The sequence below is a fragment of the Rhinolophus sinicus genome, linkage group LG03 (genome assembly GCF_036562045.2).
Source record: "Rhinolophus sinicus isolate RSC01 linkage group LG03, ASM3656204v1, whole genome shotgun sequence".
NCBI classification, from domain to species: Eukaryota; Metazoa; Chordata; class Mammalia; order Chiroptera; family Rhinolophidae; genus Rhinolophus; species Rhinolophus sinicus.
Genome location: NC_133753.1, coordinates 144502962 through 144575050, shown reverse-complemented (window position 1 = coordinate 144575050; position 72089 = coordinate 144502962). Strand labels below are relative to the sequence as shown.

The 72089-nt window shown below is 32.4% G+C and overlaps 1 long non-coding RNA gene across 1 annotated transcript; it reads left to right on the top strand.

The window, feature by feature from the left end:
- The first annotated feature begins 45081 nt into the window (after nucleotides 1-45081).
- LOC109455060 (uncharacterized) lies at nucleotides 45082-65187 on the top strand. Its single transcript, XR_012495057.1, has 4 exons — nucleotides 45082-45393; nucleotides 46404-46550; nucleotides 56410-56861; nucleotides 63532-65187. It is a non-coding gene; the product is annotated as an uncharacterized LOC109455060 (long non-coding RNA).
- Nucleotides 65188-72089: the final 6902 nt, after the last annotated feature.

The window sequence follows — 72089 nt, the reverse complement described above, 5'->3', positions numbered from 1 at the left end:
TGTTGAGTTGCATGAGTTCCTTTTATATTTTGGATATTAGCTCCTTATCGGAGGCACTGTTTGCAAAAATCTTCTCCCATTCAGTTAGTTGCCTCTTTATTTTGTCAATGGTTTCTTTTGCTGTGCAGAAGCTTTTAAGTTTGATATAGTCCCATTCATTTATTTTAGTTTTTACTTCCATTGCCTTTGGAGTCAAATTCATAAAACGCTCTTTGAACCCAAGTTCCATAAGTTTAGTACCTATGTTTTCTTCTACGCAGTTTATTGTTTTAGGTCTTATGCTTAAGTCTTTGATCCATTTTGAATTAATTTTGGTACATGGTGACAGATAGCAGTCCAGTTTCATTCTTTTGCACGTGGCTATCCAATTCTCCTAGTACTGTTTATTGAAGAGGCTGTCTTTCCTCCATTGTATGTTTTCAGTTTCTTTGTCAAAAATTATCTGTCCATATTTATGTGGTTTTATTTCTAAGTTCTCAATTCTATTTCATTGGTCTACGTGTCTGTTTTTGTGCCAACACCATGCTGTTTTGATTATTGTTGCCCTGTGGTATAAGCTAGAGTCAGGGAGTGTGATACCTCCAGCACTGTTCTTTTTTTTTTTAAGATTGCTTTGGCTATTCAGGGTCTCTTGTGATTCCAAACAAATCTGATGATTTTTTGTTCTATTTCTTTAAAAAAATGCCATTGGGATTTTGATGGGGACTTCATTAAATCTATATATTGCTTTGGGTAATATAGCCATTTTAACTATGTTGATTCGTCCAATTCATGAGCATGGAATGTCTTTCCATTTCTTTGTGTTTTCTTCAATTTCTTTTAAAAATGTCTTGTAGTTTTCAGCATATAGGTCTTTCACATCCTTGGTTAAGTTTATTCCTAGGTATTTCATTCTTTTTGCTGCAATTGCAAAATGATTTTTTTTTCTTTTTCTGAGATTTCATTGTTAGTATATAGGAATGCAATGGACTTTTGTATGTTGATTTTGCAGCGACAGCTTTACTGTATTCGTTGAGTTTTCCTAATAGCTTTTTGGTAGAGTCTTTAGTGTTTTCTATATATAGCATCATGTCATCTGCAAAGAGTGACAATTTAACTTCTTCATTCGAATTTGGATGCCTTTTATTTCTTTCTCTTGCCTCATAGCTCTGGTGAGGACTTCCAACGCTATGTTGAAAAGCAGAGGTGATAGGGGACAGCCCTGTGATGATTCAATTTTGATGGATTGATTTTTTTCATTATATGGATTATATTTTACTGCTTTTTCTTTGGTGTGCCTGGTAATTTTTTATTGGAAAGCAATATTATAAATTTTATATTTTTGAGTACAGGATATATCTGTGTTCTTATAAATATATACAAATATGCTAAAATAATCCATCATTTTTTTCTTAAAAGAACATAATGTCTTTTAAAAAATAATTAAGCAATAGTAAATTGTTTGACAGACTTAATCACTCTGGTTTTCTTCTTAAAGTTTTCTATTGCTTTACAAAGGCAAGACCTAAACTTGAAGTGAATGGCTTTGGGTCTTTTGATAAAACATTTTAAAGAACCAAGATTTTTTTAAAATGAGTAAATTACTTCTGTGTAATAACTATAGAAATTAAGATGCATGGAATGAGAGTAACACAGGTATCTTTAAGTTTACTCAATATTCTTTTAACTTTTTCATGCTTAAAAACATTTTTGTCTATTTCAAGTACAATACCATATTATTCACTTTAGAAAGAAGTTAATTTTTAGTTTGTCAGTTAAGCAACTTTCAATTGCACATCAAAGAAATGCAAAAAAAAAGTGGTTTATACAAGAAGAAAATCTGTTATGTTATATAAAATATCAGAGTTATTGAGTTTCCAGTATTTGTTATTTTAACAGCTCCACATTATCAATACCCAGATTTTTTCCACCTTTGTTCTCCATCGTAAATGTGTTGGTGATTTCCTTCTGATAAGCACAGAAATAGCAATTCTTCCCTGCTGTACTAATCATGGCAATGTCCATTTCAGAATCCATTTCTTTCTTTCTCTCCCCCTGCTCCCCCTACCTACCATGTCAAGGAAAACATCTCTCTGGGTTACTCTCTATCTGTGGAGTTCCTGTGATACTTGCCTATCCTGTCCCTGCTAAATACAATGATCGTTCTATGGTTCCCCACAGGCACAACCTTATATTTCTGTTCCCCATATATCAGATCTAATCTTACACCACATTTTATATTCTCCACTCTACTTACACTCTTCAGCTCTATTGCATTACACACATAGACGTGATAGAAAATAACAAAATAAAATGTTTCTTTCAAAATCCTAAAACTTTTCAGATTAAGAAGTTAAGAATATAAGAAGTTAAGTCAAGCTTACAGTTTTCTCATTTAGGACTGAATTGCATAAAACAAGATCTTTGATAACCCAAATGCATGAGTGGCAATAAAAATAGTTTGCTGATGACATCACTGGGTCTACAAAATGTCCTCAGGCCATGCTAAGACCATTCTTGATCACATGTCTTGATGATATATGATAGATCAAATTTGATTGCTTATATCAATGGTTCAAGGTATTAAAATATTTTATATGCTATGATACATAAAAGACAGCATATTCATTTAGCATATAGGAAATAAGGGCTCCACTCATTTATGAATGAATGAATGAACTTGATGTTATCCTCCTCATGTATTAAAATGAACAAGGAGACCAAAAAATGGAAGTAAGAGTTAGTGATTTTATTGGGGATAACCTACAAATGTTGCAATATATAAAATCATTTAAAGACTTTGATTTTTAATAGTTTGGCAAAATATTATTTGAATTACTTATGTGGGTCACCACACTGGAGCAAGAAACATTGATCTAAATAATACAGAATTGCACACCTGAAATCTATGTAATTTTACTAACAATTGTCACCCCAATAAATTTAATAAAAAAAAATAAAAAAAAAAAAAAAATATATATATATATATATATATATATATATATATATATATATATATATTCAGATATTGGGCATTTAACAAGTGAAGGTTGGAAAAAATGATATTAATTTAGGAAATTATATAAGAATTTAACGGCATAAATCAGGATTTGTTATTTAGACAAGCCAGATACTGGATCTTAAAAATAATAAAACTGTTACACATTTGTAATAAGATAAACTTGAAACTGATTTTCTATAAAAAAAAAAATAAAATAAAATAAATATGAGTGTGCAGCAACCTAAAATAGGGATATGCACTTTCGGAGTAGTTCCCCTAACAAACTTATATGCTCACTTTTATATTTACTGTTCTTTAACTCAGTAGGTATTTTTTCCTTTGGATTAAAAGATTGATATTATTATATTATTATTTTAACAATTATCATGAACCTATCTCAAAGAGCTATATTTAAGAAATGGATTTAAACACAAATTTGAAAATATCTGTACTCCTGGTCAATTAACAAAATGAAAATCCCAATGTACTTTTAATTTCTCAGAATTAACTTTTAGAAAACAATGTGCTTTCCACACATACTAACACTGCTGTATGTTCTTGTGAGCAAATTCTTCTAATATAGCTCTCCAAAGTAATGCTTTTGAGAAAAATAGAAAATAACATACTGACTATGTGGGATGTAAGTGTTTAAATAGAGGACTAGAATCGGGTGGCTTTTCAAACAGTCTTAGAAAACAGCAATCAAAATAATGTTCTGTAACTTTGAACATGTACTTATCGCATTTACAAATAAAATAACTCAGTATTGCAATTCAAGTCTGTTTCTGCAGGCAAATTTGATTTGTACCTTTATTTCAATTATACCTTTATTTCTGCAGAAATCATACATATGTGTATGTTTTAAACAAAATTATACATCTGTAGACTTATTCGTTCAATAAAATGTCATGTTAAAATGGTGATTTTTATAATTGTGCATAACAAACAGATTGAAACAGATATTTAGAATTTTGTCCAACATGATACACAAATTATCCAAGTATATTACATAAAATAAAACAAGATATGTATTTGCGTTGAAAAATTTAGAGAAACATAAATTTGAGCAATCTAAGGATGTACTGTGAAAGAGAGTGAAATTATAAAAATTAAAAAGATGAGACAATTACATTCAATGTAAATGGATTAAATTATCCAATCAAAAGATAGGGTGGCTCAATGGATAAGAAAACAAAACCCTTACATATGCTGCCCTCCAAGAGACTCACTTCAGATTGAAAAACACACACAGATGAAAAGTAAAGGGATGGAAAAAGATATTTCATGAAAATGGAAATGAAAAAAGAAAAATGCTGGGGTAGTGATACTTATACCAGCCAAAATAGACTTTAAAACAAAGGCTATAACAAGAAACAAAAAAGGACCCAGTAATCCCACTTTTGGTTATTTATCCAAAGAAACCCAAAATGCTACTTTGAGGGGACAAGTATATCTATATAGTTATTGCAGCATTGTTTACAATGGCCAAGACATGTAGGCAGTCTGGGTGTCTGTCATTGGATGAATGGATAAAGAGGAGGTGGTACATATATACAATAGAACATTGCTCGCCCAGGGAAGGGAATGGGGTCTTGCCATCTGTGTCAGAATGGATGGACCTGGAGACTGCTGTGCTGAGTGGAGTATCAGACAGAGAAAGAGAGATGCGATGTGATTTCATGTATGTGTGGAATTTAAAGAACAAAATGAACAAACAAAAAAGAAACAAATTTATGGATATAAAAACATTTCGATGGTTGCCAGATGGGAGGGGGGTTGGGGATGGGTGAAAAAAGGTGAAGGGATTAAGAAGTACTAATTGGTTGTTACAAAGTAATCATATGGATGGATATAGGGTATATAGCACATGGAATATAGTCAATAACATGGTAATAACTATGTATGGTGTCAGACTTGGGGTGAAAGAAGGGAGGGGTTTGGAGGGCAAGGTGAAAAAATGAATGGATTAAGAAGTACAAATTAGTAGTTACAAAATAGTCATGGGTATATAAGGTAAAGCATAGGGAATATAGTCAATGATATGGTTATAACTATGTACAGTGCCAGGTGGGTACTAGACTAGTCAGGGGTGATCACCTCTGAAATTATATAAAATGTCTAAATTCTGTGCTGTACACCTAAAATTAATAGAAAATAATATTGAATGCCAGTTGTAATTGAAAAGCTTAAAAAACAGGGGGGCGGGAGGGAGAGGAAGGGGAAGGGGAATAAGAGGTCCAAATTTTCAGGTATAAAACAAATCAGTCATGGGAATATAATACAGAGCATAAGGAAGATAGTCAATAATATTGTGAAAGCATAGCATGGTGTGAAATGGCTAATGGACTTATCATGGTGATCACTTCTTTAGGTATATGAATGTTGAATAACTATGGTGCACCCCTGAAACTAATATAATATTGCAGGTTACCTATATTTTTAATAAAAGTCTTAAAAATACAAAAAATAAATAAAACTAAGTTGATAAGATTAAGCTAAAATTTAGAGACTTCTCGGTATCAAGGACCCCTGTTAGATATGATGAAAATGTTTTATTCTACTGAAAAAATGCCAATGTTTGGTAAAAAAAATAAATAAATACATCATACTTAAACAGTGTTATTCAATAGATTCTGGAAACAATACTTGTAAAAACAGTAATTTAGAAACAACTAAATTCCTATGTATAAATCATCTAAGCTTCTCATGGAAGAGTGGCACAATGAATATTGTGTGTATTAAAATTTTATTGACTATTTATTGGTCACATGTTATAATCTTGGTACTCCTTCAAGCTCGGGAACAGCACTGGATACAACAATGAATAACCAAATACCTGCTTTCATGGACTTTACTTTCAAAAAAGTAAACAAACATATAAACAAATAAAAACAAAATTTTAGATATTAGAAAGTACTGTGACAAATTCTAAATTGTTAATACATGCATAGGTCACTGTGAAACATGTTCTCAATAACTAATATAATATAAAGTTAAAAAGCAAAATGCTCTAGAATGTCTCAGATTACAATTATCGAACATTGACTGATATATACTATCGGATTTCATGTTTTTTGAATGACTTTAATGTTTATTTTACTTTTAAGGAATTACTTACATCCACAATTGAAAACTGAAAATATGGGATAGATATAAGGGTTGAAATTTCAAATGATATGGTAGGTTATTGAACATTTTATTGAATTATCTTCCTGTGACATTACTAGCAAAGCCAAGTCTCTTTAAATTATCTAGCCACGTATGTTAATTGGAAAGTTGAGGGAGTAGCCTTATAATGCACTGCTCTATTAACACGTTATGATAGTCTTTTAATTAAACTCAAAGACAATGTCTATTATAAGTATTTAAATAGGCTCATGGGTTTTCTGCTTCTGGCAGCGCAATGATATCACAACTGAAATGCCTCGAGAAGCTTTAAGAAGTGGCAGCACTTCATGGTCTGTCAGAGGCTCCCCAACACACTTAAGTGTGTTCCTGGAAACTGCCCTGTGAGGACAGAACGGGAGACATTGTCATTCCAGCCCTGCCTATGAGCTTCACAGCAGCTCCAGCCCTGAACATACCTGCTGAGAATGGTGGGTCATGGAGAAATCCAAAGGTCATCATGCTTCTGGTTTTAGTACAGCTTTAGAGGAATAAAAGAACGTGGATGGAAATGTGCTCTGTATATTCTCTCAGCAAAAAGAGAGCGAATCTTCAAAAACCCTGTGTAAGAAGTAAAACAAAATAAAAAATAAAAAGGAAAAGAACATTTAGTTTGCAGCTAAAGTAGGACAAAAATACAACTTAAAAATTTTGAGTTAAAAGTCAATAAATATATTGTAATTCTTTTCCAAAGACCTCAGCTGAGGTAGTGGTTCTTTAGTAATGTGTAAAGAATAACAGTACTTAAGATTTTTAAAAGCTGTCATTTGAGGCCGTCAGAAAGCAAGACTATAATGTTGAATTAAAGTATAAGACAAACAGCAAGCTTCTGAAATGATAAATCCAGAACACAATTTTGAGGAGTCAGGTTTGTTTGCTCTGGGTGGGCTATCAGCATTCCTAGGAATTGAAATCAAGTCCAATCTGACTTGTTATACATTTTATATATTTCAAAACGAGTGAGTTTCAAAAGTGAGGTTCAAAAATTTGTTTGCGTGTTGCAATACCAATTGTATTAACAGATGTTTAAGAATGATTGTGCAAACCAAAGGCATTTGTTTGATATTTTCAGCATCATGTTTTTTTTCTACCCATATGTCAAAACAATCCTGAACAGCATGCTTTCCAAACTGCTACTAATTTCTTTAGAGAAATAACTTCAGAAGCAAAAGTAATTAACTAAGCAAATAAAGTTTGTATGAAATTAGAACCTATTCAAGTAGAACAAAAATCTTTGTTAAAAGCTGGTAAAGTGGGAGCACAGGTAATCAGCTTAAATTTCTTTCCACAAATATCAATGTTTTTTGTAATATCATGGCCTATGTATTCTCATCCATCCAAGTCTTAAGGGTTGTCATAGTGGAACTATTTCAAATGTAGTGAATAGGAATTGTTAATCTTTTGTATCATTTTTTGGTATGATTTTTAAGTTTACAATTATTTTTTAATAAAGAAATATGCCACAGTGTCAGCATACTGTACTTGTAGAACAAATGCCGATCTATTAGCAGTTTTCTCCAATGCATGTGAGTTTCCTTTATTTCCCCAAAGGCTAAACTATAAACTGTCAATGTGCAGGGTCCAGTGAGAAGAGCAGCACTGTTCTGTGGACAACCGTCATCATATATACCTATGAGTGGTAACTCGTTGTATGGGTCATTCTCTCCACACCCAAATCAGGACACCCAGGTAGGTCATGTTAAGCTTTTCAATCACATTTGAATGCTTTTAGAGCAACTGTCCACCATATGGAATCCTCTCCTGTATAGACAGGCTTAATTACAGTCATTGATAATTATCTAGTGAAGAAGTCTTCTAGAACATGTGGTCGTCTGTTCCCTACTTATTTCCTCCTTAAGGCTCAAAGTACCTCTGAGAATCTTGAGGAAAAGGCTAGAAAAGAAACAGACTCTTGGCAAAAGAAATAGACTGGAATTGCTCTTTGAATTTTTCAAACAATATAATAGCGCAGCAATGGAACTTGGAACTAGAACTTCTACCAACCATAATCCTATAGAGGTGCTCACTTAGAAAGATCTGTAACAAATTATACCATAGAAATGAAAATAATTATTGAAACATAAGGAGCATTTTAGATTTCATTAATTAGCCAAGTACAATTTTGCGTTATGGTAGTTTATCATAGCCAATGATGCAATGGCTGCCATTTGTTGAGATATAGAAAGAGATCTACATGATTTTACTACAGTGTTTGTACCACATCATACACAGGAATAACTATTTTGACTCAAAATACATATTATACAATCAGAATCTAATACAAACATTAGACAGAGTAGGAACTCAGTTATTGCATAATTTGATTGTCCTTTCAGCCATTCAGGGACCATAGATGGGGTATAAAGATAGTTAAGCAAGTAACTTATTTGAATAACAATGATGAAAATTCTAAAGATTTTCACAATATAATTGAGACTTTTTAAATGATACCAAAAGTTTTGTCACATGTTATAAAAAACTAAGAATATATTTTAAAAGGTACTTATCGCAAGTTTATGAGATTCACTGACTTAGTGTTAATTGATAAATTTAATTCGTTATCATTTTATCTGTGATTTTATACTATAATCCTTCTCAATTATTTCATTTTTCCCTTTTTTCATAAATACAAAGATAAAGTATGAAGAAACTTTGGAGGATTTTTATAAAATTAGAATACTCTTTTTAAGGAATATTTTTTGTTTTGTGAAGACTTGGCGTGAGGAATTGAAAAATTGCAAAAAAAAAGGAGCAAATAATGTAGCTCCCAAACCTTGCATTTTGATGTCTATTTGTCTTCTAAGTTAAAAATACATTGAATATTGTCTTCAATTACAATTTTCAATTTATTAGAAATTTATCCTATTCAAAAATTTTCATTTTGACGTAATACTAGATGTTATTACTGAACATTTGTTTTAAGTAGATCACAAAGATGGTCATTAATTACAGTTGATAATTGTCACAAATTTATAAAAAGAAGATAAGTTGTATAAATTATTTGTTTTATCTCAAATCTGATTGGTTATTAAAAATCTCAGAACTACTTTTTATTTTATAGTATATATCAATGTCTACATGAAATTTCATTTCTCTATGGCAATTTGGACATAATTTCCTTCAGAATTTACTTGCCTAAAAAAAATATTATTACTTTTATTTTCAAATGCCAAGTTGCACATTATGTTTTATTTCCATACCTATGCAATGAAATAAGTAGCTATTTCTATTGCTAAAGAGCATCTGTTGATTACTAAGAAATTATAAATATAATCATATTGAATTCCCAAACTGCAGCAAATGTTGTTTAAATATTGCAGAACTCTCACATATTCTTAGACAGAAATAAATTATCTTTTTTTTTTTAATACAGGAAACATTTCTGTAAATAAGTCTTTTGTAGTGTCAAGCAATTGTTTTGGCAAAAAATGGTACTACATCATAAAAAAAAATTAATTCAGTTCATAGAAGACCGCTAAAGCTTTACAAGTTTTATCCAAAAATAAATAAAGGTCTGTCACTGTATGTTTCTCAGGCTCTAGCAATCTTTCACACAAGATATTATCTTTAATCTCATTGAAAATAAACATGACTACATTCTACCATGCATAAAAATATATACTTATATTTTATTCCTATATGTCAAGTGAATTATTCTGCTGGTGACTGGTTGAAATTAGGTAATTTGTGAGAAATAGGAAAATCCCACAATAACAAAGAACATAGATTGCTTTAAAATTGAAATGCTGCTATAAGGAGGCTCACACAGCAAGATGTATTTCCTTGCACAGGAAGAAACCCACCTTTTGTGAAATATACTTCTGCACAGGCTTCTAACACCATGATTTTTTTTTTTTAACCTTTCAGAAAAGCTGCTCAATACCTACAGATCCTATGAAACGGAAGTCATGCTGATTTCTGAGAGGTTTTAAAAAATTGGGGTCCAACAGGGTTCTTCTGTGACCACATTTTGTGCTGAATTCACTCCAGCAAATTCCTTGCGTATGTTAAGTCTTTTTCAGTGCAGAATGAATACAGTCTGCTGTTAAAACAGCCTCTCCTTTCCCCACCATCCTCTCTAACCCACCGCTCACATGCTGGAGAAAGGGAAACCTTTCTTTTCCATTACTTTAACAAAATGATGAATTCCCCATTTCAGTGGAATCTACTCTTTGCTTTAGTTGTTTTAAAAAACATATTTGTTGCTTTAAGTAGGTCCAGGGCTCCAGAAAAACAAACAGGCAATAGCATGCATACTAAAACCTTCCCTGATCTAGGAGGTATGAAACCTGCTATTGTCATATAGCACAAATCTCCGTTTAACTCTCTGGGCCTCAGTTTTTTTTTTCCATTTAAACAATTACAAGCTGAACAAGATAATCTGCCATCTCCCTAAAAGATTATCTGATTCTAAAATACAAGTTTTTAACCTGAATCATTCATTATTTTCTTTTGGGTTTTCTACAAACTAAAAGAGCTGACATCCCTGCCAAAACCTAATTTACTGTGAAACAGATTATTTATACACTTTAGCAATTTAGTAATCACTAAGTTCTGAATATATTTTCTACTAATGTACTATTTTTACGTGAAATGGTCTTATTTTTATTGTTTCCTAGTCTGGAAGCACTATTTAAGATCTCTTCATTGAACTAAAATGCCTCTCAGCAACAACTTACTGTTTTGTTATCTATCTGCTTGTTTTCTTTTCTGACTACTAATTTTCAATATATTAGAAGCAATGGTGAAACAGGTTGATCTTCTATAAATATGGTAGTTCTCTCCCTCTTGTGATTCCCAACAAGGTGTCTTTTTTTTTTTTTTTTTTTTTTTCAGGTGCACATAAGCTCACAGCTGTCACTGACACAACCTAAGAAGAACATATCCTCATCCATAATGTGAGTTTAGACTCATGCACCACATACTCACTTTTCACACAGCTGTGCAAAGAACTACTACTATTGATACAACCGTGTTTTAGAACATTATTTTTCTCACCATCATTCACATTTAATAAAGTTCACTGGATTTTTATTTGGCAAAGTTGAAAAGAAGTTCAAATCTGAATAAAGCATAGCATTCTATAAATAGGGCAGGTAGTAACCCAATGGGCGACAAGATGGGTATAATGCAAACTGGATGTTTAGGTTCAGCACTACAGAAATAAAAAAAGACTAGAATGCTATTTCAAAATTCAACAATGGAGTGATACTCTATAAATATTAGAAAGAAAATAATACCCATGAAAGCCAGGGCAATTTAGTATGCAGTAATTAAAAAGGAGCTAAATTTGTGTGTGGTGGAGGGTACAGTTATTCCTGAACAATGAAGAATAAATGCAATGGAAGTGCTGGTTTTGCCCATTAATAGCAGACATGGCTTTCAATAAATGTACACACTAGCATTTTTCAGTGCATGAATTAAGTACACATTGCAGAAAAAAACTGTCCGAAGCATTGGAGTTGAATGTGCAGTATTATATTTTAGGAAATGGAAAGATCACTTACCCAAAGACATAAAATAAAACTGTGTTGATGGCTAGATCTCAGAGGTTATGTAGTCAGAAAATTGCCACATTAGATCACTGTTGCACATACATGGCCCCCGCCCCCACACAAGCACATTCATATATACAAATGATAGTTTGTAGATAGAGTTATAGTGAGGTAGATAAAAAGCTTAACTCAGAGCATGAGTTATAATAAAATTAACTTTTAAAGAATATTTTAGCTTCAAATGCTTGCTAATTTTTATTTTTATGAAGTTAATAGAAAAATATTATAAAAATTTGAATTTGTATGGCCTCTTACGGTAAAATGTGACTATTCATTAACAATGCTCTCTAAACTACTTTGCGCCTCAATAAAAATATTCCATGCAGAAACTGTATCACTGTTTTGAGCTCTGACAATGCAATTTTCTTCATTCTGGCAGTCATTCTCTGACCACTCACAGGTGACAGCTTCATTGTATCTGATCTGATTCTTAACAAAGATGATCAAATTATAAAGTCTTACATTGATAAGAAATTCTGCTTTCTTTTACAAGTTACATTTGTCAAAGTGAATTGAATGAAAGAAAAATACATCCCAGACTCACAATAAAATTAAAATATATTTATTATTCATATTGTTCCCTGTGTTAAGTTAGCCATATTATAAAATGATTAGTATAAATGGATTATTGATTAATGATTTCTGCTCATTGAGAACATTGACAAAAAGAATATCTACTACTCTTTAATATCACAGGTTGACTGCTACCATTAACTAGGATGTATCCTGGTTCACGTTCTGTTCTTTCTTTACTTGTTTACCGAATTTCAACTTATATTCTGTCAACTTCTTAATTATATTTTCACGCTTCTTCCTGGAACTCTTGTATTATTGATTCTTTGTTCGACATTGAACTTCTCCCTTTTCTGTTAATTCATATGTAAGTATGTTCACTACTTTGTGCTTCTCATTTCACTTTTACTGTCATCATCCACTTGGTTTCCCTTTTCTGTCTGTAGGCATGGCTCTCTCATTACACTTTAAACGTAGAAAGGGAAGCCCGACATTCATCTCTATATTACTTATTCTATTGCATGATAGTTAGGAGCACAGAATCTGGAATCACTCTGCCAAGGTCAAAAGTCAGCTATATATGCATTTTAATAGTGATGTGATATTGGACAAATTGTTTAGCCTTTTTATTAGCTTTCTGAACTGGAAAATGAAAACAATAGTTCCACCTCATAAGGCAGTATTCAGAATGAACTGAGATAATGCATGTGAAATAATTATGTACTCAATAAATGCTAATTACAAATTATTATTTTATTTTGTATTATTATTTGTTCTCCATGCTTGCCATGGTGACTAATTTATATGTATTGAATAACTAAATCAATTAATGCAGGCAAACAAGAACTAATTTATAATATTCCTAAAATGTCCTTGACATATTTTTGTAAACATCTGTGTTTAAAAGCCAAAGAGATGTGTTACTTCAGATGCAAAATTATAAAATTATCAATTGTTTATAAATATTTTATAAGAAGGATGCATTCTGGTATAAGAAACTATTTGACCAAATCCTAAAGGTATCAAGCATATATTCAGAGGTTATAGAATATATAACTTTTACAATTCATCTAGAATAAAAATTAAGCAAAACATTAAGATTCGCATACAGTTTACCCCAATATATTTATTGTTTACTTCGAATAATTTCTCAAGATATATTCTGTGAAATATTGTTATGACCAGATAGCATGTATTTGGAAAATAGAGCTCTCTGGCCAATTGTTTTGTGAGATAACGCATTAAAGAAGTAAACAGGTTTTTTTCATTGCAATATATCTCAGAACTTTTAATACAGTTCTGAGCATTATGAACATCTATAAAGGTATATGTATGGAATAAAGTTTTTGTAAATGTATCTAGGCTTTATTCTCAGAGTGTCACTGAGTACTAGTTCTCTGTCAGGCAAACTAGGAAAACTTAAACATTCATTCATTCATTCATTCATTCATTCATTTATCCATTCATTCAGCTTGGATTCAACCTCAATGGTGGATTCAATTCTTTATATAAAAGGGAATGGAATACATGGGAACACAATTCTCCTAATGACACTGAATTATTTGTCACCTAATTATTCTGCTAATACTCTTTATGATTTTGTAGATACAGTCAATGGCATAGTTTTACTTTAGAAAGGGATAAGGAAATGAAAAGCTAGACAAGTAAATCCAAATTTCCTGAGGACTTTTTAGTTGCTCTCCTTTCTTAGCATATTATAGATGAGACTGTCTAACAGGATTGCCAAAAACTTTTTGTTGGGTTCAGGTGAGAGAAGGGTCTCTTAGACAACTTAGAATGAGGAGAGTAAAGTAGTTTATTTTCCTTAATAACTAAGACAGTTTGATTTATATGTCTTCTTTTGTTCAAGGAGAAAGTAGGACTCAAAACTTAAATGTATGTTTATTCAAGTATATCTCATAGAAATTTAAGAATTAAACTCATCTACCTTATGTAATTAAAATTCTTAGGGGTACTTACAATATAATTGAATTATAAAGTGCCCTGTGAGCTTTAACATCTTGAGGGAGAAAACCATAAAGCTAAATAGTTCTCTGGCTGACTGCAAAATGAATGAGGCCTCTATAATTCACTAACAGATTATCTCAAGATCCTAAAAACTTGAATAAACAGTCAGATTTCTTAAGAATGTTTGTCTATTTTAATCTAAGTAAAACATGTACTTCCTTTTCTTTATGAAAAAATATGAGCCTTGTAAATGACCCTCATCATATTTTTAGCTTATTTTTTAAAAATTATTTGTCTACTCCAATTCAGAGTAGCTTACTTTCCATTTTTACATTTTAATTGCTTTTTTTCACATTTATGAATATATATCCAGGAAACGTTTAATAACATAGAAAGAAAAAACATAAACTAGTGTTTATTATGCAACAGGTGTGTGTGTGTGTGTGTGTACACATGCATGCGTGTGTTTAATATAAATTTTCTTGAAGGTATATTACTAAATTCAAAAGATGAGAGAGGGGAGCGAGAGAAGGAGAGAGAACATACAAGGTATGATAAAAATATACAGTGGATGTTTAACAAAAAAAAACTTATTACAGTAAAAGACACATTGCCATTAACCCCCCTCAAAAGACTCCTCCCTCTACCCCCCGCTTGCTTGGAACTCACTTATCCCATCGTTCTTGCCACTTTCTGAAGCGGTTCTGGACGTTCTCTTTTGTGAGTGTCTTTAGTTGCACTGTCGTGGCTGCCTTGATGTCCTGCATTATTTGACTTTGGGAAAGAGCCAGAAGTCACATGGTGTCAGATTCCGTGAGTAAGGTGAATGAGGACACACCATAATGTTTTCATTTGACAAAAATTGCCATACCAGAAGCAATGTGTGACACAGAGCTTGTCGTGATGTAGGATGACTTACATGGCACCCTTAAGAACACACCTTCTCTCAATCATAGCTAACACCCGACTGACCACACCAAAAAAGTTGAAACTTGTTACACACTGTTCCTAAGGTTCAACGCACCACTTCCCATATTGAAGATCCTTGCCTTTCCATTGGATGGCATTTGGCAGGGATCTCCATTGGATGGCACCATATTTGTTGATCACAACGGAAAGGCTCCGTGTCACACATTGCTTCTGGTATGGCAATTTCTGTCCAATAAAAACATTATGGTGTGTCCTCATCTACCTTATTCACTGGATCTGGCATCATGCGACTTCTGGCTGTTCCCCAATGTCAAATGACCATGAAAGGAAAATGTTTTGAATCGAATCAGGACATTGAGGCAGCCAGAACAGCGCAACTAAAGACACTCATGAAAGAGGACTTCCAGAACTGCTTCAGAACGTGGCAAAAACGATGGCATAAGCGTGTTCAAAGCGAGGGAGAGTATTTTGAGGGGTATTGATGGCAATGTGTCTCTTACTGTAATACATATATTTTTTTAATTTAAACATTCACCATGTTTTTTTATCATACCTCATATATATAAAACATGCAGGACACAGAGCTGAACTGTGGTCATTTTGAACCTTACTCATTTCTTTTTCTTGTGTTTCATGTATTCATTTTGTAGAAAGTAACAGCTGACAGATAAGATTCCCTCTGATTATTAATCAGTATGTAGTGCTGTAGCTCAAAGAGGAGAGGGAAAAGCCACAGTTGTTCACTCACTTTGAGAGTTTTTTCTAACTTTATCACAGAAACATCTTTTAAGTAACATAAAACTTCACTGTGACATGATACATTCACTGTAGAGACTGGAGACTTAAATATACCAATGGAGAAGATCGATTTCAGAAGATTAAGGGAATGTAAGAAAAAACAGCAGATTTTGAGGAAGTATTGTAAAAATTACATAAGCTTTCTTTTTTTTTTTTTTTTTAGGTCAAAAACAAATTATTCTTACTATTATACTTCAACTTCTATTCTCCTCTTTCCTGTTTCTCATATCTCAATGGATTAAACAACTTCACAATCACTTAAAGCACTCCATCAAGATTCCATATAATATAGTATTGGTGTTCTTTTTTGTTTCTTAAGAGAATCCAGTTAGCATTGCTTTCAAACATGCCCTGATAATCAGAATGAGGCTTACATATGGCAGATTTGATTCAAAATTTATATGCCAATGGAAATACTGACTTGCTGCATAAGTCTATGTAGACCTTTTATTCAGATGTAGTACATGTTTATTTTCATTTAATTGTTTTATAATCTTAATTTTCTGATGTGTAAACTCTTGCAGCTTTTATTTATCCCAAAGCATCATAGATCTATCTGTACTAAATACATAAATATGCTGTAACAAAGAAACAACGCTGATGTTAGAATTCTCCATGCAGTGCCTTTAAAGAGATTTTACAAAGGAAATGATAATACTTGTGCCTGGGATATATAATGAGTAACTGCCATAGTTATTAAATTTGTCATAGGAAATTCTTTTAAAAAATAAAAATGTATGAAAATAACAACATACGTTGAATCATAAAGCATTAAAATTACAAAGCTTACTTTTTCTGATCTTATACTAGCTCACTTGTTTAAAATAAGGGTAATTCCTTCTAAATTGTTTGGCTTAACATAGCTATCAGATAGACAGACAGACAGACAAGCACTAAATATAAATTCAGTTCATTGGGTTAGCACAAAGCAGACATCTATGTTATGAATATTCCAAGCTCTCCAGAAGCACTCCTTTTGCTTTCCAATACTCCTAACATTCTCTTCAGAGGGAAACCAATGCTTTGACTTCTAACACTATATAATTTATGTAAGGTAATGATTTAATGTAAGGTATAGAGTCAGGCTGTAATTTTTCTAATGGCTATCCAATTGAAACACTACCACTTATGAGATGACCATGCTTTGTTCCACTATAATATAATCTGATTTTGGGTCACAAATCAATGTTCAGAAAAGTGTGGGTCTATTTATTGAGTCTCTTTTGTTTCCTTGCTTATTTTTCCACTTCAATACTACCACACTTTCTTAATTACTCAATATCTGCAATTAGTCTTCATATTTGATAGTCAGTATTCCCACCTTCTTCAAGAATGTCTTTGTTATTGTTGACACTTTGCATCTTATAAGTTTTTCAATTAGTTACTGAAGTAAAGTGCACGTAAGTTTGTAACTCAATAAATTTTCTCAAATGAAACACGCACCTTTTATCATCACCCAGATAAAGAGCAGTAACAAAAATAGTTCAGCATGTCAGAACTCCTTTGGTCCTTTCCATTCATTACACTCTTGCTCAGGATAACCATTATTCTGACTTCTAACAGTATAGCTGAGATAGGCATTTTCCTTTATGTAAGTGGAATCATTCAGTACTCTTTTTAAAAGTGTCTGGCTTCAATCACAGAGCATTATATTTGTGAGATTCATTCAAAGAGTTGGACGTAGCTGTTTGTTTGCATTACAGTACAGTGTCCCAAATACACCCCAAAATGTATTATTCCTCCTACTGCTGATGGATACGTGGGTGTTTCTAAATTTGTCTAATATAGAGAATGGTCCTAGAAATATTCCATCATGTGTATTTTCATGATGTGTAGAACAATTTTTGTTGCCTCTCTAAGAGTACAACAGTTCAAACATAATATATCCTATTGCCTTATCTACTGCTGCATGACAAATGCATCCACTGCAAAGCATAAGAGTTGTATACAAAAACTACTTTATTTGTTCATGATTCTGAAGTCTGGACTGGGCACAGCTGGGCAGTTTTTCTGCTAGTGTTCCTTCCTTATGTATAATAGCTACATCTCATGGGTTGGTTGGGGCTGGAGGTAGCTGGAATATGGAACTCCATGTCTACAATGCTCATATAGCTTTGGAATCTCTTTTACCTTTTAGCCACTTCACATGGTATCCCCAGTGGTATAAATGATTTTCATAGATATCACCCAAAATTCTCAATAAGGCAAAATGCAGGAATTGCCAGACCTTTTAAAACTTGGGTCCAGAGCTAGCACTGCCTCATTTTTACCACACTTTATTGGCAAAATCATTTCATAGATTCAGGCTAGAGTGAAGAAAATGGGACTCCACAAGAGCATTATTACTGAGAGATGTGGTTTATTAGAGGCTATCAATGTAACACATTCTGCATTTAACAATAGTTTTTATGGAGATTGTGCTGTAATTTTCTATTCATATGCTGGGCTTGGTAGGTATTGAAATTTAGGCATGTCAGATTTATAAAAAGAGCTAGAAAGTGTTCTCGCTACTCTGTTTCCTGGAACTGTTCATATATATATATATATATATATATATATATTTTTTTTTTTTTTTTTTTTTTTTTTTTCTTTTCTTTTCTCTTAAATATTTTGAAAAATTCACCAGTGAAGCTATATATGAGGCTGGGGCTTTCTTTGTGAGAAGATTTTTTTAAATAAAAGACTCAATTTGTAGGAAAAATATTGGCCTTTTTCTTTTTTGTGATTTTTTTGCAAAGTTATAATTTTAAACATGATGTGAATTTAATACATATTATGAGATTTATGCATCAATTTTTAATCTTGTTTTCCTTTTGAATCTTTTCCTTTTTTGATGTGTGATGAAAAGGTGTTAATATCTCCATATACATTTCTGATATTGATACATTTCTCTTTTGTCCTTTTTATTTTTGATGATTTTTACTAAGATTTGAGTTTTATTAGTCATTTCAAAGAACACATATTTGTTTCCTCTTTTATGACTTTTTTCTACATTCCAGATTTTGGCTCTCTATTATTTGTTTCTATTTTCTTTGAAGTTGACTTGTTGTTATTAGCTTCTTGTACTGGAAATTTAGCCTACCGATTTTAAAAATTTCATCTCTTTCTACTAGATGCATTTTAAGACTATACATTTTACTGTAAACATTGAGTTTAGTCCCCTACTTTTTAGTCATAACTTCATTATCATTCAATACATATTTGAATTGCATTTTGATGATTATTAGTATTATGTTGTTTAATTGCACTTATTTGGGTTTTCTAGTTATTGTTCTTACTGATTTCTAGCTTAATTATACGGCAGTCAAAGAACATATGCTGAACTACTTCAAACATTTAAGGATTTTTCAGGCTTTATCTATTGCCCAGTATATGGTTTATTTTATTTTATTTTGTAAATGTTCTAAATATGCTTGAAAAAGTGTGAATTTTCCCAGTTCTGGGTATAGTATTCTATCCATGCCCATTATTCATGTTTGTCTGTAAATTCAATACCGTTCTTGTTCGTGTGTCTGTTTCCCTAAGAGCTAATGAGAGAGTATGTTAAAATTTTCCATTAACTTGGTGATTTCTCTATTTCTTCTTGCCGTTTTTTGAATGTTTGCTTTCTGTATTCTGAAGGTGTTATTGGGTCTGTAAACAAGTAGGATATATTCCTGATGGCTTGACCCGTTTATCATTATGAAATTGTCTTTTTTCCTAACAAAGTTTCCTGCCCTATTAGAGTAATCTTTGTCTGATAATATTATAGCTTCATCAGCTTTTTTGTGTGTGATTATGTGGTAATTATTTCCCCTTCCTTTTAGTTTCAAGCTATCTGAATAGGTTTTTATTCAGAAAATCTGTATAACATCTAGAAAGTTGTTTTCTTTCTCCTTCTCTCTCTCTCTTCCAGTTTATCTCCTCTAGATGTGTATGGTCAAGGAGGTAAATTTCTAAGAAGATTAATAAAGGATTAATTTTATGCTGTCTGAATATTTAAGTTTTTATTTGGCCCGATACCACTGAGAATAAAGCAGCCCCAAGTATTAAGCATATCTACCTCTTCTCCTAAAGACTGGTTACAAATTTCTTCACTATCTTGTTAGCTTTCTAACATCTTCAGGTAAATAGCTTTTTAAGAATGTATAGATTCAGTTGTTCCCATGGGGGAGTGTTCGAAACTATTTGGGCAACAACTGCCAGAAATACATTTTATTTTAATCCTTGCAAATATAATGCCTTTCTTAGCTAGTAATCTAATGTTATTAATGAATATGTTTGATTCTCCCCCTACCAGTCATTCCACACAACACTCTCCCAACCCAAATTGTTTTCATACCTAAAACTCATTCAGTTAATTCCAAGATATTATTTTTTAAATTGTGGTAAGAACATTTAAAATGAGATCTATGCTCTTAACAAATTTTCAGTGCACAATCCAGTACTGTTAACTATAGGTACAATGTTGTACAGCAGATCTCTAGAACTTATTCCTCTAAAAGCAAGGTAACCTATGAAGTATTCAGACAGATATCACAAGTGTTATTTCCATTTATCTGAAAAGATTTTTCTCCTTGTGTTGCTTTTAACTTACACACAGTACTGAGTGGGGTGAGAAGCATCCATCTAATTATTTTAAAGTATATTTCTAGAGTTCACTCTCCCCATTCAAGTCTCAAATCACCATGTTTAAAAATGTATTTGGACTTCATGAAGAGGGGCCATGACAGATGTTCACTGATGTCTGTCACAAAAGTCAATAAACTCAACTCAAAATGTTATTTCAACATAGTGTGCTGAAAGGATGCTCAGAGGGACAGAGAATGATACTTGGATAAGATTCTACTTTTCCAAAGTAAGAACAATATGTGACTGTCACTGCTATACTGGTGCTTGAAGTAAGCAAATGCAATGGGAAATGGATACAAACTTAAAACAATAATTGGCAATTCTAAAACAAATAGAAGTTTACTGGGTTTCCAAGAACTCCCAAGTCAGTGGAAACAGTATCTAAAAAGCTAAGTGAATTTCAACTATGGAGAAATAGAATGAGTTATCTCACGGAAGGCCCAACTTAGTGATTGATAAAATAATAAAACCAAAAATATATGATTAATATTAGTAAATAAGTCTAATTTAATATGTTTAAAATTAAGTATACTTAATACCTGGGGAATTTAATGTTAAATCATCATACATTTTTGCCCATAGAGAGAGAGATTGGAGCCTAGCTTTTTAAAATTCATGTACACATTGTCCACAAAAAGTTGGAATGAAAGTTCTTTAACACAAATAAACTAAATATTTAATATTACTCTGCTTGATGGGCTAAAAAGCTTGGAAGCAACTATGCTATTTTTCAGAAAAAGGAAAATAATCTCTGGACTGCTCCATAAATCTGTAAGGTAAAAATAAGAAGACATATTCAGGAAATGTAAACTGCCTATTGTAGTTTTCTAAAACCTCTTCCAATCAACTTGACTAATAAGTGAATAAAATAACACCTAAAAGTAAATTATAGACACACTATGTTTTTCTATATGCATTATTAAAAATTATGATGGTTAAGCATGACCATTCTCAAAAATGTGACTGCCAATATGGGTGTCAAATCTCACGTTCTATACTAATTACTGTATTGTGCCATGTATAAGGTGTACTTTTTTGCCCAAATTTGTGAGGGAAAAATGAGGATGCGCATTATACCTGGGTAGTATTAATTCCGTACCTATATAAATGTTTTTATTTTTTTTAATTTATGCTTATGAGTTAAAACGGTAACTCTAGAAATCAAAAATAATATCAAGTATGCAACAACAAGTATTCAGAATAATACCCTGAAATACAATAATCCGTTTTGTTGAACTTACAACGAACTTGCAACAATGAAGAGTTCTTGGCCTTCTATGATGCATAAATATGGTAAATTTGTTACCAGTACATAAAATACCTTGTACCTTATATCTGTTCTTGTGTTTTATAATAATTTGTTACATAAAATTTCTTGTACCATAATGTGGTAAAAAATAAATACTTAAATTCCTTTGTAATACAAAAAAACAAGTACCTAAATGTAAACAAATACAAATTTGAATAAAAAAAAACTAAAACAAAATATTTTTTCTCTAAAAGTTTGGGACAAACATGTGGGTACACGTTATACACAGCAAAATACAGTAATTGTAAGTTTTGTATGTATTTCTGTTGAATTATGTCAACATCCATTACTATTATCATTTGTTGAAATTCTGATTGTTTTTTTTCTTTCCCCCTCTCTCTCTTTTTCAGTTGATCTCCTCCAAGTATGTGTGGTCAAGGGGGTAAAAATTCTAAGAGGAGACACTTAAAATGTGGCTTCTAGGTTAAAGTTAATGCTCTGTCTTTCTTGATTATAATCTAAGAACCAGACACAGAATGCATTTCTATCTTCAGGCTCTGTGGCTTTATATTAGGGGACTCTTTTTTTTTTTTTGGTTTTGTTTTTGTTTGTTTGTTTGTTTGTTTTTTGTTTTGTTTTTACCATCAATGAAAATGGCTTCTGTAAAAATTGGAAAAACTCGCTTACATTGGTCTCGTATCTTCCTTAAAAAAAAAAAAAATGCCCTAAGTTCTTCAAGTACATTTAGTGAGTACTGCCTAAGAGAAAACTATTCTTCATGCTAACAATTTCTCTCTGGATTTTTATAAATGTAGACCTATTTAAATATAAGATTGATATGTCATCCTGTGTTGGACTGAATATCCACTGTTAGAAAAAATGTTCTGTGGACTATGTGTAATTTAACTCCACCACAAAATTGGTGGGATACCAAAATAATGCAATTTTAAAAATCATAATTGGAATGTGTTAAATTACATTCTCAATTCTCAGAACAATGATTGCCATATGAATAGATTTATGTGATGCCATTTTCTACTTCATTACAGTTTTTGTCACAAGAAGGATGTGGTAGAATTTTAATGTCTCACACATTCAGTCAATTACAGGATTCTACTATACAGCTTTGACCTTTTCAATGTTCTATGATTTGATTGGCTACTCATAGCATTTTTTCCTTGCTTGCTGTTCCACTAATCTGTAGGGAAGATATAGAATGGACAGCCAATTAAAGTGCAGACTGTTGAAAAGGTCAAAACACTACAATATGTTATTTCTACTCGAAATATATCAGATACTAACCAGATGTTGTAGTTGTTCTACAAGGATAAGAAGAAGTATGGTTCCAGAGGGAAAAAAAGAGCAAAGACAACCTTTCAGTTGACAAATTACCAAAACCATGTTTTTTCTGAATAACTCTGTTATTTTCAAAATTAAAAAGCAAAGCCTATTTCAAAAGCAAAAAGAAAAAAAAATAGTTTTGACAGTTATTATTAATCTACTTAGAAGCTGTTAAAGTACCTGTACCTATATACCTGAATAGATGCAAAGAAAACATCAGTTTCTAGCAGTCTCGGCCTCTTTTTTTTTTTAATACTATATAACTTTTTATTTGTCTGATAGTTCAAGGATCATTGTGTAATCCTTACTAAAGAAAGGATAAGTAATACTATAGCAGCCATCACACATTTAAAAAATTTAGTCATCTTCCTTTTTCAGAACCAAATTTTACTAAATTTTAATCTTTAAAGGGATATGTAATTACCTATCTCTGTAATAAAAACTCTTATTGTTGGTTTGTTATATTATGTCAGCATTGTTCCTCATGTGCACTTTTCTTCTTCAGCTCATGAGTTTAATTATACTCATTCAGTGTCCCCAAGAAATAAATGAATTTTAAGTTGATAATTATGACACAGATTTATACATCTCACATCAAAAACAAGTATCAACCAGAGATTCTATTTTCTTCAAAATAAAATTTACCTTACCTGTTTACCATCTTTGTTCTGATTTTATGTCCATTTTAGTCAGTTTGTTTATAGACTGTTTAAAAGAACTCTACTGGTTTAGACTGGTACATGAATTGTACTCATTAGAATTTTACATTAGAGAGAAATCAATTATTCCAAAATGCTTCAGAGATAACCTAATAATACCTGGTATTGAACAAGTTAGACCAGAATTTGACAGCAGTGGCCTTACCCAGATATAAACTGAATATCTGTTCCAGCCAGATAAACATCCACGGAGAAAAGTAGTATTAATTTTACAAACTTTCCACTTTTTCTATCCTTTTTTACAGTTACCCTTTAAATTGCTTAGAACTAAGATATTTGCAACATACAGCCCCGTATTTTTCTCTATTTGACGAGTTTCCTCCTGACTCTTACTCTCTAAGCTTTGTTAATTTTTACTTATCAAACAATAAAGGGATCTTGGTATGACTGTTCAAACATCACATTTGTAACATGTCAGAAAATTGTATTTGAGGATAAATAATTCATTGTCCAATCTCAGAGACTTGTGTGTTTCAAAAAAGTTAGGTCTTATCTCCAGAATAACAGTGGGATAATTGAATTATTAAGTTTTAAACATCAGAGTTTGGAGTACATTTTTACGCATGTGTTTGTATTTCTAAAGGGTAATAGTAAGGATTTAGAGTGAGGAGAATACAAATCAATGAATGAGAAAGTATGTTCTACCACCACCTACAATGGTAACATATTATCACATATAAAATATTATGTTTTAAGAGAGAACACTGGAAAATGGAGAGAATAGGGAAAATTCAGTAGAAATACATCATTAATTAAGTATAAGAGAGATGATAGATGGAAGAAAGAGGAAAAAATGCACAGGGGACAATAATGCACAGTGAAGAGAACTAAAACATAAAGGTGAGACATAGGAAGGCCAACAATTAATAGGGCAATAATATATGTTAGTAAGAAGTAGTGGGGGAATGGCATGGGAAAAGTGGTTTAGAGCTAGATTTAAGTATCAGAACAGAAAGTTTGGAATCCATTACATAAGCAATAGGGATCAGGGCTATGGTGTAATTATTGGTGTGCAACCTCTATTATAAAGTTAGTTTATAGCATAGGTATAAAGTAAACAGGATCTTAACTAGTCTGGCAAAAGGTGGAGAGGCAGTAACATGTATACTGAAAAAAAAAAGTTAGTGAAAATTGATGATTTAAAGAATACACAAGTTGAGGATTATTAAAAATGGAATCATAAGAATGGATGACTGAAAAATGTGGCAGGAATGACAGAAGTGGTAAAACTGTCATTGGAATGGTATGGTACTATGTTTAGAAACATGAGGATTGAAAGAAAAGATACATTTAGAATAGTCTACTTGATCTGAAATAGATAAGTTTGTATATACACATATTGTTCTTTTATTTCTTTTATTTTTTTAACAGCTGGTCTTATGATTTTATTTTTTTAAAGTTTTTAAGAGGATATGTGACTAACTTAAATAATACTCATGGGATGAGTAATTAGTAATGAGAAAACCATTTGACTTTCTTTAGAGACTTATGAATACAAAAAAGAAGCCATTGCAATTCAATTACCTGGTGACAAATAGCAGTCCAGTTTCATTCTTTTGCACGTGGTTATCCAATTCTCCCAGCACCATTTATTGAAAAGGCTGTCTTTCCTCCATTGTATCTTTTTAGCTTCTTTGTCAAAAATTATCTGTCCATATTTATGTGGTTTTATTTCTGGGTTCTCCATTCTATTCCATTGGTCTATGTGTCTGTTTTTCTGCCAATACCATGCTGTTTTGATTATTGTGGCCCTGTTGTACAGGCCAAAGTCAGGAAGTGTGATACCTCCATTATAGTTCTTTTTTCTTAAGATTGCTTTGGCTATTCGGGGTCTTTTGTGGTTCCAAACAAATCTGATGATTTTTTGTTCTATTTCTTTAAAAAATGCCATTGGGATTTTGATGGGGATTGCATTAAATCTGTACATTGCTTTGGGTAATATGGCCATTTTAACTATGTTGATTCTTCCAATCAATGAGCACGGATGTCTTTCCATTTCTTTGTGTCTACTTAAATTTCTTTCAAAAATGTCATAATTTTCAGCATATAGGTCTTTTACATCCTTGGTTAAGTTTATTCCTAGGTATTTTATTCTTTTTGCTGCAATCGCAAAAGGAATTGTTTTTTGTATTTCTTTTTCTGAGATTTCATTGTTAGTATATAGGAAAGCAATGGACTTTTGTACATTGATTTTGTAGCCAGCAACTTTACTGTATTCGTTGATTGTTTCTAATAGCTTTTTGGTGGAGTCTTTAGGGTTTTCTATATATAGCATCATATAATCTGCAAAGAGTGATAGTTTAACTTCTTAATTCCCAATTTGGATGCCTTTTATTTTTTTCTCTTGCCTGATTGCTCTGGCAAGGACTTCCAACACTATGTTGAAAAGCAGAGGTGATGGGGACAGCCCTGTTGTGTTCCTGAACGTAGAGCAAAGGGCTTCAGTTTTTCACCATTAATTATGAGATTAGCAGAGGGCTTGTCATATATGGCCTTTATTATGTTAAGGTATTTTCCTTCAATACCTATTTTATTAAGTGTTTTAATCATAAATCGATGTTGTATCTTGTCAAATGCTTTTTCTGCATCAATTGATATAATCATATGATTTTTGTCCTTTATTTTGTTTATGTGAGGTATCACATTGATGGATTTGCAGATGTTGAACCATCCTTGTGTCCCAGGGATGAACCCCACTTGGTTGTGATGAATAATCTTTTTAATGCATTGTTGTATTTGATTTGCTGGAATTTTATTTAGGATTTTTGCATCTGAATTCATCAGAGACATTGGTCTGTAGTTTTCTTTTTTTGTGCTGTCCTTACCAGGTTTTGGTATCAGGGTAATGTTGGCCTCATAAAATGAGTTAGGGAGTACTGTCTCTTCAAATTTTTGGAAGAGTTTGTGCAGGATTGGTATTAGATCCTCTTTGAAGGTTTATGCTGGTTTATTACTGAGAATGAGTTTTTCAATTGCTTAAAAATTTTTTAGAGAAAAATAGTTTTCTCTAAATTTTACCCATTTTATCCTCCTAATTCTTAAAATTAAATTTATTGGGGTGACATTGGTTAGTAAAATAATATAGATTTCAAGCATACAATTCTATCACACATCATGTATATATTGCATTGTGTGTTCACCATCCAAAGTCAAATCTCCGTCTGTCACCATATATTTGACCCCTTTACACTCTTCTACCACCCTTCTTCCCCCTTATCCTCTGGTAACCACTAAACTGTTATCTGTATCTGTGAGATTTTGTTTGTTTTTCTTGTTCATTTGTTGCTTTCAGTTTTCTCGACTTTTTTATCTGACTTATTTCATTTAACATGACAATCTCATTATCCATCCATGTTGTTGCAAATGGCAGTATTTCACACAGCCATACCACCCTGAATGTGCCTAATCTCATCAGTTCTTTGACTTTTTAATAGGCTGTGTTCAATACATGAATGGGGAAAATATGTTTTTGAAAAAGAAATATCTTTTAGGTGGAAAGAAATAGCTTTTAGGTGGAAAAAAGAAAACATAGAGGAGACCCAAAACAATGAAGGATACAACAGATAGTGGTTTTTGGGAATAAGACTTTAAAATTTGCTGGGAATTAGGAAAGCAACTGGATTATGTAGATAGTGAAAAGGAACTTGCAAGAGCTACTGGCTATTCCAATGCAAGTAGGTTTCCTTAGTGGAAACCTAGAAATGTTCTAGAATCAAAGTTGGCAAGTACTAAATGTGTCAGTGAGAACTGAAACACTTAAAATGGAAGTTAGTTAAACGTCATCCTTCTCCACTCTCTACTGCAGAGTAGCTGACAGCCCAGTGTGTACTCCCTGACATAAAACCAGACAACTTTGTTTTAATATGTTGAACAAACTACACATGAGAATTTTTCATGTTAATGTTTTGGCATTGGGGGAGTCTACTACATCAATGTAAAGTAAATTCTGACAGTTAAGAAGAGGACACTTAAAATAAAGAAATAATGAATTTAAAAGTAGCCATTGGAAATTTAAAATATTGTCAAAATGAGGACCTGAATACAAATGATGGATAATACAGTGAAGAATATCTTTCTCAATACCCAGACATATAACAGAAAAGAAGAGAAAGTATAAGAGACATAGTGGACCAATCTTGTTTACAAAATCTTATTAAAAACTGTTGCATTCTGTGAGAACAGATAAAACAAGAGAGTAATTACTTTTAAAAAATCACAGAAATAAAGAAAATCACCAGTTTAGTAGAGCCCACCTAGTACATATAAAAGAAAAAAAATGACATTCAATACATCTTTCTGAATTTTCCAAGTGCCAAAAATACAAAGCAGAATTTCTTTAAAAATTCCAATGACTAGGAGATAAAGTTTATCAACAACGAAATTAGTATTAGGTTAGCAATGAACTCATGAGAACACTGATCATAAAAGCAAAAGAGCAATGGCTTCAAATTATGGGCAAAAAAAACGAATTTAAAATATTCTACCCACACCAAATGTGAGAAAGGAATGAAAGTCTTTTCGTACACATGGTATGTGACAGTATGGAAGAATCGATTTGTGCACTTTTTCTATACTTCCTAGGAAGTGATCTTTCCTCTAGTTAACCAGAGACATTCACATTGCCACAGGAAAAATTGTGATCCTATTGCAGAAATGCAAATTTTTGCAAATAGGATAAAAATGAAGTGGTAGTCAAGGTTGCTTTAACATCTTTTTTATTCTAGAGAATCAATTTTACCTTCCTAAGCACCAAACTGTTGCTTGTGTCTATGAGTTTTTGTTTGTTTGTCTTGTTCGTTTGTTGCTTTCAGTTTTATATCCTGCATATGCATGAAATCATATGGTTCTCAACTTTTTCTGCATCCGAGTCCCCTATTTTTCTATTAATATTAATATTGTTGTTGCTATTTTGTTTTCTATTTTAGTTTGTCCACACTCTGATTATGTTTTAGATAATGATCTCTTTGTGGTTTTGGATCCAGAACATCTTTATTGAACAGAAACCCTTAATGTTGATGACAAATCTAACATGTTTGTCTTATTTTTTGTCCTTTGATTTCTGACAATTCCTTCCTACTGTATGGTAAAACTGAAAGCAACAAAGGAACAAGACAAATAAGCAAAAACTCACAGACACAGACAGCAGTTTAGTGGTTACCAGAGGGTTGGGGGGGTGGTGGTAGAAGAGTTTGGTAAAGGCGGTTAAATATATGGTGATGGAAAGATAACTGATTCTGGGTGGTGAGCACACAGTGTGATATATAGATGATGTATTACAGAACTGTACACTTGAAACCTATATAATTGTACTAACCATTGTCACCTCAATTAGTTTAATTTAAAAAAAAAAGATATTCCTCTATTTTTTCTTCTATCAATTTCAGCACTACTATTATAACCTTCAGATCTTTAATCTACATGGACTTCACCTTTGTATATTAGATAGAATAGGTATGCAACTATAATTTTATCTATATACTGAGCCAGTTTTTCCATTACTCTCAAGCAGCCAGTACTTTTATGTGGTGCCACATTTATCTTTTGTTAAATCTTTATTTCTAAGCTTTTTCATTTACATGGTTTTGAACTATGCCTAAATATTTGATAAGTTGGATCTTTCTGTACCAAACATAGTCTTTGCTGTTGTTTTACAAATTTCATTACCAATTCATGTCTTTATGTTCAAAATTAATTTTAGAATCTATCAAATTTCTCAAGAAATAATAATAGAAATTTATTGAAGTCCAGTGATTTATGGTTTAATTAAAAATGTATCATGTTTTATTTGTTGATAAATATGTTTTAAATTTTCATAAATTTCTATGTTATCTTAAAATTTTTAATGAATACTACATATTCGATGTGTTATTTGGGTAATATTCACCAGTTTATAGACCCATTAAGAAAAGTAGACTATGACTTTATATACTTTGTAAATATAAAGTATACATTTTTCTATTGATGCTTCAGCAGGTGAATGTTACTGACAATTTCCATCAAGACACTACAGCACAAAATATCTCATCAATTAAAAGCACCTTTAGAATTCTTCAATTCCAAAGAACTCTAGTCACATCTGAGTGTGCTTCACATTATACAGACCCATAAAGCAATCTGTTGACAGAATTAAGAAGCAAAGGAATTTAACAAATTATTAGTTTGATAATAGTTATTTCATCAAATCATTACAAACATATCCTAATTGTTAGTGAAAAATCTGTTGTGTATAATATTTTCTTTTCAGTGCAATTTTGCAACAAATGATGTCTAGTTCCAGCATATCTATATCAATGCTCAATTTGGAAACAAAGATTAGAATACTTATTTTGCTTTTCACTAGAATAATTCTATCACCTGACTTTATTTTTTAAAACACATTGATATAACCAGGGTCTCACTGTGATAAAATGTTAATTATATCAGAGATAACCATTGACAAAACAATATTACCAAATGAATAGTCTAGTTGTTGCCTTGCAGATCTATTCAATAGTTATAATCTGAAGAGCAAAAAAAACGACTCTTCCTGTTGTTGCATTATCTTATACAGGCCTAATGTTATTACTCATTACGCCAAGCTAAATAAACTACTACTAAATGTAAATACAATTTAATTTTAAAATATTAGGTACAGGAATCTAAAATATATATTAAAAATTCTCTGAGGGCATCTCTCACTATAGCAGTCAACTTTGAGTTACAGAGCAAGGGATTAAAATTAATATTTATCTTTTGGACTGCAATTACCTAAATAAGATGGCTGCAACTGTGTCTTTTTACTAGTTATCAATTTATTTGATCATGTATATTCTTGGCGATTGGCTCCATAGGGTCTTTTTTTTTTTCTTCTTTTTCTTTATCTCCTTTTCTTTTCTCTTTTGGATGATGGTATGATAGTAAAATTATGTTTTCTTTACCTTTCGGTCATGCTTAGTGTAGGCAGTACAATGCAAACCATCAATTCAGTATTAAGTGATGCTTGGCTTTTTTTGTGTCTTATCCAATACTTTCTTATCTCCATATCTAAGCTCTATTTTGAATGAAAGTTGTGTATTTGAGTTTTTTCCCTAACATATTTAAGAGGAAATAGCTGGTCTAAAATCATCTTTGTGAAGAAACTTAGCTTTGCTTCTTTTATGAGGATTTATTGAATCATTGCTTTTTGAGTTACGTGATGGATCATATCAGGCGATTCACTTCGAATGTAGCTCATTCCCTGATTCCATGTGAAGCACTGTAACCTTTATTTTTTATCAGAATAAGTTATTACTGTTTGTCTACTATTCATGGTTCACATATGTTTTCCCCAGATGAATTTGGCTTCCCTCAAATGAAAAAAAAAAAAAAAAAATCCTCCTTAGTCCTTTACTCCCCAAATTTGGAGTCATTAATTAATATTTTCAGGACATTTTCCACTTACACTGTATTTATTTGTCATGTAATTATGACAGTTCCTGTTATTCCTTGTCTTTCATGACTGTGATATTTCAGAAGAGCACTAAACAGTTACTTTGTAGAACTTTTCTATATAGGTTTCTTTGGTGTTTCACATTATTTGAAATTATGTATTTTTGGGAAAAAATATCACACAGGTGATATGCCCTCATTGCATAATATCAGGAGGTACATGGTATTATGATGACTTATTACTGGTAATGTTAATTCCTGTCACTCGCCTGAAGTGGTGTCTATTATGTTCCTCCATAGCAAAATTTCTAATTTTTAAATATTATGAGTCATATTTTGAAACTATGCAAATATCTTGTTTTAGCTTAATCTTTCATCCATTAATTTTAACATCCATCAGTCTATCTTGTCACCACTCCTGTGTTTTAGTAATGCTTTTCTAATTCTCTATTGCTTCTACATTGTTAATTGGAATGCTTTTATAAGGAAGTGTTGCTCTTCTCCCTCATTTATTGTTTATGTACAGGAATATGCATACACTGATACTTATTGTTCTTTGGGTTACATGTTCTTTGGGCTATTACCTTTATTTATTTATTTATTTATTTATTTATTTATTTATTTATTTACTTCATGGCCATTGATAGTTCTTTCAGGTTGTCTTTGGTGCTCTTTCAGTAAGTTCCTATCCCTCCCATTCATTCCTTTCCTCCCTTCTGTTTTCCTCTCCTCTTCTCCTTCCCTGTCTCCTTTTTCTTATATAGTACTTAACCTTATGGGACCCACAAGATTCTCCGGGTTTATCTGCATTTCCCTTACACTAATCGTGTCCTGGAATGACCAGTTCTTCAAGGATCCCTGGTTCCTTTTATTAGAAAATGGTATCCAGAAATCACTTTCAGGGTGCTAGGTAGGGTCATTGGTTATAACACCTCTGAGTGAATAAAAGTAGGGAATGTATGTATGTATACTAACCATGCCCAAACACACATCTATATTTCTATGTTCCCATACAGCTTTCTCTAAACATATATATATATATATATATATATATATATATATATATATATATATATACACACACACACACACACACATATATATGTGTGTGTGTGTGTGTGTGTATTAGTCCATATAAATAGTCCATATAAATAACTCCTATTCCAATCCAATAGCAGTAGGTTCATTCTAACATTCTCCATTTCATTGTTTATTAATTTCATTGTCTTTAATTGAGAAATGAAATTCTCATTATTTATAATATGTTTACTAATTGTGCAATCTTGATACACAAATAGTTTCAGAATTCTGAAGCCATAACTCTGGTGAAAAAATAATTGCCAACTAGAGTAAACTGGTAAATTGTTTGTGTAAAGTTATTTTTTCTTTTAGCCATCTGGTATCCAGTCAAAACAGTTTCCCCATGTAACTTAGTTCAGCATTTTTCATCTCCATCTGCTTCAATGTGGTTATTTACTTTATTTGTAATACATTAGATTCACTTGTCTAGTACTTCTATTAGTCATCACAGGCTGCCATAACAAAATACCATGGACTGGGTGGCTTAAACAACAGCAATTTATTTTGTCATAGTTCTGGAGACCGAGAAGTCCAAGACCAACGTGCTAGTGAATTTAGTTTCTGATGAGAGATACATTCCTGGCTTTCAGATGGCACCCTTCTTGGTGTGTCCTCACATGGTAGAGCGAGAGCTCTCTTATGTCTCTTCTTACAAAGACACTAATGCTATCAGTTTATGTGTTTACTTGCATGACCTCATTTAACCTTAATTACTTCCATACTCCAAATACAGTTTCATTGGAGGTTAGGTTCCAATATATGAATTTTGAGGGCACACAATTGCATCCATAACAACCCTAAAATCTCCCAACAACCCGGTTAAATTTTGAAAGACATTTCATACAACAAAATTCTCATTTTGTGCTATATATGTCTATGGATTTTGAAAAGCACATGTGTCTACCACCCCAGTTCCATACAGACTAGTCCCCACAAACAATTCTCCCATGCTACTCCTCTTTCCCCACCAACCAACTCCTGGAAACCACTGATCTCTTTTTCTTCCCATTGCTTTACCAGCTTCCAGAGTGTCATGAAAATAGAATCTTATATTATTTAGCCTTATTGTGTTGGGCTACTTTAACTTAGCAAAATACATTTAAATTTAATGCATACTGCTGCATGAGTCAATTTGTTATTTTTTATTGTTTCTAATACATGAACATGGTATATCTCCAATTTTTAAAAAAAAATTATGTCAGTCATTTATAGTTTCCAATATACAGATCCCGCACATATTTTATAATTTGAATTACAAATCCTGCACATTTGTAACCTAAGTATTTAAAAAAAAAATTTGGGTGCCATTATAATTTTTTTTCTATTGTGAATCCCATTTGTTCACTACAAGTACATAGAATACATGCATACACTCTGTATCAGTATTATATCTACATCTATATATGTATTTTATTTACATTTCTATGATTTTAAAAATAATTTATCAAATTGAACATCAGCCTTCCTGGCTTTAGACATCAGTAATTAACTCATGGGGCTATTTTCTATTTATAATGACCAAACACAACTGTTTGTTCTTTGTACCTCAATGGGTGAGTTTTACTTGTCGGTTTGTTGATATATGTACAAAACTTTTAATTCTCAAAAAAGAAGTGTCTGTGAAGTAATAACAATGTTATAAAGTATACAAATAGCATAGAAAAACCAAAAATATATAGTTTTCAGCTGTATTAAAGTTGCCCACTGAACTATATTTGGTTTAGCAAATATTGAAAAATGTTTATTCCATGAGCACACACCACAGTGACTGTGGGTAGTGATCTCTAATGAAGTTAAAAAAGTTATTCTGAGAAATAATTTCTAAAAGGTTGATTTTATATGTTGGATAGATTTATCTTATTCTAATATAACTGTCAAACTTTTTTAAAAAATCTAAGTTCAATATCCAGGTTATCTCAAGAAGATGACGCTAATGTATGGTTGCATCCACTATAAAAAAAAATATTCGACACTATCCTCTATACTGTAAAAGTATTGCTCAAGGCACCATCCTTACCATTTTCTAAATTACATACTGTCATTGTACTTCTAATACCATGGCTTGTATCACAACTGAGGATTTGTGAAGTAGATATACATATATTTAATTAAAACAAAATATTATTCAAAGAAATTGTTTTTATTATTTTTATTTACCCATTGTTCTAAAATAGGTGAAATTACAACTATTTGGATAGGTCTACATATCTTTTCCTACCTACACATATTTATTACTCTCAGCCACCTCTTCATTCTCCATGTCTCCCATATTTTCACTCATATTTTTATGTTTCTTCAAAATTATATAATATCTCACGTGTTCTCTACTGAACTAATTCTATTTTCTCCAATACAAATACACTATTCAGTGTTTCCATTACAACCTTTAATTTAGCAGTTTGTTACCTTATTGTTGTAATCTCACTTTATCTCCTTTTCCTTTTCTTCTAGCTTCACAGATATTCTGTTCTCATGATTTTTTTGGATTATAAGCCAAATAATGATCTTCCTCCTATTAAGTCACATCTTTATCTTCTAGTAGTTAGTCATTTCTTATTCAGTAATACTGTCCGTATACCCAAAAAGAGGGGCCTCTGTCTTGGGCCCCACACTGCGTAAGTCCCCACCCTGGCTTTCCATCAAACATGTCTCTACACATTTAATGAGAGATGAGCAGTAATCCTTTTACACACCATGCTCTAGACATCTGGGAATGCAGCATTCCCTGTTGAAACAGGGATTTTCCTGGGTGGACAGACATGCCTGTAGCGGGAGCAGGATAGAGTCGAGAGTGGGAAGACAAGGGGTATTGGCACCCTCCATTGTCTGTTGTAGAACCCCAACCATCTAAGACTTTCAAGTTGGAATCTGGATGTTTCAGTCTTTATGAAATTATAGTTTTTCAAAGTTCTTTATTAATATTTTAACTTGGTTTATGACTTTTAAATGCTTAGCCTTGTGGTTTATGAACTTCCATTTGTACTCTTGCTTGAGGCCCTGGAAGAGTTTAAGACCATCATGAAATTCAAACATATAGGCATCCAGGAAATCTACATATCTGCACACACACACACACACACACACACACACACACACACAAATTGGTGGTTCATTTGGATGTCCCTAAAAAGAGGTGTACAGAGGCTGGAATCCTCAGGCCAATATCTCTAATAGGACACACATGTATATACCTCATGGTGCAATGGCGCCTAAAGAATGGGTAGATGAATATAAACACACTCCTCAGGAGTGGTAAGCTACTCTCTTGGAAGAATGTACAGAACATCTGCTGACCTGCACTTAAGTGATGCTCTCTGTACAATTTCTAAAGCGCCTGTGTTTTCCATAATATTACTTTGGGGTTCTACTTCCTTCTTTAAGCAGTATCCTTTTACATGTAGGAGAGACTATATTAGAGTTCAGACTTCCAACTATTTTTAATCCTGCTGTACAACTGACCTTGCTACTTCTATTTCTAACCTAAGATGATGAGGAAAAGCTTAGCAGTTGTTGAATACAGGTCTAATTTTGAGAAAAGAATCCATTTTGATTAAAATTTGGGATAGGCAAGAAATTTCAAAAGTGGCAAATGGCATTATAAAACTCTTAGTTCTAATACTGTGTAAAAACATTGTTGTTCTTCACATAGTTTACAACCAAGTGAGGTAAATAAAGATCCCTGTTAACTAGTCTGGTTGGGGCAAAGGTCCTCTCAGTAAGATTAAACGTAATGACAACACTCTCTTCCATATCCTAAGTTGCACATTCTCATCTTATACTTACTTTTTCCAGTATAAAGATAAGCACTATGAAATGTCAAATTGTTTCACTATAGCAACACTAACTTTCATGGAATATAGATTATAAGTTGAGCTGGTTGTTAATAACCACATTTGTAAGTATTTTTTTCCTATTTATCTTCATTTATATGTTCATACTATCTATATTTACTCATAAATACCTCTGGTGGGGGTTGAGGAGTGGGAACAGTTAAAACTGCTTGCATCTCAACAACTGCTTAGAATAAACAAACATTAAAGTTGCCTTTAACAATTTCTTACACACACAGACATACAAATACAAATACACACACACACACACACACACACGCATCACACCACACATACATACAAACACACAATTTGGTTTCTTCTACACTACATTCCTGGAAGAGGTGAGAGAATATAAATGAAAAAAATACACGAAATAAATTACCCTGCCACCAATGCAATGCATATTTTAGTCATGCAAAATATCTAAATAATCATCACCATAACATCATATACAACAGAGCACCCTTAAACGTAAGCTCACTCACCCTATTACTAAAGTACATATGCAGCAGTACTAAGTGAGGAACATAACAGAAGGCAATTTGAATAAAAAAATCTAGAGTCTATGGAGAAAGACCTCTTTAGTTACACTGGCATGGCTGCCTCGATGTCCTCAATTAAAAATGTTTACCTTTTATGTCATTTTACGTTGTGGAAGAGCCAGAAGTCGCTCGTACCACATCCTGTGAATAAGGTGGATGAGGACACACCGTAATATTTTTATTTGACAGAAATTACTGTACCAGAAGCAATGTGCAACATGGAACATTGTCATGATAGAAGATGAAGTAAAGACACTCAGGAAAGAACTTCCAGAACTACTTCAGAAAGTGTCAAGATCGATGGAATAAGTGGACTCAAAGAGAGGGGGAATATTTTGAGCGGGATTAATAGCAATGTGTCTTTTACTGTAATAATATTTTTAATTAAACATTCACCATATTTTTTTATCACACCTAGTAGCATGATATGGAATGAGTTATTTTGAGCAAAATATTGAGCCTACGACTCTGATTATCCTCTTCACCACTAAACAAGGAACTTTGCTCAAGTCTAGGTGAAAATATCAGTTTTCACATGCTATCTCTGAAGCACTGAAATACAGGGAGCTTAATAAAGGTTTCGTATGTATTTGCATGCAAGTTCTGACAATTAGTTTGTGAACTTATTGCAATGATGTTGCTAACCTTTTTTGATATCAGTGGGAGTATTCATTATGAATTTGTACCAACTGGACAAACAGTTCATGAAGTTTGCTATTTGGCAGTGCTGGAAAGGATGTATGAAAAAGATAGACCACCTGAACTTTTTGCCAACAATTCATGGCTCTTGCATCACAACAATGCACCAGCTCACACGACACTGTCTATGAGGGATTTTTTAGCCAGTAAACAAATAACTGTATTGGAACACCCTCCCTATTCACCTGATCTGGCCCCCAACGACCTCTTTCTTTACCCAAAGATAAAGGAAATATTGAAAGGAAGACTTTTTGATGACACTCAGGACATCAAGGGCAATATAACAACAGCTCTGATAGCCATTCCAGAAAAAGAGTTCCAAAATTGCTTTGATGGGTGGACTAGGCACTGGCATCAGTGCATAGCTTCCCAAGGGGAGTGAGTGCTTCAAAGGTGACTGGAGTGACATTCAGCAATGAGGTATGTAGCACTTTTTCTAGGATGAGTTTGCGAACTTAATTGTCTGACCTCGTATATTGTTTGTTATTTCTTTTGGCCACAGAATCTTTGAATGTCTGTTTATGTTTATAAATGACCAACATGATGAGTCTTGGTGAGAAGCAATAAATACTTCAACCTCTAGAAGCTAAAAAGAAAACACTGTCAACTCACTTCATCAGCTCACCTTCCTTTGCCCCTAAGGTACAGGCACAGGATCTAAGCTCTATCAATTAATCAGACACACACATCAGACTAACATGCTGGCATGAGCAAGGAATGGAGATCTCTCTTTCTTTTACCCTTCTCCTCCCCTCCAATCCCCTTTCCTTCCCTTCTTTTTTCTTCTCTCTTTTTCTTCCCTTCCCTTTCCTTCTTCCCTCTCCCTCTCCCTCTCCTCCTTCTACCCCCCCCCATCCTGCTGTCCCTCTCTCTATCTTCCCACAGTAACTACAAACTTGTTTGTTTTTGCATAAATGGAAACTATGGCAACATCTAGCATCCAGTTCTACTGAGTAGCAGGAGCCATGTATTTCTTAAAGTAAATTTTTAGTGTTGCTTTGGATTTTGGGGGTGGGGGTGGGGGGAATGCAGCCCTGAGCCTTGTTCTCCAAGCTTCTTACCAAATCTGTGAGCTGCCCCTGTATCCTTGAAATTTATTTATTTTTCCTGCTTAATCACCCCTCAGTCTTCAGTAATTGCAAACATGGATTCTAATCGCTATAAGACTATAAAACAAAGGTGAAATTTAAGGATTCCTCTTTCTTCATCTGACAGGATGACATGTTGCCTGATATTAGCACAGTACAATTTACTCTGAATCAATATAAGCTAGAGACAGCTAGTGGTATTAATGCCCACACTGGTTCTAGAAGTAGTGACCATGATCTATGAGAATTCGGCTTGCAGTTTCAGCTAGTACATTTTGATAGCAGTGGCAGTTTTGGTGAGGGCCTTTTGTGCTAAGTGATTTTAGGGACTCTAGCATGAACTGACGCCAATGGTGACAGGCGATGCTGGTAGCTTTTGAAGGCAAAGGGAGTAGGTGCCTTGTTTTGACAAGCACTAATTGCACTAAAGGTACTTTTCTGTGGCGACTGGAATATCCACAGCTAGAGCAGAAAGAAGATTTCCAAAAGTCAATAGTAGTTAAGAGAACTTGTTCCTAAATTACAGTCAGATAGATCCTGGTACATCTCTGAAATATTGGGGGCTGAGGGAGAGTGGGGCTTCAAAGAGAGATAAGAGTTTCAGTGAATTCTCTGGTAGAGGATTGAGCTACAAAGCTATTATTTATTACTAAAAACAATTTCAATTTTTATTTATTATAAAATTATTGCATAAACATATAAATACAGATACATATGCACACAAAAACACACACACAGAAGGATGTATTTTGTTGTAAAATAAAAGTTATTAAAGACCTGAGGGATGTCTTCCAACCAAAAACGACATCTGACAAAAGTATTACAGTGCTAAAAGAATATTTATTTCCTTTAGGATTATTTGTAAACAGACTTTCATATGCTTTGTGCTGAGTACAAATTGTACAATGGAACCCACAAGCAAATGAAGGGAGAATGGCATGTGGAAATGTGGTAAATGGGCTGTTAAGAGAAGGCAGGAGAAATGAGTGAGTATTCTAGAAAATATTTAGAAACATAATCATATAAAAGAGTACATTATGAAAGATAAAAACAGATGGGTGGATAAAGAAGAGTCTTAAAACTGAAGAATAAAAACCTTCAAAAAGCTTCACTGGTTTTGTTGTTAAAGTGATTTTTGAATGCAGAAAAATTCATAGTTGTATGAACTACATACTATATCAACTACTGAAGATTTTGTATAATGGTCTGTTGCAGATTTTTTATTGTTCTATTCTGTAAATAGACTCGCATCAGACTTGTTTCATGTGAATACTTTTCTTGTCTCTCCTTGATGTTTATTGGATCAAATAATTGGCATTTTGATGGCTATTTTGAAGGTGCAAGTTCTAGTGCTTGACTAAGCTGTTCCTCCAGTATTCAGACACTGAATTCGTGTGGAAGCCTTTCCCATTTTAGATTCAAATTCAAATCACAAATCAAATTTCTGAATATATAGGACTATGAATAGGACAGCTCTGCACAGATTTATAACAACTAATTAACCCATAGGCTGGAATGGAAGGTGAAGGACATCTCTCAATTAGAATCAATTGGCTGTTGAAATAAAATTTTGGCAGCTAAAGAATACAAAGCAGATAATGTAAAATAAGCCCCATAAGTGTTTCATCTAACATAAACATGAGTTTCTCATTTCATTCCTAGAATGCAGCTATGGTAATTTCAATTACTTCTCAACACTTTAAAGTGCTTGCCTTTTTCCAAAAATGTTCTATTTAAAAACTGGTGTTTTCTTAACTGTTACTTTGTTATATTTTACACCAGTTTTCAATAAATTTGGGACTGTGGAATATGCCTGAAAGTTGTAAAATAAAAGCAATTTCTATGTTTCAGTGTGTATCACATAATTTAAAAAATTGAAAATTAATTTGTTTAACATATGCAATACATTTACTTTTTGTAAAGACAAAAATTTTCCCTGAAAAGTCAACTTATCAAAAATTCTCGCAGATTGTACCCATATACTAGTCATGAATTACTTTTGTTATTGCTGAGACTTTGTGTACCATACAGGTGTTTTAGAAAGGAGCAACAAAACAAAATGCATTTATTAGCAAAGGAAATGTCTAATTTTTAATGAATTGATTCTTTTACTGATGGAATAAAGAAATGTGTCCAATCATGCAAATTCTTTATGAAGGTTAAGAATATTTTCATATAAAAGATATAGAAAACAGGCATCTTACATAAGCATCTTAGCTTTTCATAGAAAAAGGATTTATTTTCTCAAACAGTGTGTCTTTTATTGTCTTTTCTCTCTTATCTTTGTTTTCCCCTGATTATTTTATTTCTGATTCTCAGACTGAAAAGGAAGACAAAAAAAAACAAAAAACCACTCAAATATAATAGGCTTTTCAAGCACAAATTCTCAGGTTGTACATGGTGTAGCAAAATACTAAGTGAACTGTCTGAAATACTTACTGTAACAAAACAAACCTCACTGTCCTATTCACTGATGCTCCAAAAAACACAGAATTTCCAAAGAATGTGTAAGATTTTTAAAATTGCTCCTATGAATGCATTCTAAAAGGTATTATAGTTTGAAATGCAAAACATTCAGGCCTGATAACTTTTTTCATTTTGTTAATTTTATGCAATTCCAGATGGAATAGGAGTTTTAACATATTATTTTAAAAAAATCAAAAGGTCACTAGGTATTGTACATGTATATGTAAATTTGACAAAAAAGTATTTGATTTAAAGGTGTTTTTTTTTTTCCTAATTTCCTTAAAATGAATACATTAATCTACAAACCTTTCAAGAATCAAAATTATTCCCCTTGGGTTTATGGAATATAGATGCCAATGTAAAATTCAAACTAAGAAAATAAAAGAACTACTTAAAAATCAATGTCTAGTAGCTATGACTATTTTACTTACATATAAGTATATATCACTGGTATAATGAATAATGGTGATTGGTATAAAAATTAGGACTAGGAAAGAATAGCTAATAATAAGTATGCATAATTTATATTACTCATCTACTTTTAATAAGAATATCTTTATCTGATACTGATATATTCATTAGAATCTTGAAAACAAATGCAATTTCAAGAAACAATAATTACCTTGGAACAATAACTACAGACTGAACAACAACAACAAAAAACTGATATTTTTTAGTTTTCAAAGCATGACAGTTTTACACTTTAAATACATTTATTAATACACTAAATCTACTTTATTTTTTTAAAATAAGATACCTGCTCCTGCAAAAGCCACCTTATGCTAATATTTGGTTAAATACTTCAAGGAAACTATTGACTTTTTGGACCTTTCTGTTCATTCATTCAGAAAGGAGTTGTTGAGGACTTGCTATGCAGTTGTGCTAGGAATTTTCTTGGAATCTGTGTCTATTTCCATGATTCAAAGATAATAAGGACAGCACTAGGAATAACAAAAGAGAAAGATAAAAGGAGTTCTGGATCCTTAAGGAGTGGGATATCCAAAATCTCAATGATGAATCACTAGACAATTTTTTCTGTGAATAAAAGAATAAACTTTGATCGTCTGTAAGCTACTATTACTTTGTAGGTCAGTTGCGGAAAATAATACATTTTCTGATATGCGAACTATTTGAAACAAAAACAAAAACAAAATGAGAAAGTATTGAATAGGAGAAAAAAAGTCAAAGAGTCTATGGAGTGATGAGATGAACTAAAGAAACTAAAATTTAGGAGAAAGAACTATGAAAATGAAGACCTAGACATTCTTATTTTTTTTGGCACCTTCTAAGTAAGTGAGGAGATATGAAAGAAAGAAAGAAAGAGAGGATGTTGGAAAACAGACTGATTGAAATATTAGAGCATATGTTCTACTTAGAGGATATAGCAAAGAGGAATCCAGATCTGCTGATTTTCATTGCTAGATAATAAATCTAAATCAGGAGAGGAGAGGAGACCCTTTGTGGCTTAAATTGGTTTGCAGCCTAACTATCATTTATTGGTGAGACTAGTATGACACATGTCAATCTGTTATTGCGCCATATTTATGAAAGGCTTTTCACTCAGTAGTGTAAGAATGAGCAGAAGAAGTGTTATGGTTGCTATCTTCTGTAGGATTTATACCTCTGCTTGAGAATATAATTTGGGTGAAGTATCAGGTCTTTTCGTCGTCTGGATTTCTGAAAGCAATGCAAAAGAATGATTTCCTGATGCAGGCCCACCTCCACCACTCACACACACCACCACCACCACCACCACGACCACCACCACCAATCACTGTGTGCAATGATTCAGCTTCAGAAGAGAGACACGGATGGAGAATTATCACCATTTGTAGCACTGTTTCAACTTGAAGAACCAGAGGAAAGATCTTTAGATATGAACTTTAAAGATTTCATAGTGAGAAGACAGCAATGTAATTCTTACTATTTGTCATTTATAGTCAAATGTAAAATAAAAAATAAGTGACTTGGGAATAATATTTACTGGCATCCTTAGGTAATGAACAAAATATTTCCTTTACTATTTTAAGCCTTTGGAAAAAATATAAACAGCAGAGACTCATTTATAGACTTAACAGAAAAAATTCTGGCTAACCTTGATGTCTATGAAAAGGAGCTAAATTGCTTCAAGGCAACATATGGAAATGCCTAACAGTACTTTTATTTCATCTTACAATAAAAACTCTTCTAATAAATGCACAGTATTTATTTCTGTAGATGTGATGTGGAGACATTTTATGCAGAAGAGCAAAATGGGAATGGGGGCTTTGTGGTGATTCTTGACAGTAGCTGGAAAGAGATTATACTTCTAGACATTTTTCTTTCTCTGGGCACACTTTCTGGGACCCAGCCCTGTCACCCTGCTAATTTGTGCCTCTACAGCCATTACACTCATATATTTTGAAGCTGAGAAAAGGGAAGAAAATATTGTGTCTTTTTCTCTTACGAGAAATATGTGAGTCTTCTTTTTCCCAGGAAGGGAAGAGAGTTTGGCTAATTCGTTTATGGAAAAATATTTTACTTGACATTTACTGTATTTGTTATACTTATGAGATAGATAATGGTTGTTATTGAACAGAACTTTGTGGAATTAAAGTGTGTAAAATATTTTGGTGATTCATTATAGTATCATCTACAAAATGTCAAAATGTAACACAAGTTAATAATGTAGTTATTCATCTTAATAAATTATAAAGTAAATTATAAAGTAAGTTATAATACATGTTATAAGAAGGCTTGACTGGAAGATCATGACAAGCTATTATGCATAAGTGTAGTAAGTAAATGTATGCTATTACCGACTACACTGAATTGCAAGTATATTTGATCTATCTTATGGAGAAAAAAATCTCCAAACTTTAAGAAAAAAGTATTTATTCTTCAAACCAAATATTAATGTTACATTTGCAATAAGGAGTATGGACACATACACACAAGAGCTATTTAATCTACCTCCTTTTGACAAAGCAGATAGCTATAAAAATCAGAACACTCTCTTTTATGTCCTTCACTATCTTGAAGAGGAAAGGTCATATCCATTCTCTCAAAAATATTTTTCATACACCTACCATTGTAAAATTTTCCAAAGATTATATTTTATAGATTTATGAACTATTAGAGCTGAAAGAGATCTTAACTATCAAATAAAATCTTATAATTTTAGAGATAACCACTTGATCCAACCAGATTTATCTAAAGATATGTAAATCATTACTGCAAAATGAAGACTAGGACCCTTGGGGATTTCTTTTAACTTCTTAACATATAATGTCAGTCTTCTATCAAATTGTGATTTTTCATATGACAAATTATTTTTATACTCTCCCTTATGATATACTTACACAGATAAACCACCATAAAAACAATTCATAGGAATATAGTAGATAAACCCATGAACAAATTTTTAACACTTTTACATTTTAGCCATATATATGTCCTAAAGATTTTTAGTTCAGAATTGAATAAATTACTAATTTACAAAACACAAACATTTATGAAGTAAATTAGGGTCAGAAATATTACATAAACTGCCCAAAAAGTCCCAACTAGCAAATGACTGAGCTAGAATTTAATCTCATACCTACATTTCTGTAATTATTTTTTTGTTGTTGTTAAGATGTCAGGTACAAATGATTAGGTTAACCATAATTTTTGCCACATGACATACTCTGATTATTGGTCCACATAAAGCCCTCTTTATATTTATTTTATATAAGTTTGTATATAATCCTATTTGTATGTGTTATAAAAATAACACAGGAACCCACCAACAAAAAACAGAATCTGAGACTACAAAAATCTCTCTATGGGGCTTGCATCCATCTGTACCTTCATTTTTCTTTCCTTCAACTGTCACCCTTAATTCAGTGTTCATCATCACCCTTCCCTTTTCATATACATTTATCTCCTATAAGGTATGAGGTTTGACAATAAAGTTCATGTACTTGTTGCAACAATGTTGCTAACCCTTTTTTTTTTTTTTTGGTATCAGAGGGATTATTCATTACAAATTTGTACCAACTGGACAAACAGTTAACCAAGTTTACTCTTTGAAGTGCTGAAAAGGCTGCATGAAAACGTTAGACTAAAGTGACCTGAACTTTTCGGCAACAATTCATGGCTCCTGCATCACAACAATGCACCAGCTCACACGGCACTGTCTGTGAGGGAGTTTTTAGTCAGTAAATAAATAACTGTATTGGAAAATCCTCCCTATTCACCTGATCTGGCCCCCATGACTTCTTTCTTTGCCTGAGGATAAAGGAAATATTGAAAGGAAGACATTTGATGACATTCAGGACATCAAGGGTAATACAACAACAGCTCTCATGGCCATTCCAGAAAAAGAGTTCCAAACTTGCTTTGAAGGGTGGACTAGGTGCTCGTGTCAGTGCATAGCTTCTCAAGGGGAGTACTTGGAAGGTGACCGGAGTGATATTCAGCCACTAGGTATGTAGCACTTTTTCTAGGATGAGTTTGCAAACTTAATTGTCTTACCTCATATGTATTAAAGTTATTATTTTAATTTGTAAAATGTGTATCATGTTGTATGTAATCTTTTAAATTTTTTCCACTTAGTACTTTATTGCCCACATTTATCTGTATCATAGATTAATTTTCATATATTCCTTGTATATTCTATAAATTTAATATATCTCATGACTTTAATTTCTAGAAGCACATTTTTTAATCACTGCTGTAACATGTTTGTAAGAAGTGAACAATTTAAAGTATACTAACAAGGGCAAACTGTTTTAAATTTTTCCAAAAGACAATATAAAAGAAAAAAAAAATGAAGGATTACCAGGGATTAACTGTTATTCATTTGGAATAATTATGTTTTTCCTTAAATAATCTTATGACCTGATTACTTCTCCAGATGAATCCATTTATCTATATGTAAAGTGCAGAGATGGTAAAAGTGCAGAAATTAATCACCATAAATAAGGGGCTTTTTCTGTCATCTATATTAAATCATTTCATTATTATTTTATCATCAGATTTAAATATTGTCTGTGTAAAGCACTATAGACAGATTTCCAGATTCTATGAGGAATAACGTAGCTACAAACATAGTTTAACTTAGGGGTAGACACCCCTTGTAAGGTCACTGTTGAAGCAGATAACAGGGTAGCCTGTTAGGATAACATATTATTTCCCTATTAACAGGAGACATGTTATGTCCCTATTCTGTAAAAATGGGAAAATAACAGCTTTAATGTGAGGAATCACTAAGAAAATGCATGCAAATGTCTTGATTTTGTCTCAGTATACAATCTATAAGAATTATGAATATTATTATAATCTAATGGATGCATATTGCTTATTGAAAGACTAGATATCTCCTAGATTGAAAAGAAGTATGGCTATCTTTTGCAAGATATCTTTCAAGGGACATTATTATAAAAGGAAATAACCAATTATATCAAATTAATTCTCATGTATACATGACCCTGTAGTAATTGGGATCCTACAATAAGGAATGCGTTCCAGAGAGTTTTATATCCTCCACGGATGACGAAAGCACTCAGGACACTGCTTACAAATGGCCAGAATTCCACAGAAGAAAGGAGCTCATTTATTAGTGAGGAAGCTTTCCTTGGAGAGTAAGTATAAATCACATAGACCTACCATCCCGCTTGGAACAGGGAAACTAATAACTATATGACTTGCCCCTTCCTTTACCAGCCCCCTCCCAAAGCCCAACCCTTACCAGCAGACAGGAGGCATAGATCATTCGCAATATGCCAAAACGTGGAAGAATACCAACAAACTGCATGTCGTAACTTACCTTGAAAAGAACTTTACTGCAAGTAAAATCAAGGAAGATAAGATATCCCTATTTTACCTAGTGACACAGTGATTAGTAGGATCATTGAGGTGCAGTGTAATGAAAACTACCGTGAAGTGAATCAAAACAGAGGTCCACAGAGGGCAAAATAAAGTATGACGATAAAACTTGGGTTTTATGTTCTTTTAAATTAACAGAGGGATTAAATTAAGCAAATTTAAAATGCCATTAAAAGAGTTTCAATGCCATAAAGACAAGAAGTTAAGACTTTGACTATGTTTTACGCTCCAACTTTGTTAATGTGTGGCAGTACAAATTCCCCTTCACAGATCACTTGTAAATCTTTACTTAATAGGCGGCAGGATTTACTAAAAACAACCCTGAGAGGAAATCACCTTAAATTAGAATGCTTTCCTAGACTTCACCCAGCTTTTTATTTTACAGAAAAAATTGGGATTGGAGGCTGACCTTTGGCTCTTATTTTTGACAAATGCGTAAATTAATGTTTTGCAGTTTCCTTCTTGGGCATTATTCAGGCCCTTAAATCTCTACATCTCATGCTTTCCTGCCCTCTCCTCACCTCTGCAGTCCTCAATTTATTCACCTTCTTTTTAGGGCATAAAACTGTCTTATAATGAAGGGAAATCTGTTTACAGCATGTGTACATACGTGTGCCTAGAATATCCAAGGCACTGCAGTAGCAACATAAGACTCCCCTGCTTTATAAAAGCTGCAGTGTGCCAGAATGTTTCTTCCCTGGTCATGTGGCCTTCCAGGGGAATGTAGCCACACGGCATGTACACATCAGGCAGAAGCAGAAGCACTGTAACAGTGATACATGCACTCTTTCTACCCCTGTACATCGATCCCTCCGTAGGCCATAAACTGAGAAGTTTTTATGGCATCATAACATTATAACAAACCTGGATCTACAACTAAGGTTTAAGAAATAAAGTTCAATGATGTAAAATCCTAAAATAGAACAAGATATTTTTCATGATTTATGTAAATGTTTAACTGAGGTAATATATGCAAGCTCCTCATATGTATGCCTGACCATTGATCAGTGCTTACTAGATTATTTTATATTAAAAATTATTATGAAATTTAAGAATAAATAGGAAACGAGGTGAGGGTTGAAAAAGTCTGTTTGATAATGTATTGTGGTATTTTTCTATCATACAATCGTTTTTGTTTATAAATGAAATAAAGTCTACCTTTCCATTAGGAAAATAACCCTTACACACAAATTAAAATCATACTTCAAAATGTACAGATGAAATGACCATAACATTCTTAAGGATGTGATCTTAATTTTCAATACAATAACATTAAATCACAATTATACTTGGTTTAAAAGAAAAGCATCTAAAGAGTCTACATAAATGAAACTAAGAGCACTTAGGAACAATTATCACTAGGATACAATTTGTATCACTTGAGATAAAGCCTTAGCAATTGTCTTAACCACAAGCAAAACAGCAATTGAAATCTAAAAATGAAAATTTAGATGAGTATTTTCTATTTTATACTTAAACACAGGCAGAATAAAATGTTTCTATAATCCATAATGTAGAAAGAAAATAAGTAGACATGTAGAGACATTATCTGGAAGCTTGCTACAAATTTAAGAGCTTAACAATATCAATATTTTTATCTATCTCATATGGGAAGTATAATGCAAATTAATACTGAAAGATGAAATTACTTTTCTTTTCAAATATACCATTCTTGTTGAACACAATCATAATCACATACTTTTTAAAAGGTTAGCATTATACCTAAAATATAAGTTTTATTAAAACCTTTGTTTCTTGGAAGATCAAATGATAGAATTTTATAAGGCGAAGATAATCTATACAAAATTTAATCAAAATCTTTTCTCTAGTGCTTAAATCTGAATCAGCTGATTATTTCATCCTCATTTAAAAATTTCTGGTGGTGAAAAAAACTTTCTTTAGGTAGCCTATTCTAATTGTTCAATCTCTCTTATTAACCAAAAGCAAATAAAAAAAACCGAACAAAAACTCCGCTTTCTCGAGATAGAGCACGATGTAAGTTTTAAATTTAGTATTTTTATATATTTATTTTACTTATCTGGGTTATCTCAAGAAAGCAGATTTACTTAATAGCCTCTGAAGACATTTGAGTGCCTAAAAGTAGCTGAAACATCTTCTGTTGTTTCAGTCACTTCCTGTTTGCCATCATTTCAAGTGTCCTCAACGACTAGTAAATCCAACCCTAAAGTATCCTTTTAACTGAAGCCCCTATTCCAAATATAGACTATCTAGTAGAGAGAAAAATGGGACTGTTATCTTCCTTGATCTTAGAATTTTTGCTTGTAAAAATAGTCTGAAATTTTATTTGTCAGGTCTTATTGGACATCATAATACAAGGTTGGCTTATATTGCATTTGTTGTCCACCAAATCTATTTGGCTTCTATAAATAGGTATGTATAAACCAGGGTTATACTATGTAAGTAATAGATTTTAAATCTAGATGCAGTACTTTATATTTCTCTTTTCTTCTTAACTAATATTTTTATGATTTCAAATCACCTAATTCATATAGAAAATTAGTTTTCAAAAGTTTCAATTATCCTTTTTATTTTCCTTTTAGTATTGTGCCAGGCAAAATTATATTGATAAGGATAGTTGTTATACTCATATGTTTATTGATGTGTTTGCCAGGATTTTTTAGGACATATTATAAACTTTTGCAAAGCTTTCAATTTTTTTAATTTAGAGCAATATTGTTAAAACATGTTCTACCTGTGTTTCAGTGTAAATGTACAAGTATTTCTCTAGATCATATATAATGCAAAACTTCACCTTTTATGGATAATATCAAACTGTTTCTCAAGTATTATCTTCTACTCCCAACAGCATTGTATAAAGTGTTTTATTGGTTTGCATCCTTGCTAACATTTGATGTTGTCAAATTTTGAAATTTTTGCCAATGTGGTGGATGTGTAATTGTAATTTCCTTTGGTTTTTATTTTGCATGTCTGTGATTTTTGATAATGTTGAGTCATTTTTCATAGGTGTACTCACCATTTGGAAATCAGAGAGAATGAAAAGAGGCAGAATACTGGCATCAGGCAAATATATATCAATGTTCAAAAATGAAGAAAAGTGGTTTCCAGTTAGGAGAGATTACTTATTGACTATTGGTCACGAGAGTTTCCTCTTTTAAGAGGCTGGTATAAGATTTTGCTCATTTTTTAAATTTGATTTTCCATCTTTTTTCTCAATTTTGGCCATCTATCAATCTATCTATCTAGAACACTAATCCTTTGTTGCTTAAATATATTTATTACATGTTATATGAGTCTTATATATGTCTTTATGTGTGTGTGTGTGTGTGTGTCTTGATAATGAGAAATTTATAATTCTACTATAGAAAAACATTAACAATTTATCTTTTATAGTTAGTAGTCATTTCTGAAAATAGTCTTTCTCTATTTTCAGATATTGGTGTGTTTTCCCACCTCCAATATGCTTGCTCTTTGCATTCTTTGTGACTTCCAAAGTCTGTCCTTTGTGTTTTTACATACCATGTTTCTTAGTTTCATGGATATTTGAATTCAGAATTCTGGAGCTAAATGGCATTTTAGAGAATATTACATTTAGGGTTTCTCCAAGTGTCACTTTGAGAAAAATGATATAAATGAGGCCATTGCAAAATGGAGTCAGAGCTGTCATCCCAGGGGAAAGGCCTTGCACTTCTTGTTCCTTCAATCTCTTGAACTGGGCAAAATAACCTTTGGGCTGGGCCCAACCGACATTATCTTACAAACAACTGTTCATAAAGCTAACAGGAAAGCAGATTTCCTGACTACGAGGACTGATAATTAAGGACATTCTTGAGAATCAGTAAACAGCCATGTATAGCTAAATAATAAATTAGTCTGTTGGCAACAACAGAAATCACTTCCTTCTATTCATGTAATTATTGTCCTTCCCTTTCTCCTAAAAACCCCCAGCCACCAACCTATAATCAGGGTATATAATTCAGGTGTCTGAATCTATGCCCCAGATTGTAATTCTTTTTGTTCTCAAATGCTTGTTGCCTCTCACTTTGGCGTTTTTAAAAATTATATATATATATATATATATATATATATATATATATATATATATATATAAAATTTATATATAATTTATTCATATGCATATACATGTACAAATATATAATTTATTGGGATGACATTGGTTAATAAAATTATATAGGTTTCATGTGTACAATTCTATAATACATCATTGATATCATTGATATATTGCATTTTCTGTTCACCACCCAGTCAGTCAAATACATAGTGATGAAAGGAGAACTGACTCTGGCTTTTTTTTTTTTTTTTTTTCAGGTTAACAGTATGCATTTGGAGAGACTGTTAAAAATATGCACTCTCAGATTGTCCCACCCACCTACCTAAATCTGTTAGAATCTCAGGTTCACAGACTGACACATGCCCACATGTGCACATGCACACACATTCTTTTTTTCCTTTCGGTTACTAAAGCTTGAGAAATATTGGGTACCCCAAAGTGCTTATTTTAAAGACACAAAAAGCAGGATCCCAAAAGTTACTTAATGAAGGCCATTCTTTTAGCGTCAGGGACTGAACTAAAACCCATATGTGTAAAGATATTCTCATAGGTGACTGATTCTTTGGCTCTAAACTTTCATCTACTTCCCCATTTCTCTTAATCCAATATAGCCAACTTCTCCTTCTGGTTATTAACTTTAGCGCAGCTCTTTAAAAAATCCTGTTCTCCTCTGTATCATAATAGGAATATAGCAGGTCACAGTGCTACTCAGCTGGACTACATTTCTCAGCCTCCCTTGCAGTCAGTTGTGACTATATTTTTATGAATGGAATGTGAGCATAAATTATGTCTACTGATTTCAGGCTTAGTTTTCTGCATAACCTTGAACCCTTCTTCCTGAGGAAATAGGAAGAACAATACTATGTTTCCTCGAAAATAAGACCTAGCCAGACAATCAGCTCTAAGGCATATTTTGGAGCAGAAATTAATATAAGACCGGGTCTTATTTTACTATAATATAAGACCTGGTATAATATAATATAATATAATATAATATAATATAATATAATATAATATAATATATAATATGATATGGGGTCTTATATTAATTTTTGCTCCAAAAGGCACATTCGAGATGATTGTCTGGCTGGTCTTATTTTCGGGGAAACACGGTAGTAGGGTACCTGGGTTACAAATGACCAACAGGCAGAGATGTGCTGCTGACTTTTCTGGTCTCTTTCAAACTGTGAAAGTTAGTTAAATTTACATGATTTTTAATGTATCATATATTTGACTCTCATTGTGATAGTAATATAGCATTTACTACTGCTCAAATGTTTATAATGAAGCAGTTTTAACTCTCTAGCAAGAGGATCTCTCTACGTAATGAATATATGTATGCATGCTTACCCTCGTTAATTTCAGATAACATAGACAACTAAGGTGCTTTAAGAAAAAAAAAGAAAAGAAAGGAAAGTATATTGGGTCTAGAAGTAATTGCTAGAAAACAAATGCTTGGATGATATCTGTATTTTCAATTTTAACTTGAAAAGGTGCTACCATTGGCTGATATCTTTCAGAGAATCATTCAAAATTGGAAACAGAATACACTTATTTGCAACAGTGGCTTTTTTCCCCTTCAACTTTTATGTGGTATTTGAACTGATGGGAAATCTAAACCTGTGTCACAGACTCTATCAAATAAGAAGTTGGTGACTAGAAATGTGGTTGTTAAATGTCGCATTGTCTTCTGACAGTCTGCTTTCTGCAGCAAGCTTTATAGCCTTGCTTCATTTGTAACACAATTTAATAGGATGATTATAAATGTGTTAATCTTAACATAAAGAATTTTAGGTTGCTTTAGTAAAAGTTGAAGAAAGCCTCAGGAACTTTGGTGGCAAATGCAATAAAAAGTTATAAAACCTTAATAAAAGGATACTCCAAATAGATTGACATTAAAGGTTTTATTGAAATGTTGCTGATAATCCTTTATGAATTCAAATTAAAAGAGGTAACTTTTTTATGTAGGAAAATAACCTACAGCTGTCTTCACATCCTTCCATGAAGCTGTCATTGAAAGGTTACTGATATTTTTCTACTTTACTTCAACGCATGACCAGTGGAACTACTGAGCGTTCAGTAACATTAAAATAGATGCCTCATAAAAGTTTTCCTCTTTAGAATGCTGATATTTCTCAGTTAATGTATAAGGATATGTCAGAGGATAGGTATGCAAAATGAGCTAATATATATTAAAAAGCCTACCTCTAGTAATTAATTTGCCCTAAAGGTATAATACATTCTTAGTGTCCCAAGTCTTCAATGTTTTTGACCACCTCAAGTTAGAAATATTGGAGGTAATCTAAAGATAAGTTATTTGGAAGTCTCTGTTTTCCTGAAAACTACAGATACATTAAAAAATATAGTTCACCAATATCCTAAAGTGGTCTCTTTTTAAACAGATAAATTATATTACTTATGAATATTGTATTTCCCATTTATAAAGATACTTTATGAATTTTATTTTTCCCCATTATATTTTGCAGGTTTTTAAAAAAACTGTTAACTGGAAGTTATAATTATATTTGAAAACATATTTTAGTTTAATGAACCCACAGACTCAACAATTATCAATTATGGCCAAACTTACTGAATTTATAATCATACAGCTTTGCTCTCACCTCTGTTGGCCATACACACTGGATTATTTTGAAGCGAATTCCATGCATCATGTAATTTCATCCACTCATATGTCAATATAAACGCTAAAACATAAGTATTCACTTATAATGCATACCACATATACTTATCACACATATAAAATCCAAAAAAACTTAGCTTTTAATTGAATACTTGGCTTGTTTTAATTAGAATCAAAATAAGTAACACACACTGAATTTAAGTATGTTTCTTGTTTCTTATTTTATATTTTGGCCTATATCCCTAAGCTATTACAATGACAAAAATGGTCTTAAAAACTCTAAGAATTCCACAAGACTAGGGCTGCTTCATAAAGTAGTTTTTAAAATAAATTTTGCTAATAACTATGCACAGTGTCAGATGGGTACTGGACTTATTAGGATTATCACTTTGATAAAAGCAGTTAGTTTATAGTCAGCAAGACAACAGGGACCCCAGTCTTACAACCACAGGAAAATGAATTCTGCCATGAACCTAGTTGAGCAAGGAAAAGGATTCTCCTCCAGACAATTTGGTTTTGGTCCAATGAGATCCACACTGCCTTTCTAACCAACTAAACTGTAAGATAATAAATTTGTATTGTTTTAAATCCCTAGTGATAATTTGTATGGCAACAACAGAAACTTCACATAGTTTCTATTCAATTTTTCTATTCAGAATTTCTATTCATAGAAAACATTCAATTTTTTTCTTTCTACTTTACTTCTGGGAATTTCTTTACTTTTGGTTTTATTTAATTAGTTTTATGTAAAACATACACATGTTTACAACACAAAATCTATAAAACAAGATATTTACTGAAACATTTAGTTTCTGTATCTATCCCCTCTATCTTTCCCATTCTTTCCCATTTACATTCTTAAAGAATTTAGGTTTCCAGAGTTATATTTACTAAAGCAAATACATACATTTATATTCATATTCCTAAATCTTTCATTTTTTAAAATTTACCACACTTTAAAATTTAATATTTTGGTGTATAGTTTTATGAATTTTCTCACATAAATAGATTTTTATAACCACTTCCACAATCAAAACACAGAATGGTTCCATCACTCCTAAAACTTCCTTGTACTATTCATTTTGTGGGAGGAACCACATCCTCCCCTTCATTTCTAACTCTGGCAACCATTGATCCGTTCTCTTTCACTATAGCTTTGTCGTTTTGAGGATGAAATAACTGTTTTCACTCAACATGATGCCTTTATTTATTTTTATTTTTATTTTTTTTCAGGATGGAGAATAACATGTCAGCTTTATTACTAAGAAAGGTTGATATTGAATAACAGTTGGGGGCTGACACAGTCTCTGGTAGTGCTAAACAGCCCATGGACTCTGTTCTCCCACGCCACCCCCCTGCATGTGATTTAGCTGCTGGAAAACTTATGGCATAGACATTGAGGAGTAGAGAAAATCTTGTGTTCTTTGCAGGTAGACAAATCTCAAAGAGAAGGAAAGGAGTGAGCTGATCCAGACATGCACAATTCCTTTTTCTAAACTCCTCCCCAAATTCCTTCCCTGGGGAAGAATAAGTGAGGGTGGAACAAGATGACACAAAAGTGATTCCAGCAGAGCCCCATTCACATTTCCTAGCTTTTTATTCTCAACCCATTGCGTTTACCCATTAAGACTATGGTCAACCAAAGTATTAGCTAACCCCTTGAAGAAGGAGATCAGGTGTCTATTAGAGCTGGTTCTTGCTTTCATGAGGCTCCCTCGGTTTCAGCCACAGCTCATTTTGGTAATTTCCTGGGTACTTGTACTATTTTAAATATGAATTATTTGCCAACATTTTTTTTTGTGTGTGTATGTATTTCCGTTTTGTTGTTGTTGTTTTATTAGTCTCAGGTGTACAAAACAATGTAATAGTTTATAACCCCCATACCCCATCTACTACCCCTCTGACATTGCATATGATGCCTTTGTTTTTATCCAAGAGATTTATCCAGGTTGTTACATACCAATAGTTATTCATTATTAGTGCTGAGTTATATTTTATTGTATTGATATTCCAGATTTTATTTATCCATTTACTTGTTGATGGACATTTGGGTTGTTTGTAGTATTGAGCTATTGCAAAAAAAAGCTACTATGAACGTTTACATATACTGGTGTGTATGGACATATCTTTTCTTTCTCTTGGGTAAATACTTTGGAATGAAATGGCTGGATTATATATTAGTAATATGTTTACCTTTTTAAGAAATTGTCAATTTGTTTTCCAAAGTAGAGGTACCAATTTATACCCACCAGTAGTGCATGCGGGTTTTAGTCCTTTTACATCCTCAGAAATGCCAGGTATTGTCAGTCTTGTTGGTTTTAGCCATTTTAAAATGTCTGTAGTGATATCTCATTATGGATTAATTTGCATTACTCTAATGACTGGTTATGCTGAGTATTTTCATGAGCGAATTTTCCACTTATTTATCTTCTTGGATAAAAATCTAACTCTTTGGCCTATTTTTATTTTCTTTTGTTTTATTATTAAATTTGAGAGCATTCTGTATGTTCTATCTTAGATAAAAGTCCTTTATCATGTATCTAGTTTGCAAATATTTTCTTCCAATCATTGATTTGTTTTTTCACTCATTAAGGGTGTCTTTTATAAGAGGCTGTTTTAAATTTTTTTTTTTTAATTTTGTGAAGAATAATTTTCCTTTCATGGGTAATGTTTTTGGTATCATATACATATATTGGTATCATATACATATATATGTATATATGCATATATATACATATATATACATATATTGGTATCTTATACATATATGTATATATACATATATATACATGTGTTTTTGTATATATATGTATATATGTATATATATGTGTATATATATATATGTGTGAGTGTGTGCGTAGTCTGACAATCACGTTCGCGAAGTTGTTGCAACGATGTTGCTAACATTTTTTTGACATCACAGGGATTATTCATTATGAATTTATACCAACTGGACAAAGAGTTACCAAGTTTACTATTTGGAATTGATGAAGAGGCTGAATGAAAAAGTTAGACAAATATGACCTGAACTTTTCGCCAACAATTCATCTCTTTCATCACGACAATGCACCAACTCACAGGGCACTGTCTGTGAGGGAGTTTTTAGTCAGTAAATAACTGTATTGAAACACCCTCCCTACTCACCTGATTTGGCCCCCAATGACTTCTTTCTTTACCCAATGATAAAGGATCTATTGAAAAGAACACATTTTGATGACATTCAGGACATCAAGGGTAATACGATGACAGCTCTGATGGCTATTCCAGAAAAAGTGTTCCAAAATTGCTTTGAAGGGTGGACTAGACACTGACGTGGATGTACAGCTTCCCAAGGGGAGTACTTTGAAGGTGACCATAGTGATATTCAGCAATGAGGTATGTAGCACTTTTTCTAGGATGAGTTCAAGAACTTAATTGCCCGATCTCCTATGTGTGTGTTTGTGTGTGTGTGTGTGTGTGTGTGTATGCTGGGGTGCCGAAAAAGTGTATACAATTGGACATTTTGGTCATGTTGCTCAAGCAGTAGTTTGCTATAATCAGAAGTGTCTGCACACTGATGATAACCACTTTGAGCACCTCTTGTAACTGCAGAAATCAAATATGATTTGTATTCATCTTTGTTATCAGTACACATTACACACACATATATATACACATATATGTATAAAAATGTGTGTGTGTGTGTATATATATATAGACACACACACACACACACACATATATATATATATATATATATTTCCAAATATGTTCCAACTATATGTATATAGTTCCAAATATGTATATATGTGTATATGTATAAAAAATGTGTGACTTCTGGCTTTTCCCCAAAGTCAAAATGACTATGAAATGTTAACATTTAAAATCAATTCAGGACATCTAGGCACACATGACAGTACAACTAAAGACACTCATAAAAGAGGATTTCCAGAACTGCTTCAAAAAGTGGCAAGAACGATGAGATTAGTGTGTTTGAAGAGAGGGTATTTTGAGGGTGATTAATGGCAATGTGTCTTTTACTGTATTTTTTAAATTTATTTAGAAATTCACTGTAGTTTTTGATCACACCTCATAGCTTTGCTCATATTTTGTGCTTTGCATTTATTGATCTCTTTGGACCCATGAGTTTACAGTTTTAATAAAATTTAATAAATTTTCAGCCATTACTTATTCAATTTTGTTGCTTTCATTTTGTCCCATTATTTACATGAATTTGAATAATATGCATATTAGGCTCCTGAGAGCTGTCCCATAGTTCACTGATGCTCCCTTCATTTTTTTCCTATTGTGTTCACTAATCTTATTTCTGCAGTGTTTAATCTGTTACTAATCCCATCTACTGTATTTTTCTCTATACATTGCTCACTCCAATGCTAGTGATGACATTAAAATGATATTTATTCTACGAACATCAATAACTAGTAGTTTATAATGAATAATGTAATTTATCTCATAAATTGTCAAGCCATAGAATGCAAGACTCATACCAGTCAACAAAAATGGTTAACTCTTGAATGTTATTCTTGACAAATTTCTTGTCATGGCAAAATTTGCATTAAGTATCAGAATGGTACTGAATAGCAAAAAAGAAGCGGCTTGACCTGAAGGCTACTTGCAGATATTTACATTATTGGTCTGGAAAGTAAAACCTGCAGTTCACTGAGAAGGAAAGTTCAATCAAATGGTAAAGACATCCACAGGAATCTAAAATATGATTTTGAGGATTACTTAATACATCCCCAAAATTGATGTTTTAAAGTTCTCTGGGTTTATCTTAATCAGATCATGTTCATTAAACTCTATTAAAAAGCATAGCTGATCTGTTAAAGGCATTGAGCAGTTATATACAGGAAAGATGACTTTCATCCTGTGCATTACCTAATTAAAACATCTTATATACAGGCAGTGTATTTGAGAATACAGTGTTTCATTTGATCCAAAACTATCTCAAAGATATGGGTTTTTAATGCAAGTCCAGTTGGGCGACAACGATATAAAAAGGTATAAGGTAAACATCAGGAAAATAATAACACTTAAGAGAATGAATAATATTACAAACAGGAAAATCAGTGTTTCTGAAAGATGAATAATAAAGGAAAATAGTCTTAATAATGTAATAAGAAGCATTCCTTTATGTGGCTTCAGCCTCTGGTAATTACATCACCCCAGTATACAAATACAAAATGTGGTAACTGCTACGTGAGAAAAATGTGAAAAGCTATCCCAAGGCAATATGAATACCTTTTCTAGATTATATCTCACTGATAAATGTCTTTAAAGTGGGCTATATTTTTCTCATGTAGAGTTTATTACATTTTGTAATTATACACTTGTGTGATTATTTCATTAGTGTGTATTATATTATATTCCACAATACTGCAGTCTACATGACAGCAAATTTTGTCTCTCTAGATCACCATTATAGTCCAGTGTCTAGAAAAGTCCTTGGCACATTGCAGGTTTTAAATAAATCAGTGAAATATAAATGAATATAAATAAGAATTTAATGCTATATAGGCAAGCTATAAATATTTATTATTCAAAGTAGGGATTAGTATTGGTGTTATATAACAATAATGCACAAGAATATGGAATAAAAGATACAAGTATCAGTTTATATGTATAAATCAATCTTAGTAAAATTAAAAATTAAAGTTAATGATTTATATATTATTCATTTATAGCTATTTTAATTGCTAAATCCTCAATCTACAATTAGGAACATTATTGTTTAATTATAAAAAACATTGATTATTCAATGGTAATAATTAAAGTTATGACAGTTAATCAAAAATTTAAGGAAATATTAATTTTTGTGTACAGTAAATAATTATCTATTTTCATATAAACACAATTGAACTTGCTAACATTAGTGTGAACTTCAAGGTCAATTCAGAAGTATAAGTAAAAAGATGAAATTTTGGGTGATGTTTCAATATTTTTCTGTCTAAACATTCTAGATACCACAGATAAAATATTAGGTAAAATAAATAAGACAGAAAAAGGCATAAAATAGGAACAAAAATTCACTTTTTAAAACTTGATCAAAAATTCAAATTAGTCCAATGACTAAACTCATAAAGCTGATGTGTTCCACAGAGGAAGCCAGGAAGTACTATTAGGAGTGCTGCTACTGCAGGGTGGCAGGAACTAAAAGCTCGTCATGTGAGGTTACAAGTTAAGATAGGTGCCCTGATTAAGCCAGATTCTGGGATTGTGGGCTTTCCAAACATTCCAATACCTTCAAAAATAGTATTTCCAAAAACTTATATAATACTTATTTTTATTTTGATATTTTATCATAGTGATGGGAAAGGTAAGTTTCATAAAAGAAGTAAAAACACAGAACTAGGAAACATTAGGAGAGAAAGAGAAAAAAATAAAACTAAGTAATCACTATCAAAATCAGTCTAAACATCAAAACCAAACATCTTGAGAACACTGAGAAATAAGAAATGTAACATCCAAATATTTTTACTGAGAAACTCAAATTGACATATAACCTAAAATCAGTTTTTAAATAAGTATAAAATTACCATAAAATAAGTATAAATGTCATATATATGTGTGTATATATATATATATATATATATATACACACACACACATATATATATATACACACACATACACACACACACACACACACACACAGAAGTAATGAGGTATCTTGGAAATGAACAGAATATTAGCATACAAATAGTGGAATTGATAATTTATGATTTAGAAAGCAATAATCTACAGAAAATAGTCCAGAGAGAGATAAGGCAATAAAAAAAATATGGCAAAAGTACTGAGACACATGGAAAATGAATTAAAAATTGAAGTTCTATAAGAAGTGAGTGAAATAAATCATGGAGATACTATATTTAAAAAGATAATCACTGAGAATTTTCCAGGAGAATAGCATGATTTGTCATATTAAAAGGGTACTCTAAATAATGAGCTGTAAATATAAAATAAATCCTGAAATAGGCATACTATAATGAAACTACAGAATACTAAGGATAGGGAAAATATATTTTATTCTCCCAGAGAGAAAAGAAGTATATGTGCATAAAGACTAAAATTCTCAGAATCAAGAATGAGACAAAAAGAAATATTCTTTCCAAACCTAAAAATTTATGTCCAGTTGAAATATAAGGTGAGGGCACAATAAGTATACTCTCATAAGAGGTCAGACAATTAATTTTATGAACTTTGTGGCAATGATGTTGCTAAGCTTTTTTTGATATCAGACAGATTATTCATTATGAATATACCCAGTATATTAATAAATATGTCCATATTCATGAATATGTCCAGTATACCAACTGGACAAACAGTTAACCAAGTTTACTATTTAGAAGTGCTGTAAAGTCTGAGAAAGTTAGATGACCTGAACTTTTCGCCAACAATTCATGGTTCTTGTATCACAACAATACACGGCAGTCTGTGAGGGAATTTTTAGCCAGTAAACAAGTAACTGTACTGGAACACCCTCCCTACTCACCTGATCTGGCCCCCAATGACTTCTTTCTTTACCCGAAGATAAAGGAAATCTTGAAAGGAAGACATTTTGATAACATTCAGGACATCAAGGGTAATATGATGGCAGCTCTGATGGCCATCCCAGAGAGTTCCAAAATGGCTTTGAAGGATGGACTAGGTGCTGGCATTGGTGCATAACTTCCCAAGGGGAGTACTTTGAAGGTGACTGTAGTGATATTTAGCAATCAGGTATATAGCACTTTTCTAGGATGAGTGTGCGAACTTAATTGTCAGACCTCATATATGAAAAGTTCAGGTAAGTAAATCATTTACAGACCCTTAGTAAGAAAATTATTTAAATAAATGGAAATGAGAAGCAATAAGAATGAAAATGACCATATTTATGTGGGTTTATTTCTGGGTTCTCAATTCTATTACATTGGTCTGTGTGTCTCTTATTCTGCCAATACCATACTGTTTTGATTACTGTTGTCCTGTAGTGCAAGCTGAAGTCAGGGAGTGTGATACCTCCAGCATTGTTCTTTTTTCTCAGGATTGCTTCAGCTATTTGGGGTCTTTTGTGGTTCCATACAAATCTGATGATTTTTTGTTCTATTTCTTTAAAAAATGCCATTGGAATTTTCATGGGGATTGTATTACATCTGTATATTGCTTGGGTAATATGGCCATTTTAACTATGTTGCTTCTTCCAATCCATGAACATGGAATGTCTTTCCATTTCTTTGTGTCTTCTTCAATTTCTTTTAAAAATGTCTTATAGTTTTCAGTATAGAGGTCTTTCACATCCTTGGTTAAGTTTATTCCTAGGTATTTTATTCTTTTTGTTGCAATTACAAAAGGGATTGTTTTTTTAATTTATTTTTCTGGGATTTCGTTGTTAGTATATAGGAATGCAATTAACTTTTGTACGTTGATTATATAGCTGGCAGCTTTACTGTATTTGTTGTTTCTAACAGGTTTTTGGTGGAGTCTTTAGTGTTTTCTATATATAGCATCATGTCATCTGCAAAGAGTGACAATTTAACTTCTTCATTCCCAATTTGGATGCCTTTTATTTCTTTCTCTTGCCTCATTGCTCTAGCTAGGACTTCAAACACTACGTTGAAAAGCAGAGGTGATGGAGACAGCCCTGTCGTGTTCCTGAATGTAGAGCAAAGGGCTTCAGGTTTTCACCGTTAATTATGATATTAGCTGAGGGTTTGTCATATATGGCCTTTTTCATGTTAAGGTATTTTCCTTCTATACCTATTTTATTAAGTGTTTTAGTCATAAATGGATGTTGTATCTTGTCAAATGCTTTTTCTGCATCTATTGACATAATCATATGATTTTCGTCCTTTATTTTGTTTATGTGGTGTAGCGCATATGTTGAGGTGGATTTGCATATGTTGAGCCATCCTGTGCCCCTGGGATGAACCCCACTTGGTGTGATGTATAATCTTTTTTAATGCATTGTTGCATTCGATTTGCTAGAATTTTGTTTAGGATTTTTGCATCTTTATTCATCAGAGATATTGGTCTGTAATTTTCTTTTTTGTGTTATCCTTATCAGGTTTTGGTATCAGGGTAATTTTAGCCTCATAAAATGAGTTAGGAATTATCGTCTCTTCAATTTTTTGCAAGAGTTTGATCAAGACAGTATTAGATCCCCTTTGAATGTCTGGTAGAATTCACTACTGAAGCCATCTGGTCTTGGACTTTTGCTTTTTGGGAAGGTTTTGGATGACTGATTCAATTTCCTTACTGGTGATTGGTATATTTAGATTTTCCAATTATTCTTGATTCAGACTAGGAAGGCTATATGTTTCTAAGAACTTGTCCATTTCTTCTAGGTTATTGAATTTGGTGGCATATTTCATAGTATGAAAGTGGCATCTTTCATAGTATTCTTGGATGAACCTTTGTATTTCTGTGGCATCTGATATAACATCCCCTCTTTCATTTATGATTTTGTTTATTTGTGTCTTTTCTCTTTTTATCTTAGTGAGTCTAGCCAAGGGTTTGTCAATTTTATTAATCTTTTAAAAAAACCAGCTCTTTGCTGCATTAATTTTTTCTATCATTTGTGATAACGTTCCCTCTTTCATTTTCTGATTTTGTTTGTGTCTTTTCTCTCTTTATGTTAGGGAGTCTAGCCAAGGGTTTGTCAATTTTATTAATCTTTTCAAAGAACCAGCACTTTAACACATTAATTTTTTCTATTATCTTTTTGTTCTCTATTTCATTTAGCACTGCTCTAATTTTTATTATTTCCTTCCTTCTGCTGACTTTGGGTTTCATTTGTTCTTCTTTTTCTAGTTCTTTAAAGTGTAACATGAGGCTATTTATCTGGGATTTTTCTTGTTTCTCAAGATAGGCCTGTAATGATATAAATTTCACTCTTAAGACTGCTTTCCCTGCATCCCAAAAATTTGGGAAGGATGCATTTTCATTCTCATTTGTTTCTATGTATTTTTTGATCTCTCCTCTTATTTCTTCTTTGACCCAGTCCTTCTTTAAAAGCATGTTGTTTAATCTCCACATATTTGTGGTTTTTCCTGCTTTCTTTTTGCAGTTGATATCCAGTTTCAAAGATAATTTTTGACAAAGAAGCCAAAAACATACAATGGAGAAAAAACAGCCTCTTTAATAAATGGTGCTGGGAGAATTGGAAAGCCACATGAAAAACAATGAAACTGGACTGCTATCTGTTACCATGTACCAAAATTAATTCAAAATAGATCAAAGACCTAAACATAAGATATGAAATAATAGACTGCATAGAAGAAAACTTAGGTACTAAACTTATAGACCTTGGGTTCAAAGAGCATTTTATGAATTTGACCCCAAAGGCAAGGGAAATAAAAGCTAAAATAAATGAATGGGACTATATCAATCTAAATAGCTTCTGCACATCAAAAGAAACCATTGACAAAATAAAGAGACAACCAAGCGAATGGGAGAAGATTTTGGCAAACAACGCCTCCAGTAAGGGGCTAATATCCAAAACATTTAAGGAACTCATACTACTCAACAACAACAACAAAAAAAAAATCCAATTAAAAAATAGACAGAGAACCTGAACAAATACTTCTCCAAAGAGGACATACGAATGGTCAATAGACATATGAAAAAATGCTCAACATCACTAAGCATCAGAGAAATGCAAATAAAAACCACAATGAGATATCACCTCACCCCAGTCAGAATGGCTGTCATCAACAAGACAAATAGTAACAAGTGTTGGAGAGGCTGCGGAGAAAAAGGAACCCTCATACACTGTTGGTGGGAATGCAGATTGGTGCAGCTGCTATGGAAGGCCGTGTGGAGGTTCCTCAAAAAATTATGACTACAATTACCATATGACCCAGCAATCCCTCTCCTGGATATCTACCCCAAAAATCTGAAAACATTTATCCATAAAGACATATGTGCTCCAATGTTCATTGCAGCTTTATTTATGGTGGCTAAGACATGCAAACAACCAAAATGTCCTTCAATAGATGAATGGATAAAGAAGTTATGGTATACCTTATATACCATTTGTAACAACATGGATGGATCTTGAGATTGTAATGCTAAGCGAAATAAGTCAGACAGAAAAAGTAGAGAACCATATGATTTCACTGATGTGGTATATAAAACTGAAAACAACAAAAGAACAAGACAAACAAAGGAAGAAACAAAAACTCATAGACACAAACAATAGTTTAGTGGTTACCAGAGAATAAGGGGGAAGAGGTGTTGTTGAAGACGGTAAACAGGGTCAAATACATGGTGATGGAAGGAGAACGGACCCTGGGTGGTGAGCACACAATGTGATAGATGATGTATTATTCTATAATATAGATGATGTATTACAGAATTGTATACTTGAAACCTATGTAATTTTACTAACAATTGTCACTCCAATAAACTTTAATTAAAAAAAAAAAAAAGAATGAAATTGTCTACAAGATATCACCATCACATCCACCTACCAACACATATACTGTGCTTTTTCTGTAGTTTCTATGGATAAACCCTCTATGACTTGAAAAAAATCCTTGTTCTTCATTTGTGCATCAAATTTCATGTCATTTATTTCAGAGTTCTAGTAAAATGTTTTAATAGAAGTGGTGAGAGAAGTAATCTTTGCTTTGTGCCCATTCCGACAGGGAAAATGTCCAGTGTCTCACTATTATGTGTGATGCTAGCTATAGAATTTTGCAGGTATTTTTTATCAGGTTGAGAAAATCCGCCTCTGTTCTTGGTTGCTGGGAGGTTTTTTGTTGTTGTTGTTTTTGTTTTCCAGAAATAAGTGGTGAATTTTTGTCAAATGGTTTTTCTGAATCTATTGAGATGATCATGTAGTTTTTCTAGTCTGATAATATAATGGATTATATTGATAGATTTTTTTATTGCAAGACCAAACTGCATTCCTGGAATAATTCCAAAATAGTCAAAATGCATTATTATCTGTATATATTTTACGTTAGGAATACTTTCTTAAAATGTTTTACATCTATGTTGTTTTTGAGAGAACTGTCTGTAGTTTTCTCATATTGCCTTTGTGTCATTTTGGTTAATGTTGAACTTAAATAATTATTTGAAAAGAATTAACTTGCATTTAAATTTTTGTAAAAAATTGTGAAACTGATATTATTTATTTTCTTACTATTTGGTAGACATCCCCAGAGAAGTCATATGGACCTATAATTTTTGTTACTGGAAGACATTATATACAACTTCAATATATTTAATAATTATAGAGCCCACTTGGTTTATCTGCAACTTCCTTAGTTAAAAGTTTGTAGTTTTTTTGTTTTTGCTTTTTTTCCTTAAAGGAATTCATTTATTCCACTGGTGCTGCAGAATTTACTGATACATAGTTGTTCATAAAATTCCATTATCCTTTTAATGTCTGAAGAATTTATAGTGAGTTGTCTCATTCTTAGTTTGGTCATTTTTATCTTCTTTATTTCCTCATGTGTCTAACCTGATTTTTGTAATTTGTTTTTATATTCTCATGAAAGTAATCTTTGATTTCATTGTGGGGTTTTTTTGTTGTTGTTTTTTGTTTGTTTGTTTGTTTTGTTTGTTTGTTTTTTCTGTTTCTTTAATTTCCACTCTAAATTGTCTTTCTGTTTGGGTTTCCCTGAAAGTCAATCCTGAACCTGCAGCTTATTGAAAATAGCTTATTTGAATGTTATCCCACCTGCTCAAATGAGGTATAAAGGCAGTAACACAGAGAAGGAGGGAAAGCCAATAAAAGGGTGTGTTATTAAATCAGCCATTATTACCAGTTACTGGGACACAATCCCTGGGAATTTGTTTAGGAGCCTTATGCAATGGTTGTCAGAACTATCTGCCAGGGGAACAAAAGGAAATGTCTGTTTTGTTCCCATCCTGCTTTTGTCAAGGGTAGTCTTTTCACAGATGGCATTAATTCCCTGACTCTGGATTGGTCATGCCTGAGTAAGAAAATGGTTCCTCAGATATTTTATGCTAAGTTCTCAAAGAGGTTCAAAGGCAGTCAACAAGAACTCTGAGTGTCAGATTTCACCCATGTAAATCTACTCAAAATAGACATAGAACTGGCTGGGATATGGGGTAACACCCTAAAGATTTGAAGCGGCATGTGAGAAATGTCGAGTATAAGTCATCTTATTCTCTTTATTCTTTCCGCCTTTTTCCCTCATGTAACTCATAATAGAAAAACCCGTAGCAACTATGTATCTTTCTCCTTTTTAACTGTTCTTTGCTTTCTTTTCTTGAATTGCTCCAAGTACTCAATCATTTTTATTTCTACTTGTCTCCTGTTATTCCAATGGTCATGTCTGTGTAATCACATTATACATTACCCACTGATAAGCAATTCATGTTCAGTCTTCACTATACCTCCCTCCAGTTGGTGAAATGGTATTCGTATTTTAATCTTATAAACAAGACAGTGGTTATTCAAAAGAGGTACATAACATGTATAAAATCAAATTATAAATTAGCTATGTAGCCAAGATGAAAAATGTTATTTCTATTGGTTCTCAAAGAACGTAAATATTGTATCTTAGTCTATGAAAATTGTTAAATACTAATCTACAGCCATGGTGAAAAAAAATACTTCTACAAAGAAAAAATATATGTAAGTTTAGTAGCTCTGTGATTTAGCTACCTTGTTTGTGTATGAGGAGATGGAAAATGGGAAACTTCACTAGATGATCTCTGAATCCATTTCAACTTTAATATTCTATAATTCAAAGTAAATACTGACATTGTTATTACAAGTATTTTGTTTTCTCTGACACTACCCTGATTAATAAACTGGCCATTCCATGAGTGTGCGTAATCAAAGCTCTTTCGAATGGTAATATCAGAAATGCACTACAATTCGTGTAATGAAAGAGTGGGTGAAGGGAGGGAACATACTTTTCCACATGAAACCCAATGGTACAGAACAGAGTTAAATCCCACTAGTAACAGAAATCCAGAACTCCCAAGTCAGAAAATGAGATAGCTCTCTTTTAAATCTGGGCCACATGGTCTTTTTGCTCTGCATTTCCCCCCATATGTGCTTCATTATTCTCCTTTGACACATGCATTATTTTAGATTTTAGCATGTTCACAGTCAAGTAAGTTATTTCAGCAAAACTTTGTCACACTTACCAAGTTTAAGTGCATAACAGAGACTAAATGAAATTGCTGTGCCCCAATTCTAAATTCATGCAAAGATGTTTAGAATTGGTCAAGCTTCAACCAGGTGTGGAAAAGTCATCTGTGACGGGGCACATCTCATAATACAGATTAACTAACAGAGTGCAAACCTATTCATAGAACAGAAATTTTTGTTAAAAGTTTAGAAGGTGTGGACAGAAAAAGCACTCTAAAATGTGTTTACTATACACAGAAATTATGAGGATATTTCAGAAGGTATAGAAAACAGATTGTTAAAATCGGTATACGTATCTTCCAACCACACAATATAAATTTTACAATGGTAGAGAAAACTCAATGTGATAATGGATTTCTATGGAAATAATAGTCAATTATTGTGTATGGCATTTTTCTCTATTTAAACAATGAATTTTGTGTCCATATTTGTTCTATTTGTCTACAGGAGAAATACCTCCTACAAAAATCATTCTAAGTAGTCAGAGACATGTGCACTAGACAGTTTTAAAACCTCAGTATCTCTAATTAAATGTCTTTCTGATATAACAAGCAGTAGGGGCTCTCATTATGGTACTAATGACCTATGAAATCTAAGCAGCTCAGAAGTTCTAAGAGCAGAAATTGGGAGCATGTAACCATTAAAAAAAAAAAAAAAAAAAAAGATTCAGCTGTTCTTTTTAACATTTAGTGCTTACTGTAGTCAAATTGAAATATAATAGTTGCAAACTAAATTTCTGTATGGAAAACTTATGCTTAGTGTAAAATTAAATTTACAAACTAAATTTAGTATGAATTCACTAAAACAAATATGGAAAATGGAAATGCTAATAGACACTTAACTGCATGCTGCTAAAACAATGAAAATGGGGAAAACGTAAGGAATTCCCAAGGAAAAGTTAAAGCTGTTATATCCATTTACTAGTATAATATTTCATATTTAGCAATATTGGTATAGTTGCATGAAATTCTATTACTCTTGATATATTTTATATATGCAATATATAAAATATATATTACATATATTATAGATTCTAAATTAAACTCAAATTAAATTCAAGCAGTTATCTGATTCTTACTCCTCAGTAAATAGAACAATCAATTGCTATATCAATTAAACAGAAGTAGCAAAAGGGAAAATTGAAATAAAAAAGACATTTTTGAAGGTGACCAGAAAAGTGAGGAAAATGTTTTTCATAAATAGATTTAGGCTAAATTCCCATTTTCTATCTACTGTATATATAACATTTGGAAATCTTTGTCAGTGAGTTAGGAATAAAGAACACACTATGATTACAAAAGTATATGATAACCCCATGAGAAAATAAAAGCTACTTTTGAAAACGAAATAAGAGATATTTTTATCTCATGTATTCAAATGATTAATATCTCTCACTATTATAGCATTCTTCAGTTTTTAAAGCATGGGCACATATGCAAGCTGAATTGTCAAATGAAGCAGCACAAAGAAGAAGTGAAGGTATAGCAAGAAACCGAGGTCACAGGGCTCAGATGTCACATGGTTAAGGTTGGGGTCATAATTTATAATCTGATGATTATCCTCTACATAAAACTGAAAACAATTTCCATCTGGATTTATAATACCTTTAATGTCCATTTTCTGAGACCATGACAATTCTGTTAGAATAGACGCATAAAGAAGTCCCTTGAAAATGATAATCATTTAATGATGGTAGGTCACTGTTATCTCATTAATCATTACTACTTTAAGTGGCAAATAAAATGAGTATTTTATGAGAATTATTTCATTTCTTAAACTTAACAGCTTAATATGAAAAGAAAGTTGCAAATATTTCCATTTTATTTTTAGCATTGTTCAGAGTAAGAGAAATTTTTGACAACTGAGCAGAAACTTATTTATGGCTATTAATGAATTGAGTTTTTCATCTAAGTTAATAGAATTTGAAGAGAACATCTAACAATCATATACACACATACTCATACATACACATGCAGAGTAATCACAAAAGAAAGTGGCATAGTAGCATAAAGGTTTATATTCCCCTACATCTTACTTCCTGTTGCAAGACAGAACATGTTCATGGCTTAGCCTTCTCCCTGGAGATGGATGGAGCTGATGCAATTGATGCTTCTTGACTGTGCTGTTTCTTTCAAATGGAGTGGAATTTAATTGGGATTTTTCCTGATCTCTAAGAATATCAGTTAAAGGCTCAAAGTCAGAGATGACTAATGAGAGGTGTCCCCACCTTCTAAAAAAAAAATATAATCACTTACTCAAAGGACTTGGTAAGAAGTAGCCAAATGGTCCAGTGATCAAGCTCAGTAACTTATGAGATAACAGAAGCAATTTAGTAAAGAAAGAGCTTCTTTAAAGAGAATTTCAAAACCCATAGCTACTCTTCATTTTTTTTTCTCTCTCTGAAGTATGGGGGATAAAGATGACTGCATCTCCTATAATTCAAGCCACTTGACAGGGTACTCAAAAGAAACAGCTATATACATTCAGATGGTTTACAAGAGAAATAACACATCTCTACTTGAATTTTGAATGAATGGGCAGATGCATGGCTATGTATCAACTGGAATGGATAGTCAGAGATTCTTGGGAGAATTAAGAAGAAATCTCTGATGTATGGAGGTGAATCACAGAGACCTGAATGATGAAGTCTGAAGGCACGGGTTGACTTGAATATCCCCAAGGGCCAGCCACTTTCGGAGGTAGTAAGCAAGGGTGCATAAATTTCCATGTTTCAATTCTATGCTGTGAGAAAAGTAACTAAGTTTGCATTGTCATGAAAAGATATTTCTCAAGAGAAGTATCTTTGAGAAAGGAGATATCAGAAAGGGAGTGAGATCACCACTGTGTCAAAGCTAAAGGAGTATGGCAAATGTTATTTACAGAATACACTGCCTGCATTACAAAGTGGTTAGAAGGTCCAAAGGGATCTCTATTAATTGTCTCTGAAAGATCCACATATGTGCTCCGTAAAAAAGTGAGCATTTGAAAAATGTATTTGAATCCGCCAAGAGAGAATTACACATTTTAAAAAGCTGAACTGATAGACTCTTGTCCTCGTTCTGAAATCTCTCTACTGTGCTCAATCATGGAGGAACTAAAATCAAGAGATGAGACTTAGGTCCTGGAGGTGTAATTGGTGAGTGAAAGAACAGATTATGCCATGCCTTTTCTAGAGCCCTCAGTGAACCACCAACTAGGCAAGAGAGCACTGACTAGGGTTTGCGGCGTGGGGAGAGGAGTAGAGAAAACGAGAGGAGGCTAACATTTTGAATTTAATGAGATTAAAACTTAGCTTTAGATCGGATAGTGCACTTTAATACGGGAAAATAAGACTGCTTTTTAAGATTGCTGTCATCATAAGCTCGGTCAATAGTTTTGTACTCTAAAGGCCCAATAATTAGATGTTTGATAATCATTGGCTCATGTGTATTTTCCAGCTTAGGAAGATGAGATTTGGGAATACTGCTGTGCTCATTAGTGCAGTTCCCCAAATATTTTGGCTCACTACCTTCCCCACAATGTGCTTTGGCCAAAATATATATTAGTGGTATGTATCCCACTAGGCAGAAAGTTTAATAGACTGATTATGATTCATCACATTGATTCACTACTTCTTCAGTAATCAAGGACGAATGAGTTGAGATGATGCCTAGGAATGTCTGGGTCTCCATGTCACTTTCCATGAATACATGAATAGATTTCATAGTAAAATACATGCCATTAGCATCCCTTAAAACAACCTTGGTTCCTTTTCTCCTCTCAGGTGTCATTGTTAACTCTAATTTTCTTGAATTAAATTTCTTTTATTATTTTCAAAATTCATTATAATATACTCTTTCTGTTTCCTCTCATTTGTTATGTGGAAATTTTCTATTCCCAATATTCATGAATCTCTCATCAAGATGGCTCTGAAGCCACATACTCTGTAATTAAAATTAATAAATGAAAGCTCATGTATGGGTAATTTTCTTCTAAGAAACAATTTTGCACTCGAAATTGTTTTCATTACACATTTAAATGAGATGAGGTGTCATAAAAATAAAAACTCCAATATTTAAAAAAGAAAGTAAAAAAATGGCACTCATCCTTTATAGTGGATGGAGAATTAATGTGTATAAAGGCTATTAAAAAGACTGAAGTTCAAAAGGCCCTTTTTAGCGATATTTATTTCATACATATATATGTATATATACGCTCATATATGAATATAGAGCTATGCACACATCCATATTTGCACATCCATATAAATACACATCCAGATATACTTATACTACCTAAGCTTATTGTTGGATAAATATAATTAAAAACAAAATGTTCTACCAACCCAAAAACCTCTCCACAAAAGTATAAGAGAAAGAAAACTATTTTATTATTGAATCAGAACTAAACCAGAATGTGCATCACAGGCAATATGCTAAGAGAGTGGAAAGACAGAAAGAAATCTTACTCTTTCATTTCGCCAAACAGATATGATAATTAAATACACG